General features: G+C 36.4%; 5 protein-coding genes and 2 long non-coding RNA genes across 10 annotated transcripts in view; 3 read left to right on the forward strand and 4 right to left on the reverse strand.

The window, feature by feature from the left end:
* Positions 1-12,411: 12,411 nt before the first annotated feature.
* LOC127791826 (histidine kinase 2) lies at positions 12,412-25,066 on the forward strand. Of its 4 annotated transcripts, none has more exons than XM_052321947.1 (15): positions 12,412-13,727; positions 15,472-15,717; positions 17,045-17,542; positions 17,721-17,996; positions 18,796-18,965; positions 19,076-19,288; positions 19,375-19,561; positions 19,819-19,870; positions 19,960-20,189; positions 20,322-20,420; positions 21,095-21,756; positions 22,072-22,204; positions 22,325-22,578; positions 23,038-23,455; positions 24,193-25,066. In XM_052321947.1, exons 1-14 carry the CDS (start codon positions 13,335-13,337, stop codon positions 23,285-23,287), a joined length of 3,663 nt encoding a protein of 1,220 aa, XP_052177907.1. In that variant the 5' UTR covers positions 12,412-13,334; the 3' UTR covers positions 23,288-23,455; positions 24,193-25,066. The 4 variants fall into 4 exon arrangements, with proteins under 4 accessions (XP_052177907.1, XP_052177906.1, XP_052177905.1 ...); XM_052321946.1 differs by having other exon boundaries at positions 12,414-12,897; positions 12,989-13,727; positions 22,072-22,578; XM_052321945.1 differs by having other exon boundaries at positions 12,414-13,727; positions 22,072-22,578.
* A 2,896-nt stretch (positions 25,067-27,962) lies between these two features.
* Positions 27,963-29,549, forward strand: LOC127792599 (F-box protein At3g07870). The gene has a single exon (XM_052323155.1). The coding sequence runs from the start codon at positions 28,045-28,047 to the stop codon at positions 29,272-29,274; it is 1,230 nt and encodes a 409-aa protein (XP_052179115.1). The 5' UTR covers positions 27,963-28,044; the 3' UTR covers positions 29,275-29,549.
* Positions 29,550-29,851: 302 nt separating this feature from the next.
* LOC127792600 (uncharacterized) lies at positions 29,852-34,068 on the reverse strand. Its single transcript, XM_052323156.1, has 5 exons — positions 33,867-34,068; positions 33,646-33,716; positions 33,435-33,515; positions 33,284-33,327; positions 29,852-30,209 (listed from the first exon to the last, which is right to left on the reverse strand). The coding sequence occupies exons 1-5, from the start codon at positions 33,904-33,906 to the stop codon at positions 30,110-30,112; spliced, it is 336 nt and encodes a 111-aa protein (XP_052179116.1). The 5' UTR covers positions 33,907-34,068; the 3' UTR covers positions 29,852-30,109.
* A 2,262-nt stretch (positions 34,069-36,330) lies between these two features.
* On the reverse strand, positions 36,331-39,744 carry LOC127792547 (uncharacterized). Its single transcript, XM_052323072.1, has 2 exons — positions 39,417-39,744; positions 36,331-38,792 (listed from the first exon to the last, which is right to left on the reverse strand). The coding sequence occupies exon 2, from the start codon at positions 38,676-38,678 to the stop codon at positions 36,621-36,623; it is 2,058 nt and encodes a 685-aa protein (XP_052179032.1). The 5' UTR covers positions 38,679-38,792; positions 39,417-39,744; the 3' UTR covers positions 36,331-36,620.
* Positions 39,745-41,900: 2,156 nt separating this feature from the next.
* Positions 41,901-43,052, reverse strand: LOC127792302 (F-box protein SNE). Its single transcript, XM_052322755.1, has one exon. The coding sequence runs from the start codon at positions 42,681-42,683 to the stop codon at positions 42,204-42,206; it is 480 nt and encodes a 159-aa protein (XP_052178715.1). The 5' UTR covers positions 42,684-43,052; the 3' UTR covers positions 41,901-42,203.
* A 2,958-nt stretch (positions 43,053-46,010) lies between these two features.
* Positions 46,011-60,125, forward strand: part of LOC127791969 (uncharacterized) — an 18,056-nt gene continuing 3,941 nt past the window's right edge. Inside the window, exon 1 of the long non-coding RNA XR_008021036.1 lies at positions 46,011-46,222. This is a non-coding gene — a long non-coding RNA (uncharacterized LOC127791969). The remainder of the gene's footprint in view (positions 46,223-60,125) is intronic.
* LOC127791971 (uncharacterized) lies at positions 46,876-54,710 on the reverse strand. The gene is made up of 3 exons (XR_008021038.1): positions 52,110-54,710; positions 51,740-51,799; positions 46,876-47,193 (listed from the first exon to the last, which is right to left on the reverse strand). It is a non-coding gene; the product is annotated as an uncharacterized LOC127791971 (long non-coding RNA).

The raw sequence follows: 60,125 nt of genomic DNA on the forward strand, positions 1-60,125 counted from the left end.
CAAACAGGACATCGAATCTTGTTCATAGTCCATACAGTTCATGATCTTATTCTTAATATTACCAATCATAGCATATATAATTCCTTAATCCAGACAAATTTGAAGTCCAAATATTCATTTTATAACTGATACTGATGAGCTACATGGAGACAACTGACCATGAAAAATGGCATTTTGCCCCCTCTATATAGTCTATATACCATGTCTTTTGAACAGCTCCTAGTCTCAATAATTATTTTTCATATTATTTGGGTGTATCTACAGATTTCTAAACACACTAGGGGTGACTATTAATACTTGCTAAAATATTAGTTTGGTTAATTTAGTTCAATTACAAAATCAGTTCACAAGGGACAGAAACAACCAAATTGACTTCATGTGCGGGGTCTTGTCAACACTAGGTGCCATAAGGTATTGGGAAAAAAAATCGTAAGGTTACATCTAATTGCCCTCAAAAGTCAGTACCCTGTCTCCCTCCCTCTCTCTCTCTCTCTGTTTGATAAGTTGCCAACTACTCCTACTTTCCAGTTGTTACAGATTATTACTTTTCTTTCCCTCATGCAATGGACCAACTAGTAGCTTTCTATCTTGTTCTTGATTTGTTTAATCATCCGTGTTTGGTTGTTGGGAAAGTTGTGTGAGAAAATATGGGTTCTCTAGCTGGCTTTAGCCCTTTTGTCATAGACCATCACTGGGAAGAAGAAGAGCAGGCAGCCATGGGCATGCAATATAGGCTAGCTGGATGAGCTCATAATGGGAAAGCAGAACTTAGCAACATGGAAAATAAATTTGGCATCTTATATGCTGTGGTTGAATTATTGTGACAGTCAAACTGCAGCTGCAAGTACACAGATATAGGGTCCAATATTGCCAACTTCAAAAGAACTATGGTGCTTTTCATTGAATTGTAACTGAAAACTCTGGAAGGGAAACTTGATGTTTCAGGCAAGTGCTAGCTTTAGTACCAGTGATAATTTAGCAATTACAATTAAATCAAATCACTCTGTTAGTCTCTGGTGGTGAAGAAGTCTTGGATTAGTTGGATGTATTATTTGATACAATGATCCAAAGAGTTACTTTTAGTTAGCACTAGAATTAGGGTTAAAAAAAGTGTCTGAGACTAATTTCATCGACGTAAGAAACACCATGAGTTATTATTTGAAAACGTTAAGATGTTTTAACAATTTTTTGACTTAATTGTCGATTTTGTGATAAAAAATAAGGTAGAATACATCAAACACCTTTGATATTTGATATAAATACAAGTGATACTTTAAATTTATATCAAATGATCCCTTAGTATTCAATTTATCTCAAATGTTTTGTATATTTAAGAGACATTTAACGTTCACTTAATTAGAGATAAGAGTAATTTCTAAGACGCGGATGATATACATTATAATTTGATGAAATCTTAAGAATAGTGAATATAATTTACTCTAAAAAATAATAGATACAGTTGACAGTTTATAATTTAGATAAATATTTTCTTTTTCTTTTTAAATTAATCCTACCCTTAATACTAATCCACGTGTCAAGATGCAAGAAGGAGTGATGAAATTCTACCATCTTCTTAAATATTAAATATTGTAGAATTGACTCTAAGAGAAGCTGGGGGTCACATGGCAATGATTCAACTAAATATGGAAATCCAGTCTGGTGGGTGTTCACATGCCATCAACAACAATAATATTTGTTTTTCTTTAATTTATTAAGCAATTAATTTAGAAAGGAACAAAAGCTAGAGCGTGTGATGGTTTCCCCAAAAGTTGAAGCCCACCTTACCCTTTGAGGCAAACTTGGAGTTGGTGAGGAGAAACCTCAATGCTTGCTTGTACCCAACTAATAAAACTCAACTTTAAAGTTCGACACTTTCCCAAGGGGATGGCTATCAATATCTCTTTGCTATTCTATTCATGAAAAAGTGGATGCTATGAGTAGTGCTTTATGGCAACTTTTGGATGTAAAAGTTGAAAAATAAAAATAAAAGATAAGTTATAATAAAAATTAGTTTAGTGTATTTATTAATTTTGTTAAATATGATCGTAGACCGAGATAATTGTCGATTCAAGAGAATTATCAGTATATATGTTCTTTAAATAAGATCATATTTTGTTAAATATGATGATAGATCGAGATAATTGTCGATTCAAGAGAATCTTTTGCGTATATATTTAAATGAAAGGCGCAAGAAATACTTTTTTCTTATTTTTAAATAAAATGAAACACAAAAAATGGGACAATTGAATTATAAAAGTATAGAAAAACTTGAGATGACACCTTATTAAGAGTATTCATTTTATGGTGACTCTTAACTTTTAATTAATTATAATCATCTTTAATGCTCTATTAACCATCATTGTCACATGAGAAAATTGAAGTAAGAAAATGATGAAAAAACTTCCTGGGCCTAAGTGCAAAATGGATCTAAATGCACTATTCGGGTCGCAGCCCATGCCAATATCCAACCCAAACTTTGCAATAGATGCAAGGGTACCCTTGTAATTTAACAATGGGTGTGATGTCAAATGCAAGGGCATTCTTGTAAACTAAGGGCCTCAAGAGTCATAGATGCCAATAGCGAAACCTTTTCTTGTGTGTAATATAGTATTTGTTATGCGTGTGTTTTTTGTCTCTAGTTAACGTTATACTTGTTTATTTATAGTCTTAACTTGTCAATATGTCGTTCTTTGATTTTTTGATTTTTATTTTATAAATATAATTGCAATAACATATGGGTGAGCCATGTCATGGTTGATCATTTGAATTTGGTTTTTGATTTACTAAATTTGCATATATTTAAACCAAAAATAATGGTGATACAAGAAATTATAGGCTAATTATCCAATCAAGGGTTCGGTAAATGACATTAGCATGCAATTTAGAGTGCTATAAGATCACATAAACATAAAAGAAAAATGGGCAAGTACACTTACCTCCCCTAAGATAAAGCCGAATTTAAAGGGTCACTACCGATTTTGAAAAATTATATAAATCTTCATTTGGGTTTAAAAGTTATATATGTTAGTACCCTTATTATTAAATTATAACAATGAAAATTTTAAAATATAAAAAATGTCGTATTTGACTTTCCCTTCTTCTCTTCTTTGACAATGGTTGGCAACTATGTGCCCTCCTCTCCCTCATTCCTCTTATGTTATCAATCTAACGTTTTTGAATTAAACTCAAACTTAACTATCGTTATATTTTTTGTTAATTTAGAGATAGTTGGACCACCATCCCTCTTTCCTTTCCTTACTTTGCTTGTGGTATCTAACGATCTCTCTCTAGCCCTTTCTTCCTACTTTATCTAGATCAAATTCTAAATATCATTGATATTTATTTGTAAAATTTTAACAAATGCTTGAACTTTGTTAATATATATATATATATATTTATGAAATGGTATAGAAAGGAGAGAGATAGAGAAGATTTAATTGGGAGAGAAATTTTTAAAATAAATAAATAAATATTTTATTTAAATTTAAAAAAAATAAAAAAATCTTATAATTTCTTAAAATAGCAAGAAAATTCCCATAATTTAACCCAGCCTCATGAGGTCAGTATAATTTATTTATTTTAAAAAAGAAAGAGAAGCGTACCATATGACCTAGCTGGCATTAAACGTCAACATTTCCAATGTGAACTGAACTGACCTGACCTGAACTGAACTGAACTGCAGCTGCTCGCGCAAAGGACCGAGCATAGAGGAACATTTCTCTTCCTTGTCTGCTGATTATTAATAAATAAATGTAGAAAAATAAACAAAAAATAAGAGAGAGAGAGAGTGTGAGAACGTGATTCGTCAGATCTAGCTGTAATGGGGCCCACAGCGATGTTTGGACGCGAGTCGCCAACAGCGAAGAGTCGGGAGCGGCTGCGATTTTCTGGAGTTTTGGCGGCGAGTAGTGGCGAGAGTGGCACGCGGGGGTGAATAAAGCACTTGTGCGAGGACATTTTGGTCTTCTCAGCGCCTACCATTTATTTTATTTTTAGAAATGGCTGTTTATTTGGAATCTGTTAGTTGAATTGAATCTGTCCCAATCTTAGGCGTTCTTTACTTTTGCTGTAACAATATATATATTTATTTATATAGAAATATTAATACATACATATTATATTAATCTCATTATTTTTTATTAAACGACTTTATGGTTTAAATTTTAGATAAATAACCAATTGTTAAGCCAATGCGAACGGATTACATGTGCAATGTGATGATATTCTTGTTCTTGGGACTGATTTAATAACCTATTTTTGGTATAGTCGATGCCTTGACAATGACTTAAGGCTATTGTATGTATGATATAAATATCCAAAATTGAAGGCTCGAATTCTTATTTGGGGCCTAACTTCTGTTAGGGTTAGCCCATCCTATGGGCTAGTAGACTGTTTGTTGAACGCGTTCGAAAATTTGAAATATCATAAAATTTTGAGTTTAATTCTATCTTCATGCAAGATTATGCAACCTCGTGGGTTTATCTTAAGGACCAAACTTTGAGATTTGGCTCGCAGTTGTTGTTTCTTAATTATAATAATTAAATTTATTTATTTTAAGAAATAATTTGGCAGAGTCCAAACAAGAGATCAAGATCCATGGCATCGTAGGAAAGTCAATGGGTGCCGGGCTTGATTCGTTATCCGGGAAAGCTAGAAAGAAACAGGGAGTCTTTGGATGGCTCTTGAGAGTTTTCGGGAGCCTTGCTCCTTGAAAAGTTTTTAGTAGGCTAGTTTTTCGTTGGGTTTAAAGGGTCTTCGGATGGGTGGCACCAAATGACTCTACAACAAATGAATAGTTAGAAAGCACGTAGGGAGTTTCTCCACATAGGCCTTTCGATGTCTAAGTCAAATAAAAATGTCATTAAGTAAAAATATGAATGTATGTATGCATGCAGTATGTTCCCATTTTCCAATGGGTAGTCTCCCAATAGGTTTAGAGTGAATTGGGGTAAAAGTCTTCAGGTCCTGAGTTTGTGTGTGTGTGTGTGAGAGAGAGAAAGATCCCTTTGTCGTGTAGTAGACGAGTATTTATAGACATTGGTCGTGGAGTCCACATTACACATGGTATGCTGATGTGTGTTTTGATTATTTGGGAGAAAAATACATCAGATGAGGCCAGAGGTCCTAGAGATATTTTCGAAGACAGAGTGCCCCGATAAGTATCCCTTGGATGGGTTTGAAGACTCCTTAGAGTCATCAGATGGCTTGAGCCAAAAAGACTCTTTGGTAAGTCTTGGGCTTCAGAGATGCTATGGATTAGGTTGCTCTAGAGACTTTGGTTCATAAGACTCTTCAAGGTCATTCGAGTCTTCGACTTTCTATGAGTATTTTAAAGATTTTTGAATTTAATTTTCCTAGACATCAACAGCAGCGAACTTGTTCGTATACCTAGGGTCATGGTTAAGGCGGACCATGAGTTTTAAAATAGATGAAACGGTTTAGGTCAAAGATTGTCTATGATCAACGACCTCTCTAGTTTTCATGTTAAAAAAAAAACTCTTGTTATATGTGATTGTCATCTCGAGAATAATAATTTTATCATTTAAGAAATTTGTAATAGAAGCTGGTGGAGAAATTGAAGAAAACCTAGGTATTTGTTTGGATATAAAATATATATATATATATATATTTGGTGTTTGATTAACAAAAAGATAGAGAAATATTTTTATAATGAAAATAAAATAACTTATCTATTTAAAATCCATAAATCATTTTTCTATTTATACCAAAAGTAATAAATTATTTTTTATTTCATCAAAATATTTTTACATATATGTATATCTATAAATAAATACATATATACACTATATATACATATATACATACATGTACATATATATACATAAATATATACATATGCACATGCACATACATATACATTCATGATTCATATATACATATATATGTTTATATATGACCAAATTTATATTTTTTCCCTTAAATTTTATCCAAAAAATTTGTCACTCTCCTTAATTTTAAATTTAATCTATTAAATACTTAATCTTCATAATGCATGACTTATACGCTAGCTGAGTTAGACAGAATAAAATATAAAAAAAAAAAAAAATCAACCGAACTGATCCTTTCAACAAACTTGACTAAACCAACCAAACCAATAAGCTTTTTATGTAAAGTTAATGGAAGAAAATATGGGTTTGACCATTTATAACTATTTTTTAAAAAAATATTTTACAATACAAACACTAAATAATAATTTTTTGGCAATGTAAAATGTTTTGCACAAAAAAAAAAAACCGAGTTTTTGTGAAAAAAAAAAACTTTAGACAAGCCATAAAATATACTAGAATAAAATTAAATAGGATTGTTAACAAAACTAATTAGGAATTTAAAATTAATGTAGCCGAAAATACTTAGTTTTAAATGTATTATTTATTAGATGTAAAAATAATTATAATGAATTTTGCATATATGTTAATGTCTTATAATTGTCTAATTTATTTAATTATAATGAAATGATAATATTTTCATTAAAAAATAAATAAAATAATTACACTTAGATAGATTATTAGTAAGAGCAAAGCATCTTTCCCATATTAGATTTTAATATGGGAAAGATGTTTAGTCTTGAGAGTCACCTATTAAGTTAGTTTATCCAACCCAAATTTATAAAACTCCAAATTTAATAAGTGTTTATGATTGAATTATTTTCAATAATGAACTTACCCTCTACACTGTATGATTATTGACCCCCATGTAATTATAAAACCTATTGATGTTGTTGGGAAGGGCTGAGTGCTATCATTCCAAACTTATGAAAAGTCAAGGTTTTTGTCTTTTGGGAGTAAATTTTGATGATTAAGTTAGTATATGAAATTGAGAGAACAAATAAGATAAAGATAAATAGGGTAACAAGAAGGATAGGTGTAATTGCTTACTTTCTTTTGAAGAATTTAAGGTTTACACAACATGATTAGAGATGTCATAAGTGCAATTTTTACTACAACTTTACCTAAAACATGACTTTAGGTATAATTTGGACATGGTGCTAGACCTATGTTACTAAATCATTTCGAGGCCTTGGTAGTTAGAATGAAATGTACTGTCACGTGAAGAATTTAGATACTCTTAACATTTTTCATCTCGATTTCTTGATACTAATCCATGTGTCATTTCAAAATAGATTCATGTGCTCTCTTAAATTGGTTAACGTATCACTTTGGTATGTAACACAATAATATATATTTACTAATAATTAAAAAAATTAAGAAAATGATTGAAATATGACTCACAAAATGATGAAGTTGTTACTTGAGCTTCACATTATACAAAACTAGATTACCCTAAAATGTAGGTTACATTATTAGAAGTGAAAATCTTGCTGGTCACTTCATCTATGATTACAAAGCTACAGATTTTAGGCCAATCCATAATGCTCCATCAATGGCTGTTTATTTATTGGATTAACTATATGTGCATGCACAGTGTGTGCTATTGTATAAGAACTTTGGTAATTGCAATATGAGTCAAAGCCCTAATCATTTAAGAGGTTGTAAGAAATTCATAAATGCAATTAAAAAATAGTTACTTATGCATATCTAATAGGGTAACACTAATTATTGTCCTTGATAAGTAATGTATATTATTTTTTAATAATATGTATTTATTAACATTTTATTTTTAATGTTTAAATAATTTTATTAGTTAGTTGTAAATATATCTGCATTTTGAACCATTTAATTAATTAATAAAATTGTTTAAATATTGAAAACAAGATACAATAAATACATATTTTTTAAAAATTAAGGTGCATTTATTATTATTTAATCATTGTTGTTAAAGTATGTCTTAATTTTTATATTTGAGTTCATTATTAGAATTTAACTTAATTCGAATAATTTGAGAGTTTTTTGGAAACCAATGACAAGCTTTGTGCTAAGGTGATTGTCCCTCACAATATGGAGAAATCGTAAATGACTCTATATAATGTTTCTATTAGATAATTTTATTCAAAATAGAGAGAGGGTGATTGAGTGTGTTGGGATTTTTAAAATTATGATATCTGACCGATTGTACTATTTCGATTTTCTTCATAGTGAAATTATTTATCTCTTCGTGTTGACATAGATCACACACTATGATTGAACCACGTAAAACTTGTGCTCATTAATTACTTTCTTACTTTGTTTTGCATTGTTAATTTTCATGACAATTGCACTAAAAACAATTATTAGCATTGACCATCTAATAAAAGTCTTGTTTGACATTATTATATGTGTTATAAAAATAATATTAATAAAAATGGTATTTAGTAATTTTTTTATCTTGGGAAACTTGAGGAGTCCTTGCAATACAGTCAACATTTGACGCAACATATCCCACCCTACTCTAAAACCCATGGTCTACCTCACTTCAGCTTAAGATGTACAGATAAATGAGTCATGGGTTGAAAGTCAAAGGTCTAATCCCCTTGAAATAGATGCATATAATCATAATTTGTACTAAGATAAATTCAAATATATGATTTTATGATAATTTAAACTTTTAAATGCGTATAGTGCATCATCTAAGTATAATCCAAAGTGCATTGTAACATGAACTTTGCTAATTACAATTGAGTCAAAACTATAATCATTTAAGAGGTTGTAAGAAATCCATAAATGCGAATAACAAACAGTCATTGATGCATCCAAATGCCTATCCAAACTTTAACCTCAAGTAAGAGAGGCTTCTTATCACAAAAGTGAAACATGGCAAGTGGAGATTCATAATTAAAATACACTAACAAAGGGACACCAATTGATTATATGTTATGCCCACCTTAATGATGTCCTAACCTCACTGTCATTGCGTGCCCTGACCTTTAGCATTTTCCTTTTAGCATTTCTTCTCTGTCAAGAAGAGCATAATTTTATTCTTGTGAACACATTTTCACAACTTAAAAAAGTCTTCTTATATTGAATATAATGTTGCTTAAAAAACACAAGATTAAGCAAGAGTCAAGAAAGATTAAGCCAATTCATTTGAGATCGTGCAGATTTACTATTTCTATTAAAAGACTTAACATTTTATGTTTGTTTTCACGTCGAGAGGTTGTTAATCCCCTTTTAAAGGAAGCCCTTTTTAAAATACAACTACATGGCCAAACTTGTGTGCACCTCTAACTTTGTATAAGATGAGCCAAACTTAGATTGCTTTGCACTCATCTCTAATATTCCTGTACACATAGTTCACCTTGGTTCTTAACAAAAAAATGGTTTTCCAAAAATTAAAAGAAAACCAATAAGAGAACCACCTCTCTCTTGGAAAAAAAAAAAATCATCAAACTACAGTTAAAATGTTGACTACATCACTTAACCTACTGTGCTGCCATTAAATATAGGGTTAGAGTAGGTGAGTTGGGTTTTTCCCTTTAATTTTGGAAGAGAGTTAAAAGCCAAAGTGTGGGGTAGAAAGGGATAAGTTGGATAATCATAACTTTAGATTATTCCTGAGAATAAAGTGGAAAATGCATGGCTGTTAAGTAATCTGTGTCTGTGTGTGTGATTCCACCACATATATATATATAGATACATATTATATATATATTTTTTATATATATATATAACAAAACAAACAATCATTCAAGGCCCCCCCCCCCCCCCCCCCCCCCAAAAAAAAAAAAAAAAGAGGAAAAAAAAATCTTCCTTGGGAGGAGAAGAATGGGATTGGGAGGCACATGAAGTGGTGGTGGTGGGTCTATCAGCCCGGCCAGCCAGCCAGCCAGCAAGCCTCCACATCTTGTAATAATTGGCTATTGAGCCTAAACGTACACACACACATAACCCATACGTACAATTAGCTACCATTTGTCAACTTAATGTACTTTGGCTCCTAGGGAGAGAGGGGGCTGCCCGTGTGGGGCCCCCGTGATTTTTGTACAATTTCCGCATGTAATCTAAGTGACAAAATAAAAATGAAAATGCTATTTGAACCATTAATTTTGATATTTTATATTAATGTTTTGTATACTTATATTGATATTGATATTGATATATGACATATAATACAAGACATATTAATATAAAGTGTTGTAATAAATGTCAAAATTTTAGGTATCCAAATGGCATTTTTGAAACAAAAATTATGTACAATTTGTGTAGTGGCAGTAAAAAGGTTTGAAAATATCATCTTAGGAGTGAATATTGCTGAGTTAAAAACAAATTTTGAAACCCAATGAATTGTCAATTAATTCAGTTTGATCTCTTTTTTACTAAATTGGGTCAAGGTCCAAGTCTTGGATAATCTCAATACATTTTATATACTAAATTAGTGTTTATTAATCAAGAAATAGAGCGAAAAAAGTGAGATATGAAAAATATTTTAGATAAAAGTATTTTTCATTATATTTGTTAAATTTATTTGCCAATCTTTAAAAAAAAAGTCACGCGACTTTTTATTTGAATTTTTTTAAATAAATTATCTCTCTCTTAGATAAATTTATCTTGATCTTTACAGATAAGAAAAAAAATGACGCATATGTTCTCTAGTACATTTCAAAAAATTTAACAAACAATTTGATAAAAATTTTAAAATATTTCCCATCTTTATCTTGATCATTTCATATATTGATTTAAAAAGCATTTCAATTTTATCTTATCTTATTTTAATAAACGCTATTTAAATTGTCGTGACATATAATAACATTTTCATAATTATGAGCAAAAATTTTTTTGTACAAATTATTTTGTTCCCAACTGTGTGCAATATTGTTGCCATTAGTTGGACTATATATGCACTATGACAGATCCAACTTCATTGTCAATTAGTGGAAACCAAACCCTAGGGTGGGCATACACCACCAACCACATTGCTAATGAGGAATAATTAGTAAATTAATAATTAATAGATGATGTAAATAGGGCATAAATGATGTAGCCAACTTTTTTATGGCATATCCAAAATGGGCCTTTTTTTTTGTTCATTCTCTCATGCTTTAGTTTTTTTATTTTGCTTAAATTAAAATCCTCTCCATATATTATATATATGACCCACCCATTCATGACAAGGGCTTCATGAATCATCAGATTAGCTAAAGTGATCTTCTGAAATAATAATTAATTGGATTAGTTGTCTCACATTCTCAGTTCTAATTTGTGGACAAATTATCATTTAATCAATACCGATGTATTAAAATTAAAGATAACTTCGTATCGTAAGATTTATGTTATGCAAGGTATTTTGACATTTTATAAAAAAATATAGATTACTCGGTACCCATTTAACATGTGAGAAGTCGGTTGTAATTAATTTTTTTAAAACGAAAGATGTATTTGTAATTTAGTAAAATTTTGGGGTGTTTGGTTTCATTTTCTCTAAGATCAAGTTATGATTAATTGTATTAAGTGGACAAATATCAATAGTTAACATCAATTTGACACTAGGAGAGATGAGAGAAAGTGATGTGATGTCGGATGAGTTTTGCAGTTGGAATCTTGCTTCAAAGCAATTTTCTCTTGATGCATTAATAATGCAGGTTGAATCATATGTTTCAACAAGCACAACCATTTAAAATGAAAGGCTTCTGGTGGATTTCTAATTCTATACTATTTTGATTTTACGCCTCGATAAAAAAATATTATATTAAATAAAAATAAAATTTATGAAAGAGCTAAAAAGATGAACGAGTTTTTATGTATCTTTATCTTTATTTTATAAAGAGATTATTGTCATATTATATCGTTATAAAATTTATCTAATGTGGAGTTATGAGTTATCATTTGTTGAGAAATTATTTCACAACAAGTCACGTATTTTTTGAAACACATCAACGTAAAATTATTCTTTATTCATTAATTTATTTAGTTATTTTTATGAAGTATAAACCTTAAACTAAAGTATGGAGTAGTTTAACTAATGAAAAATTTTAAATTGGAAAACAAAGTTAAAGGTTGAGTTTTGGTGCATTTACAAGGCGTTAATGACTAAAATATGGGAAATAATAATGGTCAAACTAATCATAGCTAGGATGTGGGCGATTAGGCCATGGACCCTTTTGTTTAATCCTATTGGTTGGGCGTCTAATTTTAAAATTATTGTTTGAGGCTTGGTGGTTAAGGTATATAGCCGACCAAGGTGGCCATAGTTGGCCACATCATCAATATTTCCAAGAATAAAGTGTACATTAAGCATAACAACGCACCAGGTGCACGTTAGCATGAACTCTTATGCCGATCAAATCGCCGAGTAATTGAATACTCTCTCTCTCTCTCTCCCTCTCTCGTCCACTGATCTGAGAACTGAGCAAGCTGACTACCAATGGCTACTTTTTTTTTAACATCACGCTCTCTCTCTTATATGTACTCTCCCACCCCCCCCCCCCGCCCCCCTCTCATTATATATATATATAGGGAAACATGTGTCCTTGTATCTGCAAAATGGCAGAAACCAAATACCCCATAGCCTATCTTTAAACACTGTATGGTGCAGTCTCTTTCAGGGCTTAGAAAAAGCAAAAGAAGTGAAGAGGAGAAAGAAGAGAAAAAGTTAATAGATATAAAGGATTTTATTTTATTTTATTTTTTATATGGGCGATTCTTTTTTTTTTTAATGGGTGATTCTTGATCTTTGTTTTGTTTGCTTTTTCTTAACCTTCCCTACTAGATGATGAGATAATGATGTACCCAACTTCAACAACATATATGCTTAGCACCAAGCTGGAGAGAGAGAGAGGCTCCTCTTTTTATCCCACATTCTGATCATTGATTCCAGTTGGGTTGCAGTGTAACCAACTGGTTTCATCCAATTTCTTTTCATGATGAGCTTTCTTTCAAGAAAGTCTTGATCTCGGTTCAACTTTCGGCCCTTCAGAGCTTTGTGAGCTTGATAGAGGAAAAGAGGACCTTCTTTTTCCTCTGTCCTGCTAATGATTCCATCACAGATTGCCGGAATAGCAACTGGGTATGAGCTACTTTGCTTCTTGGAGTGATTTCCTTTCATTTGTGCCTTCCAAAACAGGAGGGTTTTGATGGGTTTCTTCCGTGCTTGCCAGACTGAGGAAAAAGGTACATGGCAATGAATCAGTATGAGGACAAAGAAATTGAAGAGAAGAGGGCTCTCTGTGTGTATCACTTGATGATTAGTTGAAGCTTATTTTGGTGAGGAGTCAATTGGGTTTCTTTCAACTTCTCATCTTACTTGGTTCAATCTTTGGTTGGTCTTCTGACCTGGGTTCTTGAGATACCAACTGGCCTTGCAAACTATTTGACCATCTCGTTCAATCTAGGTTTGATTTTTCAGAATCTTGAAAGCCAGACTTGCTGAGACAACAGCTAGATTTATGCAGTTCTAGATTATGATTGAATCTCTATAGTGGGTCTTTCTCTTGTCCCCATTTAATGACCTTTTCTGCTCTCTCTGGGGTTTTTCTCAACCTTTCTAGGCCATTCTTGAGGATTTATAGGTGGCTTCTAGGTAAGATGTCTTTGAATTCGAAGCTTTCTGTCTGCAATGGGAAGTTATCTACCAATTCCAAGCTCAAGAAGGGAAAGGATCCCTTACATGGATCTAGTTGTATCTGGAGGTGGAGGCGGCAGCTTCTGTTTCTGAGCTTTCTGGGCTTTGTCATTGGGTTGGTTTTTTACTTTTCTGGTTTGGCCGATGGGGCGTCAAGGACTAAGGAGCAGACTCTAGCCAAGTGCGAAGACAAAGCTAGGATTTTGCAAGAACAGTTCAATGTCAGCAACGATCAACTTCATGTTTTGGCTTCTTTATTTTCTGAATCAGATCAGGTGCTGTTTTGTATCTCTTATACTTTGTGTCTTTAATGTCTTAATTTTGCATCTCAAATAGCCCTTGCCCTTTCGGTTTCTTATTTTAGTTGGTGGATTTATAACCTCAATTAGCTCCTCAAGAACTGTTTTTGAAACTCGAGCGACCGAGAAAATAGTACAGAACAGATCAGGAGTGAGGTGCTCCTCGCCACATCTTTAAGTAAACAACGGTCTTTGGACTTGTACTGATTTGAATTTGAGTGACTAAAATGCAAAATGAATTTTAAAGAGGGATACTGCAAATAGGTATACAATAAAGTATAAATTGATGCGCGTCTCTTGTTCTGAATTTGTATAATTCAGGGTATAAACTTTCCCAAGGAAATGAGTCTTTTCCTTTGTGGCAGACTACAAATAAGAATAGGACAAAAAGATAAAGGTGCTAACGCAGCAAAATGTCAAGTGAATTTGATCATGGTTTATTGTTTTTGTTTTATTTATCCTTCATTTGGCCATGTTAAATACGTGAATGAAACATAGGTGAAATTTGAAAATTCCCCCACCTAGATATAAAATGACGTTGTGTCCTTTATGGCATTCAATTTTTTTATTTTTTTATTTTTTTGGTTGGTTGAACTTTACATGACTATCCCTCATCACATATCCAAATACACTCTCTTTTTGGGAAAATAAGGGAAGGGATTTGTCATTACTTGGTAACTTGATCAACATATTTAGATAGATGGTGTGAAAAGTTTTAAGCGAGGACAGGTAGATGTGCCAACGTTCTAGCAGGACCGAAAAACTGGAAATGGTGGTCTAGAGCTCATAATTTTTCATCCAGCTTCCAGGCATATGCTACTTCCAAATAGCTCAATCCTGCTATGAAATTCCAAATGATATCTGTTTAACAGGTCAATAACATATTCATCCCTTATTTGTTATAATCAACAGGGAGTTGCATTTTGATGAAAGATATGAGTATTGAAGTGAAAATGGCATAAGTTATTAACATTGATTTCAATTTGTTACGTACCTAGCCCAAAAAAAAAAAAAGAGAGAGAGAGAGATATCAGTTGTTATTTTTTTCCTTTTCATCTTTTGAGAATTTGGCCACTGGATATCCCTGAATTCTTACTGTAAGGTGGATTGTTATGGCAATTGGGTTGGGAGGACACATGCCTGAGACCATGGTGAAACAGTCCGCAGCCCTTCATCTCATGCACTTAAAAAAAGACATTTCTCCTTGTCATGCCTGTGGTACTGCACTATTCTAAGGGCCTGTTGTGAAACAGAATCTCTCTTACCCGGACTTTGAAATGAAGGTGATCCTCTGATCAATCATTTCAGCACACTATTTTTCAATGCTTTCAGACTTGGGTTGAATCCCCTCGTTCCCATCTCTGCTAATGCAATACTTTTTGAGAAAAGAGTGTAATGGTGTCAATATCATTTGTCACCACCTGCCAGCTTGAAACAAGCATAGGAAATGAAGGGGCTATGTCTTACCACATTCAGTGTGTGTCGTATTCTGAGGGAAGGAACTCTAAATTTCCATGTGAAACAGATTATATCCTTTTGGATTGCCCTCTGTATTGAAGACAGGGCTTGTGGAATTAGTGAAAGAGAATCAATTTCCAGACACTGTAATATAAAGCATAAAAATTTGCAATTATTAGAAAATTAAAGATGACACACCAGAACTTCTTGCATCTTTTTTTTTTTTTTTTTAAATACTTAATTTTTAGTTTGTGACTTGCAGATAACATCTCATAGATGTACCAAAATTTTAGGGCATGAAATGTTGCCAAGTAATGTAGCCTGTGCTCTGAAGGTGCTGTGTACAGAGAAGCAGGGGCCTGGAAACCAGTATGGCATGGTTGCAGAAAATGTAGAACTTCAGGACCAATGCCCTGTGCCAGATGGGAATATACCCAACAAATTTGCTCTGTCATGTTCTTATTCTTTGTCTTCATCAGTTTCATCCATTGGTCAGAACTGTAAAGAGGTAGTAGAGCTGTGTCTTGCTAAAACTACAATATGTTTGTCTTTTTCTTCTGTTTGATGTCTGGGTTTTATTTTGGTTTTGTTTTGCTTTTTCCCTTCAAACTTTAATGTTCCAAATACATTGTTATGCTGCTTCTTTCCTCTTTCCTTGGCTTTTCATGCCGAGCTCTTCAATCTCACCTTATACCTCTCTTGACTTTGCTACCGCTATTGATTGATATATAGATCTCTCCATGTGTTGATTGGCCTCTAGAAGCTTTGCATAAGCTTTCTAATTGCCTTTTTTTACTTTAGAATGATCTATTCTTTCCAATGCCTTCATCCTTGTTGGCAATGCACACTACTAGGTGAATAAGCAACAACCTTGCTCCATTATATTCTATAAATGGAATAATTTGTTAAATCTACAAAGCTTCATAGGGGCATCCTCCTCCCCCTTTTGCCAATGCCACTAATTCCACAAGGAGCAGCAAGTCAAACATGTATAAATGTAGCCATGCAAGGCACATTTTTTCATAAATTTTCTCAGGAGTTCTTTTGAATGAAATACATAGGTTGCTAAAGTGTAGGTTAAGGCTATGGAGTTCCTATAGATTGTTTATTCTTAGGCACTTTGTGGAGTTCTATCAGTTCAGTTGGGACTGCTAAAAATTTTCTGATACAAGCATTGAGTTTTAAAACCTGAGATCAGATATTCTTATAGAATTGGAAGCACGTTAGCTGAAGGTGGGGTGGGCCTTGGCGCAATGGTAAGGTTGCTTCATTGTGACTTGGAGGTCACAGGTTCAATTCCGGAAATTTGCCAAGCAAGGGTAAGGCTGTGCACAATTAACCTTCCCCAGGGCCCACTTTTCAGGAGCCTTGTGCACTGGGTTCACCTTTGTTGGAAGCACGTCAATTTTTTGATACTTCAAATGATATATCTTGATGTGTGGCAGATGACATAAAGGTGGAAAGTCAGAATTAAGCATGAGGGAAGAATTCTCATCTGAATATAATTTATTGGCTTTAATTACAAAGTTGCATACTACTTGAGTTCCAAATATGCATCTCTCAACTGAAACAAAACAATATCGCTTGTTCTGTTGATTCATGAGCTTTGTAGTAAGCAATTAGAATTTCTTGATACCCAAAATAATCCCTGGTGGGTTTATCTTGAGAGTGGCTATACCATGCTGACTTTGTCTATCACGTATTCTTCCACCACTTGTGCCAACACATTTTGCTTGTTGACTCTTCAGTAGAAAGTGGGAGAATTGTAAAAAGGCAAAATTGCATCTATAAATTGCTAATTTATCTCTTGAATGTCTGGGTTTGACTTTGATCAGGATGTACCGAAGACAAGAGTTCATGGGGATAGAGCAAGGGAGCCATGTGAAAGTTTTTATTTGAGTGTGGTGAAGGCATGTTGGTGGGCCTTTGTTGGAGTGGTGCTTAGCTGCTTGCTGCATTGTTTAAATGGAAAATTGCATGGAAACCGAAAAGAGAAATTGAAGGGGCATCAGCCCCTCACTCAGCAACAGCAACTGCAGGAGCAGAAGCAGCAACAGCAACAGCAAAACCAGAGTTCTTCAAGAGGTGCTGGGAAGTGGAGGAAGAAACTCCTTTTTATATTCGTCTTCACTGGGGTGACTGGGTCCATTTGGCTATTTTGGCACTTAAATAATGATATTGTTTTCCGAAGGAAAGAAACACTTGCTAATATGTGTGATGAGAGAGCACGTATGCTGCAGGATCAGTTTAATGTGAGCATGAATCATGTTCATGCCTTAGCTATCCTTGTCTCCACATTTCACCATGGGAAACAACCTTCTGCTATTGATCAGGTAATATTCTCTTCACTGCCTATCTCCTTTTCACTTGCACACAAGAGTTTGTAAACATAAAACAATTTTTTATTTAAGTAATGATATATCTTGGGGAATATTATATGCTGGACCAGATTTTTTTGTTTTTCTCTTTTGACGTTGGTTTTATCCTGATAAGTCCTCTTTCAATCTGAAGAAAACATTTGAAGAATACACTGAGAGAACAGCATTTGAGAGGCCACTTACCAGTGGAGTTGCCTATGCCTTGAGAGTTCTACACTCAGAAAGGGAACTATTTGAGAAACAGCAAGGCTGGACCATAAAGAAAATGGAAACTGAGGATCAAACTCTAGTCCAGGACTGTATCCCTGAAAATTTGGATCCTTCACCCTATCAAGATGAATATGCCCCGGTTATTTTTTCTCAGAAAACTGTCTCCCATATTGTGTCTATTGATATGATGTCTGGAAAGGTAAGCTTTCATAATCATTTCTATTCTATTCGAGATAAGTATAATCTTGTTAGCCTATTAATTCTGTCATCAAATTTCATTCTGATTGGACAATGAAATTTATTGTACCTCTGGCAAATCTGTCCATAAACTGGTGTTACAGTCTTTAATTTTGTTAATGCCAGTCCTACATGGCTCTAAGCTGGGTGAAAGGAGCGGGGCAGGGCATTGAGGGTGTGAGATTCATATGCCGGTGAAGCCCATCATGTTGTGTACTTAACGAGGCATAAAACTGCAATGAACTGAATTGGCCTAAGACAATTTGTGAACCAAATACCGAACATGGTTCCTGATTACAACCAGATAATCTTTAATCTCTCTTTTTTTTTTTGTGTTGGGAGAAGAATATATTTATAGATTTATAGCTGCCAAGAAGCACAAGCCAGAAAAGACAATATGTGCCCCGACCACACCTTTGTAACTCCAAATACCAGGATTTGTTACAGTCCCTCTGGTGACACTCCAACTGCCCCATGAATTGCTTGAAGATTTGTCCTAGAAATAAGCGGAATCTTTGTCTGTTTGACCACTTTGGATTGTAGTTCGACCTCCAGATGCCTCTGCTACAGCTTTAAATATAACTTTGCTCATCTCATGTACCAATAATCATTTGGGGTAAACCTTTGTCATTGTGGCCTCTGCAAATCTATACCCTCCAAAAAACACACATGTCTGCAAATTTATATTGAGAATTATTTGCTTTTCATGAGGCTGGGACTCTATTATGAAAAACATCTCAATCTGTTCTCAATGTATACAGGAAGATCGTGAGAACATCTTGCGAGCAAGGGCGTCTGGAAAGGGAGTTCTAACTTCTCCTTTTAAATTACTGAAATCTAATCACCTTGGTGTTGTACTAACTTTTGCTGTATACAACACTGACCTTCCTCGGGATGCTAAACCAGAGCAACGCATTAATGCTACTGTGGGGTAAAGAATCTCCACTAAGTATTCTGATTTCTGGTGTACTAATCAATTCAATACTCCATAGTTTTGGATTGGTTGATTTATTGCCTAATTTATGTCTTGTGTCTGATAAGGTATCTAGGTGCATCATATGATGTCCCATCACTGGTAGAGAAGCTCCTGCAGCAGCTTGCTAGTAAACAGACCATTGTTGTGAATGTTTATGACACAACAAATAAAACTGCACCCATCAATATGTATGGAACTGATATTATTGATACGGGTCTGCTGCATGTTAGTGGCCTTGATTTTGGCGATCCAACTCGGAAACATGAGATGCATTGCAGGTCAGCCACCACTTATGATTAATTGTATATATTACTAAGAATTTGGTTTACAGATGTTCAGAATTCAATTTGTATTTTGACTTCAGATTCAAGCACAAGCCACCTCCCCCTTGGACTGCAATAACAGCATCAGTTGGGGTACTTGTTATCACTTTGCTTCTGGGTCATATCTTTCATGCAGCCATAAACCAAATTGCAAAAGTGGAGCGTGATTTTTGGAAAGTGATGGAGCTTAAACACCGTGCTGAAGCTGCAGATATTGCAAAATCTCAGGTATACAGCCACCTTCCCGCCAAGGGAAAAAGAAAGATAATCTCAGGTTCATTTATTTATTGTAGGAAAAGGTTAGACAGTTCACAGTTCAGACTGCCATCTTAAATATCTAAAAGTTATGCTTTGAGTGCTCATTTTTCTTAGTTCTTTAAATTTGCAGTCTGCCTCATTTCCTTCTCACCTTTCATCATCAATGGTTCACCAAACATGCGATATTCTTTCAATATCCTAACCATGGTTCTATTTGCCTCTTGTAGTTTCTTGCAACAGTTTCCCATGAAATCAGGACTCCAATGAATGGCGTTTTAGGTGATTAAAATGTCTTTGGGATATGCAGCTTTATTTTTATGTATCAGGACGAACCATTTTACTGAATGCTGGCTCAAATTTGAATACAGGAATGCTGCAAATGCTAATGGACACGGATCTTGATGCAAACCAAATGGACTATGCCCAGACTGCTCATGCTAGTGGGAAAGATCTAATATCATTGATTAATGAGCTTCTTGATCAAGCTAAAATAGAATCGGGCAGGCTTGAGCTGGAGGCTGTATTTTTTGATCTGCGTGCTGTTCTTGATAATGTATTGTCACTTTTCTCAGGCAAATCTCGTGAAAAAGGGATTGAGGTAAAAACTATGATTTCCTTCTTCACTTGATGGATGCATATATTTTGCAGGCTAGTTGACATTAGTATTACTGGAACTTGATATCATTGTCTGTATTAACTTTGTTGTTTGTGTTCTTCCTTGTGAGAGCAGCTGGCTGTTTACGTATCTGATCAGGTTCCTGAATCTGTTGTTGGAGATCCTGGAAGATTCCGGCAGATAATTACTAATCTAGTGGGCAATTCAGTTAAGGTTGGTGGTGTTCCAATATTTGTAAACTCATCTCTTTTAGGGAATGTGATTGCATGAAAAATCCTCTTCTCTCCATTGCTAAGTTGATTAATTTCATCACACACTAGAAAGGCATAAGTAGTACTCCACTTAGTTCATCTGTCATTAGTAAGATTGATCTGAGGTACTGAGATTGATACTTCCTGGTGTTCAATATGAACTCTCTTTATTCCTATTTGGTTTTACTGAATTTACATTACATTTCACTTCTAGTGCCACTTATCTTTAAAATCTATTGCTTGTAAAGCTCCTTCCAAAAGTTCTAATTTAGCACTCATGCCTTTATCTTTTTCATCCAACAAAATAATATTGGCAGAAGTAATATCATCAACAATATGGCTTGAGAATGGGTTGAAGTTGTACCCTTGACATGTTGATGCCATATGTAGATGGTAATTTCCTAATGATAATGGATGATCATATGTATATGGTCTAACTACCGAGTCGATAAAACATAGGAATAATCGACTGGACACATACATTGGCCATTTGGAACTGCACATGTAGGGTTTTGGACAGCGTGGCTACACCAGAGACCACCTTGACCAGGCTAATGCATGTTTATATTGTTAGAAAAATTTGTTTGTTGGTGGCATATTTTTGTTTTCACTAATTTATTACTTTGTTTTTTGCAGTTCACTCAGGATAAAGGGCATATATTTGTCTCAGTACATCTGGCAGATGAAGTAAGATTCCCACTTGATGTTAGGGATGAAGTGCTGAAACAGAGCTTAACCCTTGTCCAAGACTGGTCAAAGAACTCTTATAACACATTGAGTGGCTTTCCTGTGGTTGATAGATGGAAGAGTTGGGAGAACTTTAAAGAATTCAGTGGCAAGGATTTGTTGGGGGAAAGTGGAAAGATCAAATTATTAGTAACAGTTGAAGATACTGGTGTTGGAATTCCACTGGAAGCACAAGACCGTATTTTCACGCCTTTTATGCAGGCTGATAGTTCCACTTCCCGGAATTATGGTGGGACAGGAATAGGGTTGAGCATTAGTAAGCCTTTGGTGGACCTTATGGGTGGAGAGATTGGATTTGTGAGTGAACCTGGTATGGGCAGTACTTTTTCATTTACAGCAGCTTTCTCCAAGGCAGAAATGAGTTATTTGGACGTGAAGTGGCCTCATTGTGATCCTGCCGTTTCAGAATTACAGGGACTGATGGCCTTGGTGGTTGATGATAAAAGCATTCGAGCTGAGGTCACCAGGTATCATCTTCAGAGATTGGGAATATCTACAGATATAGCACTCAGTCTGGATTCTGCATGCGCTTACCTGTCTAGTAGTTCAAGGTATAGTCCCTTTTTCTTTTTAGTGTCCGCTCATAAATACCAATTACGTAACCTAATCTTCACTTAACAAAGGCACTGTAATCTCAAGTTTTCTGACTGAAGAAGGGAGCTTATATGCTCCTAGATAAGCCCCTTTTTTGCTTAAGTTGATTTAGGTACTGGCTTGTCATTGAAATTTTAGTGACGTTTCCATGTTATTTATGATAAAATTGATGACTTAAGGAAGATAATCAGTTGAATGCATTTTATTTTTGAAATATGAATTTGTGAATAGTTTGATCTTTGATGATTTTTATTTTTGGTTATAATGTCCAGTGTATCATCACATTTTGCCATGGTGGTTGTTGACAAAGATGTTTGGGAGATGGATACCACTCTTCAATTTCATCATCTGCTGAAAGAGCTCAGGCCGAATGACAGAACAAAGATACCATATAGCTCACCTAAGGTATTTCTATTGGCGACTACCAAAAGCCATATGGAGAGTAGTGAACCAAAATCAGATGATTTAGTGGATAGGGTACTAATGAAGCCTCTTAGATTAAGTGGGCTGATTTCCTGTTTCCAGCAAGTGCTTGGAGTTGATAGGAAGAGGCAACCAAATAGAAGAAAACCATCAACAATTGGAAATTTCCTTAAAAACAAGCGAATATTGGTGGTGGATGACAACATTGTTAACAGAAGAGTGGCAGAGGGTGCTTTAAGGAAGTATGGAGCTATTGTTACTTGTGTAGATAGTGGAAAGGCTGCTTTAGGAATGCTTAAACCACCGCACAACTTTGATGCTTGCTTCATGGATCTCCAAATGCCGGAAATGGATGGGTAATTACTTGTCTTGCTATACATTTTAGGATTCTCTTTGGTTTTTGGTGCAGACAATGCCACTGTTCTCGAGCACACTTGCAGACTTGAGGGAGGTTTGACAAGTTCAAACTTCTTGCACGTCTGTGGAAATTTTCATTTGGCCTAATTGGGATTTCCAATGAAAATTTTGGTCTCTTCCAATAATATCAGGCTATGATTTCAGACCAGAATCAGATTGTTATTTTGGTTGCCACGCATAATGCTTTTACTAGAATATTTTTTTCTCAATGTTATAACTGAAATGGTTATCCATACCCGTGATTGACTAACTATCCTGCTTGGCAACCGAAGAACTAATAGAACTTCTTTGCAGTATATTTAAATCCACACCATCTCCTAGGACTGAATTCCTGTTTGATTCTGGCTTTATAAGGATTGGGCTTGAAACTTGAGCTTTGTTTGCATTTACTAATGCAGGTTTCAAGCTACAAAGCAAATTCGCTGTCTTGAGTCCCTATTTAATGAAAGAATTGAATCTGGTGAAGCATCAACTGAGATGTTTGCAGATGTCACCCATTGGCACACGCCAATATTAGCAATGACAGCTGACGTTATTCGAGCTAGTAATGAGGAGTGTCTGAAGTGTGGTATGGATGATTACGTGTCTAAACCATTTGAAGAAGAGCAGCTATATGAAGCAGTGGCCAAATTCTTCGAGTCCGGTTGATTGAATGGGAAGGTTACTAATATGGTAATAGCTGCTGACGATCCAGCAATCTCTTGTCAGCTGCTTTTGGATTGAAAGCCAAAAGCAACTCGGGCTCCACCACTGACATCATCGCTATGAGACGTCATGACAGCCCCTTCCCGTCCACAATTTTTTCCTCCTTATATGGTGAGTTCTTAACATTATACCCATAGATTCCCGTCTGCAAATTCTATGAATTTAATGAGTGAATGATATCATTTGAAGTTGCACTGGAAGCTTTGAAACCCCACCCCCCTGCGCAAGAAAAAAAGAAAAGAAAAGAAAAAAAGAAGCCACACAAATGCACATGTATACATAATTACACATACTTAGAACACAAAAACGAGGAAGAAATTGATGTACGCTACATAGAGAAATCCAGTTAGCACATTCTTTCTAAACTTAGTTTCTGATGTTTCCTTGCTATCCTACAATGCTCCCACTTCTAGAACTGGGTATGATTATTGCACGTAACCCTGAAATGTTATCCACTTCAAACCTATATAACCTGGAATGCAGATTGTTTCAGTATGCAGAACAGGAACAATAATGGAAATGTAGCAAGTCTCATGTTATTTTCCTTCTAACAATCAAACATGCAATGAAAGTATACTAGTTCATGTTTCTTGAATTTAATTGTTATAGAAATAGTTTCATTAGAACACAAAAAAGGGGCATCCCATTGCACGGGGCTTCTCCCTTCATCAAATATTAACAATTTCATTACTTGTTAATTATGGAAAACTTTTTCCTTCTACATTTAGTTGTGTATGTCAGTGATTATTATCAGGCCTTTATCCTACCATTTGGGGTCGGCTATGCTAGTTCTAGCTCATCAACCATTTTTGTATATATGATTTGGTTTATGTTTTGTGGATGGGCAGGGCGAGGAATTAACAAGTTCTACTCAGTTTGTCAACTATTCTATATCACACCACCATTTGCTGAGGATGCAGGGAGAGGAACTAACGTATTTTACCCAGTTTGTCGACCATTCTGTATCATGAGACCATTTACTGAGGAAACAATAAGAGGGACCAGAGAAGTTCTGTACATAACCCCTTCGTTCGGTCAAGTTCTCTATGTGCGTTTCATTTTGCCACAATTCTGTATTCTTCCTCCAAGCAGGGCTATGCACAAGGCAGTGCAATGCATAAAATACCCATATAGTGAATCCTAGTGAAATGAAAGCCCCATCTTCCATCTTCTTGAGATTCAAGTGTGAGAACTGCACAAAAGATGTCACAAGGTCCCGTGAGGCTGGTCGATGAACTATTTGTTTCACACGATTCAGGTACTGTTATTCTGACATTTTACTGCCTCAAGTCTGTATGGACTTGCTTTTAGGGTGGCTGAAGTCAAATAAGATACCTAGAATGGGGTGGCATTCGCAGAAGGAGAAGAAGATTGCCTGTACAGAAGAGGTTTCATAACTTGTTAGTGTCAACACGATGAGAGTGATATATGTGTTGTATTGGAAAGTTTTGTTCTTGTTTTTCAGATCAGTGTTGGCTGTTGAGCTAGTTGCAAGTGAAAGCAAGTTGCCTGTTTGAATTGCTTTATTCATTGTCTCTTGTAATTCTTCATGTATGTTTGGCCATAGCCCTTGTATGTGTATCTATGGCTTCACTATAAACAGCACTCCTAACATTGCTTTTTTCTAGGGCACTCTGAACTGGCTCTTACAGCCATGGTTGAGGTTTGTAAAAATGTCCTCTTTAGCGAATATATATATATATAGATGCATCATTGAACTTAGGGGTGTTTATGAGTTGGGTTATGATGTAATGTAAGCTGATCACGATCAAGTTTGAAATCTTTGATTCATCATAAGACCAAACCTAATTAATTCGAATTTAGTTGAGTTATTATTGTGATTTAAAATTTGAAACATATCAAAATATCATGAAAAATAGGTTTGACCAAAAAGAAAGGCAATTTTAAGAAAAATAATTTCATGGTAGTTTGAAAAAGAAAAAGAAGAAGCTTATCAAAATGACCTAGAATCTTTTTTTTTTTTTCAGTAAGAATGGTTTGTTTATTTTTATATATGTTTGTAACTATGGACAGTAGCTATAAGACAGAACTATAAAATCAAGAAATTATTTTTGTATTTTAATTGGCATAAAAACAAATCAAAACTTCGGAAAATGATTGATGAATGAAACAGTTTTGCTGTTATTACAGCCTCTGTTAGAAGTCAGAGTCAGAAATATTTTTATATCCAAACACCATTAGTTGTTAAAGTAATTCTATAAATGTCCTTTTTGGTAATTTTAGAAATCTCACCACAATACTAAACAGAGTCTTAGGTTGCGTTCTCTTTGCTATTTTCAAGTCATTTTTAGTTTTCAGTTTTCTAAAATAATAAAAACGCATTCTTTTACTATTTTTAAAAATGTATTTTTAAAAATAAAAAAAAAATTATAAAGAAAACTCAAAGCAACAAAAAATTGTTTTGAGTATTTTCATCCAAAATAAACTCTAAACTCAAAATACATCTATTTATTTATTTATTCATATTTTATTATTGTAATGGAAAAAAATATTACAAAATTCATTAACTTTAAAATGTATATATATATTTTTAATAATATATTAACATTAAATATTTATAATTTACTTAATAATCAAATTTATTGAATAAAATATCATTAAAAAAATATTTTCAAATTTTCAAAAAGAACGCGTTTTCTAATTTTCTGTTTTGAAAAATAGTTTTTCAAAATGACAAAGAGAACGCGTTTTCAATTTTCTAAAAACAGATTATCAAAACAGAAAACTGAAAATGAATTCAAAACTCAAAACTGAAAATTGAAAAGTAAAGAGAACGCAGCCTTACTCGTTGGGTCATGTTCAACAAAACTAATTTCATACAAAATATCTCTATATATCTAAATGTCATTTACAAGACCATAATATCTTTATTAAGTTTCAATAATAGCTTACCCTTTTACCTTTAAACTCTAATTTAAGTATGATAAGAGATCAACTAAGCCCTAAAGATAGAGAAAAATTATCCCTGAGAGCACTAAGTATAACATCTCGTACCAAGTAAATTATAACTTTAAAATTATATTTAAATAAAATTATTTAATTTTATTTGTCATCGACATAATATCTTACTTTTTTATAACACTCCAACCATATCTCTCATGTGATAAGTTGCATAACATAGAATCCTTATGATACAGGTCAAGTAGTTAAATAATGATAAATTAGTATTATCGGTCATGAATTCGACTTCTTGCACGCAATGAGACAAAATCTCCATCTGTAATTTATCTCTTTTATTAAAATTGAAAACACAAGCGATTGAGAATCGCACAAGAACAGTAATCTCAAATTCCATAATATGAAAATAGATATCTCGATAACAGCACCTACAACAATTTATATTAATCCATTAACAAGATATTACAGATCGTCCTTCATGTAAGGCTACATCTTGCACTGTCATTTAAATTTTGAAATTAAAATAAAGCTTGAATTTTAACTAAAATTAAATTTTAATAGGATAACTAATTTGTAAGGAAAGGGAAAGTTTAAAAATTAAGGTATAAGGGCGTGTTTGATAGCCTAAATTTTATAAGAGAAAGATAATTTTTCCATTAATTTTTCAATTTTTACTTTGTTTGATAGTATTTTTTTTCAAGGAACTCATTTTCTAACTTTTGCTCACATAATGTTATTTTTTTTCAAATCAAGGAAATCAAATTTTTTGGGAGATAAAATTTTTCAGGCAAATGAAAAATGGAGTTGGGCGGCCGCCGGCAGGCTGGGGGGGGGGGGGGGGGGGGGGGGGGGGGGGGGGGATGGAATTTTCCAAGCAATTGGAAAATGGAGTTGGGCGGCCGCCGGCAGGCTGAGGGGTTGTTTTTGGGGGTGGGGTTGGTTATATATATATAAAATAAATATAAATATATATATAAAAAGTAGATAAGTTAAATTTAGAATGATTATTTAATAAATAAATATATGTATAAAAAGTGAATATGTTAAATTTAGGATGGTTATTTAATAAATATAAATATATATATATATAAATGATTATGTCAAAAATTATATATAAATTATTTTTAAAAAAAATAAAAAAATTAATTTTGTAGTTTTATTTTTTGAGAAAATAATTTAATTAATTTAAAATATATTATTATTTTAATTTTTCTGTATAAAATTTAATATTTTTTAATACATTTTCACCATTGAATTTTATGAAAAATATGTCATTTTTCATGAAAAATAATGCCTATCAAACACGAAATGTCAAAAAAATTATCTAATTTTATGAAAAATATTACCAATTAAACACCAAAAAATAAAAAATAACATCATTTTCTAAGTAAAAAATTATACCAATCAAACAGTTTAAATTTCTAATTTTCAGGAATTCATTCTCTCTAGAATTCAATTCCTTGGAATTCATTTTCTTTCCACTCAAATTCCACCCTTGCAATCAAAGGCACCCTAAGTTATCTTGAGCAACCGAAAATGATCATATGGACGGTCCAGATTCATCGTGTTCCTCACGCTCTTCCCGCAGACCAAACAGGAACACTCGCACGTAACTTTCCAGGAAAATTTACTCTTTTATCAGTGGATCCCACTACTACCCAGTAATCTTTTCCGGGTAGCATTGTTCCTCACGGCACATTAATTAATCAATCCGTTCTTATCAAACTTGTCCGTGTTTTTCTTCTCCCCAATCCTCCATTCCTTTCCATGCCGCCTCAGCCATGGATTTGGCCGCCGAGAAACCCACCAAGAAAAGAAAATCCGATCCAGAGCCAACGGCAATGGAGATCCTGCCCCAAGAAATCGCCATGGACATTCTTTCGAGGCTCCCCATAACCTCGCTTCTGCAATTCAGGTTCGTGAACAGAGGATGGAACAGATTATCGCGCGACCCGGATCTCGTCGAGTTGCAATTTTCCCAGACGGCCCGGGAAAACCCGTTTCTGATTTTCCATTGCGACAATCCCCTCAGGAACCAGCTCTATTTTCTGGCGCTTTCTGGCGGGCAGGAAAGTGCGATTGCCAAGAAAATTCAGACCCCTTTCTGGGAAGCCATGCCGGAGTTCGATGTAATAGCTTCCTGTAATGGCCTGCTCTGTTTATCCGATTCCTTGTACGGCGATCCGTTGTTCGTGTACAATCCTTTCACTAGGCAGCACAGAGAGCTCCCAAAATCCAGGCAATTTGATGATCAAGAAGTTGTTTTTGGATTTGGGTTTCATCCAGTGAGTAACGAATACAAGGTGGTGAAGATAATCCATTACTGGAATCAGTACGATGCATTTCCCCGGCGCCGGAGATTCAGAATCCCCGGCCTGAGAAGATCTGAGGTTCAGGTTTTCAGCCTCAACGGGAGCAGAAACTGGAAATCCCTAGGGAAAGTGCCATACCCACTAGAGCGGAGGTCATCCGAGGCTCTGGTGAATGGGAGGCTGCACTGGCTGACTCAGCCGCTCCGACGGCCGGGGCTTCGCCGGAGCTGCGGGATAGTGTCTTTTGACATAGCGGATGAGCAGTTCAGGGAGGTAGCAAGGCCGGATTGTGGTGGCCTGAACAGAACAAACTATCATCTGGTAGTGTTGGGAGGGTGTCTTGCCGCAGTGGTTTGTTTCCACCATTACAGGTTTGAGATTTGGGTTATGAAAGAGTACGATGTGAAGGAGAGCTGGGTGAAGGAATTCAACATCAAAGATGGCTCCCCACGGTTCATGAAGTCACAGACAAGGCATCCGTATGGGATCTGGAAGCATGCTTCCGGGCAGCGAATCGCCCGGGTTGTGTGCATGCTGGAGAATGGCAATATCTTGATAGAGTATAGGGGCGGGGTTCTGGTTTCCCATGATCCAATCAGTGGAACATCAGAGAAGCTAGCGGTTCAGGGGCTACCTGATTTCTTCAGATCAGTTGTTCATGTTGGCTGCCTCAAATGGATAGATTCGCCCCTCCCGTAGACAGTTTTGCCCTTCATTGAAGCCGGCATGATCCCAATCCAATCACTGGCTGGAGCTCTGACATGGGCGATCCCCAGAAGCTCAGCGTTGGCAGGAACTGGATTGCAGCTTTTCAGTTCATCAGAAGATGATACTGGGAGCCTAATTGTGTTCTATCTGCCAAAGTAGCATGATAAGGTTTAGACCACACTAAGCGGTTCAATCTGTGATTTCCTTTCCCTTTTGATAACTATTGGATCTTTTGGTGCTAAATTCAATGGCCATATTGGGTGAAAGCAGAGTTAGCATCGTCCAAGCTAGTGAGCAGATAATTCACGGATGTACAAGTGATATTGACGAAATACCAAGTCGGTGCAGAACATTTTTTTTTTTGCCAAGAAGTGCAGAACATTTGCTCAAGCAATGATTTAACACGGTAAAACTTAATCGTAAATACTAGCAAATAATCAAAATACCCAAAAATGTTGAAGTTCAAAAATGGTAAACCATTTGATAGGATGAAAGAAAACAATGCGAGTTTACAAAAAATTACCCTCATTCCATTCAATCCATGATCATAGAGACAGAAACCAGAATAGATTAAGTATTTTATTTTTATTGTTAATTCTATATCATTTAACCCATACCTTCACCTTACTGTGTTACTGGACAGAAATCAAACAGATCACCGGCATCTGTTTGATGGGGTATGGAACTTGAAGAACTGTTCGTTGACATTTACATCAAAAACCAAGGAACAACATATTGCAACATATCCAAACAAAAAATCCATTGGCAATTCAAGAGAAGAGTTACATCTTGTGTTTGATTGTCCAGAATCTCAATGATTCTTATCTTAGAAAAGCAGGCTTGCCCAAGCAGCCATAAATGCAAAGCCACCAAAGGGAGCTAAGGTAGAGTACGTTCTGTCTTCAAGATATGCCACAGCGTAACACCTGAAAAAGATCGTGATTGCTTTCAACGTCCGTATCTATCACATAAGTACAATCTTAACATCTTGGCGAAACTTTCGTTACTAGAAAGCTAAGAAATGATTTCATGCAGTTCAATAGTCACTTAGATTATACTTGCAAGAAAAGCAGTTGAAGCTATCAGAAAATTCTCTCTGTGTTGCACTGGAAACTAAAGATATAAAACGATCACAAAAATATGGGACTTGGAAAGGAGATGAAAGTGCCTACCACATTCAAAACAACTAAAGATATTTCTAGAATGCTAGGCACTGGGATGATAAGGATTACCTAACTAGGACACACAGGTACAAACACATGTTCTCTAAAGTGCTTCTGATTCCTTTAAGCCACTGTTCTTTGCTTGGAAGAACGTATAATTTAGCAAGCCTAATATTACTCTAAAAGTGAAATTCATCGGAGGGTAAGAATCCAGTTTGTTTGCACGGAAGTGAACACAACACATAGCTTGCATACAACATATGGATTGTAGAATACCATGCAAGAAAAGTTACAAATTTGCATAAGAAATGTCTTCCAAATTAAGAGAAATAAATTTTCATTTGAAATGGTCTAAAACAATATTCAACTTGCCCCCAGGGGGAAAAGTTTTGATGTCAGTTAAATTGATTGCCTAGACCGGCTGCTTTGCTATGTAAGGCACCCAATTAATTATGTTCCAAACAAACGTAGTCACAGGATGGTTTTTCTGTTAGCTCGACTCTTTTGTACCCACAGCATCTAGGATGCCATAATGCACCCAGTATGTCTGTTAGACACGGACTTTAGTTTATGAACTTACCAAAAGCCAAATTGTAGGTCTGGTTAACAAGGTTGGTCCATAGACAATCTAGTTTTATAACGTGTCTGCATTAAAATATAGGAAGGAAACAATTCTATTTCTATGTGTCCATTACAGTTAGCCAAAACAACAATAATCACAAGCCTAAATCCCAGTAATTACAGTCAGCTACATGAACTCCATCCCCTCATTTGTTTAGAATTCATGATATTTGATCTGACAACTTTTATGCTAACTGTCAACTACCTAATGCTACCCTACTCCTTTATTCAAGTATGGAACCGACTGTAAATCAGAGAAATCCTTCAACACTAGACGTGTTGGGAATTACTCAATTCAAGGCAAAAAAGGTGTCCACAGTGCACAAGGCTTGTTGAATAGAAAACAGAAAGAAGTAAAAAAGAAAAGAAACTTGTCATTTTCCTAGGTTTACCTAGGGTTTAGAATGGAATTTAGGAAAGAACTGAGGGAAAATTAGACAGAATGGAGGGAGCATCGGACAGAACAGAGGGAGATATTCAGCAGAATTAAGGGAGAATGCAGACAGAACGGAGAAAGAGAGAGTGAACAAAGGGAACCGAGAGAGATCAGAACAATTGAGAAGGAAATCAGAATTCAATTATCATTCATCTATATGCATTCTCTAACTAATCTAGCCTATTTATAGGCTTTACAACTGAAGGTACTAACGGTTACAGCGGAAGAGTACAACCAAAAGAATTACATATAATACATAATGACTACTTTATCCTTGGGGATCCTTGGGATTGTGACAAAAATCACAAAAAAAAAGGCAAAGAAAAAAAAAGGGAAAGCAAAACTGGCTTATATACATGATGCAAAGACAGAATTTTGCCTGCTACAACCCATAAACTCCTCAAGTTGATGATTGCTTTAGAGGATGACAATTATTTTCAGAAAATTTGGATAATTAATGATGCGGTCACCAATCAAGAGCCGGCCCAAGGCCGACCCGACCACGCCGGAACAATAGTGCCAGAACAATATTTTAATACTTCATATGTTTTAGGATTCTACTTGATTTAGAATTCTACTTCATGTTTCTACTTGATTTAGAATTCTATTTCTTGTTTGATTAGGGTTTTATTTTTTATTAGGATTCTAGTTGAATTTTACTTAGGATTTATTTCTATTAGGATTCTAGTTGGGTTTTGTTTATAAATATTAGATGGATTTGCATTAGCCAAATACTATAAATATGCCTAGAATCTAGAGTTTGTAATCAAGTTTTCTGAATACAAATTTAAGCAACCTATTTGGGTTTTCTTAGCAAAACAGTCTTGTTTTTGCGTCTTCTTGAAAGCCAAGCTTTGGCCATTGAAGTTTGTTATTTCAAGAGTTTATTACACACTACACGCTGCGTCAATTAAAGAGAAAATGTAGTCTCATTGGTCTTCTTTTCCTTGAGTTATAAAGTTGTTAGCAGAAGGAAAGTGAATTAAATCTGGGAATGGTTATTGCATGGGAAAAACTAAAGCAAAGTGATAGTGGCCACTAGATTTTTAATATCTAAATTGTTCACATAATATCTGCTTAGAAATCAATTTAATTAATGAATGGTTTCTAAAATAATTGATAATACTATGGTACCCTCCAACAGATTTTGAGATTCAATAATGCTTGAAGTTTAGGTACATGGAAGAAAACCATAAATTGACATAAAGGGACGTTAAACTTTGAATGTTGGAGGTCCTAATTAATTGTTTTGACCCTGCAGAAGTTTAGAAGAGTTCATCATGATCCCCAACCCTAAATCTCATTCCCATAAGCCCCAGAAAGAAGTATTGTTCTAGTCCACAGTTAAGCGATTAAAAAATTCTGGTTACTGATGTGAACCATCAGGACCCTATTGCTTTTAAGCATTAAAAAGACAATGCTGTTATTCTGGTATCACAACCCAAAGACATCTAAAGGTCTTCATGTAGGCCTTACATATCTGCTAAGAAAATTCCTTGTTATTAATTTTTTGTTAACAGACCATATCTTTTGAACTAATTATGGCATAACAAAGCAATCGCTTGTCTGGGAAGCAAGATTCAAAAAAATCTCATTTTTACTTCCTTTTTTATCATTCTTTTGGTTAAGTTTCTCACCATAGGAAAATTTTATTTAGAAGCAACATGGGAATTCATACTCTGGACAAGCTAAACAAGAACTATAGTACCAGACAAACAAGCTTTAGAACAAAATCTATTATAAAATCATCAACAACAATGAAAAGAAGGCTGGCACTTACGTTCCGGAAAATGCCAGAATTCCCGTGGTCAAAAGCCCTCCAAACTGCAGTCGAATACAAAAAGAGAACACGGTTATTGGATATCGGTTATCAACCCAACATAGATGCATCCAACCAAATTCTGGAGATGAAATAAAGCAGGGGAACTCACAACATTAGGGCGCTTGGTAACAGGAGCTGCCACCAGGGCAGCTGTGTGAACCAAATGGTAGAGAGAAGCTGTGTGCCAAATCTTCCATTCATTTACAACAACAAGTTGGCATAACACAAGATCAACATAGGGTTTTCCTTGAGACAGAAAGCGCACAAAAAGCTAGGGTTTATGATTGAATTACAGAAGACAAGAGAGAGCAAATGCTTACATCTTTGTAAGCAGGGTTTTGGGGTTTGAAGACATGGGCGCCATAAGTCCCCAATCCAATTGCTGCTACTCCTGTTACCAATTTCCCATAAACGGATTTTTCTGAGCTTAGATCAACACGAACCTCAAAAAGAAGACACAAATGCATATACGTGATGAACATGAAAGCATCAATGATGTGATTATAAACAAAGATTGAAGAGAAAAAAAGGTTTAATTTACCAGAGAAAGCTGCGATTCTGTGCCACATACGAGGATCCATTCTTCTTCTTCTTCCCTGTCTGAATATGGAACCCGAATGAAGTTTCACAAGTTTTGACTGGAATTCGTTCACTGTTCACCTTTCACCGAGCCAAACGGGAAGACCGGGGACACGGCACCCAAAACGACGACGTATTCCGGTTCACTGTTCATAAAGCCAAAAACCGATTGACGGGTGCATTTCTCCCTGCCTCTGCAATATTCTGTTTGATTTGATTCTATGAAGATTTTGATATCCAAAACGAAATGCAACAAAGGGTTACTCATTTATATTCCTAATTCAGAGGTTACGGGTTTAAGGTTTAGAATTTAAATTATTACGAAATTATTGGGTACAAATATAATATTTTCTTAATTTTGCCAAGAACAAAGAATACCCATTATCCTGTGTAAATAGAGTAAGTCATTTTATTTGAATTGATTACCATTATCCATAGCCAATAATAGACTGCCCCCCCCCCCCCCCCCCCCCCTTCAATATGTCACTTTTAAGAACCCATTTGCATTGTGTGGTTCTCCGACCCATCTCCAACACTACACCTAATTGGATTGAAAGTATTGTATATTCAAATAAATGAAAGCCTTTAAATGGGTTGGTAGTCAATAATATATAATCCTCATCTATTATAAAATATTCTTTATACATAAATTTATGCAAACACATGTTTCGTTGAATGAATTGTGGGTCGTGACACTCTTCGTCAACACATACTCAATAATTTAATTACATTCTCTATCAAATTAATAAAGTATAACGGTTCAAAATGTTTACTAAAAAATATGAGCAAGTTTTCTTTTTTCAAATTTAGTTTTTTAGTGTTAGACTAAAACTTAATGCCTGAAATCTCAATCAAACAAACAAAACCCAGTAGAGAGAAATCAAAATCAAAGGAACAGAGAGGATTTTCATATTCATATTGTGAGCCACCTGTGCTTGGCCATTCATGGTGGTACAATTGCAAAATTTGATTGGGCAACTCCTGAGACTGATTCCCACTTTGAGAGAGAAAAGTGTCAAATTCTTGGAACAGGGTTTGTGTGGTGTGTACAACTACGGCTTCCAACAGACTATTTTGTGTGGCCCAGATACCATGTTAATAATATTTTAAATCAATCATATATTTGTCATGTATTTGTGGTAAAAATAAATTTGTAAATAATAATACAAATTCTTGTTAAATATATTTATAAATTATCTTCATCACAAATATGCCTTAACATATAATTCATATGTTAATTAATTTGAGACACAATGACACAGTGCTTCATAAAGGCAAAATACTTTTTCGCGGCAGAGGGGGAGTTTAGGCCATGGGTTGGGTCCAAGTGCACATCATGTTAAGTTGACGTCTTCCAACATCAAGCCACTGCTACTGCTACTGCTGCGACTATTTCAATGGAGTGAGAGAGATTGCTAACTTTACATCTTGTCAGCAGACAACTCCCCCCTTTCATGCTGGCGTGGTTTGCAACCTCTGCATTGGATGGTGACTCTGACTCCCAATTTTAAAAGGATACACTGAACTGCCCACCAATGGCTCCTCTCTTCCTTTAGGGTCCCTCTAATAGATCTGTGTCCGGCACCAGGGTGGGAGAAGGGGGGCTTGGGCTTCCCAAAGTTGTGAAGAAGTTGAGCAATGCCTCTAATGTGAAAATCAAGTTCTTGAGTTAAGAGTACTGTAGTTTGTGAGATATTAGGGTGGCCTAATAAAAGCGTCGGTGATATTATTGCTAAAAGAACTAGTCGAGAGTTATTTACAGTGATTTGAATGACCCTTTCATACTTAAGTAAGATTAGGGTGGTCACCCTTTTCATATTTAAGATTTGAGATTATAAATCTCAAGGTCAAGTATTGTGTTCTGCATAAAATTAAGGTGGACATCTGTCATAGTCAAGAATGAATGAGCAACAGTGTTAAACTGACCTTAAAAAGCTTAACCCTTGCATGTAGTACAAATAGATGAGCGTCAAACTAACCTCACAAAGCCTAATTTCGTGGACGGGACAAGAATTAAGAGAGGTTTGTTCTCCACATAAGGATCTCCCAACATTGATTTAACTAAAATGAACTATAGGCATCCATTTCATGCAGTTGCAGATATTGTCAAATGAGCTTCAGTCTTTGTTGGGCATTGAAACTTCAACCTTAATGCATTGGGTCCCCCGACCCAAAACCTGTTGTTTTGACTAAATCTGCCATGCTTTTCTATCACTGAACTAGGAGATATTCCTTGCTTCTCAGAGATGCCATCCCTTTCTTTGACAATGGTGCAACTGGGCAGCCATTTCTGTGGCCGCTTTTGCGGTTTACTGTCTTCTTTCTTCTAATACATGCTCAATGCATGTAAGATTCACAGTTGGAACAATTAAGAAGCAAGTAGAAAAGGGAGAAGACAACGCCAAGTTCACAAAGTAGATGATGCATTATAAAAGAAGCTAATATATTAGTTTCAATAAACAAGCAGTCAATAGTTCTGGGATTTCCAGGCTCAATCAAGTGGATAAATAAAAGTGGAAACCTCTAAAACAATCCAGGGCCTATGCCGTGGATCAGCTTGTGATCCTTCAATCTATCTAATTCTATGAGAATTGACCCTTCACTATGTGTTTAAATCTGTACATTCTTCATCTCATCACTGTCAGAATAACTCTCCAAATAAACTTACCAAACCGCTTCAGTTTTCTGCCGGGCATGGCCTGCTTCCAGTCTTCGCTTAGCTTGCATTCAGAAGAAGCTCATCTGGAATCGCAGCTGGGTCCAGATCCCAGCACCCGTCTGGCATGTTAAGGCCTTCTCCTTTAAGCGGCAGAGATGGCACCTGATGCGAAAACCGCAGCATCTCCCTCCTGGGAATCCACCGGATCGCATCCTTGTTCTTGTTGCTCTGATAAACCGTCTTGAATCCATCTAACTTAACCAGGGGATTGACAAAGACCCCGACCTCTTCAGAGTAATCCCCAAGTACTTCGACCATCTCATACTGGTGCCTCACCTCGTCGGGGGTTGTTCTGTTCCAATGCGGGGACCAATTTCGATAGACAGCCCAAACGTCCCCACTTCTAGGGTAGATTCTAACACAACCGCCACGGCCAGTCTTCTCTTTGCTTAGAAGATGAGAGAAGATATTGACTTGCTCAACAATTTCAGAGTTCCATGCCCTAAAACTTCCACACGATTTGGTAAATCCACAATCCACCCAGTTTACAGACCCGAATTCGCTGTTAGTTTTTGAATTCAAGTAACTGATGTGAATTTTAAATGGGTTGACCGAAAGGACTTCTCGGATCAGACAGTACAATCGAGGCATCCCATCTTCTTCATCATATATAGCCCATATTTGCTTTGGCTTGAAACATTCCTCTGACCTATCCTTATCAAAATCATGGAAATCCGAGTCGGGGACTGTTATTGGCAAGGATGTAGTTTTCTTCAGCTCTGGTCGACGAACAGGAATTGGCAAATCAGCTCTATTAGATTTCTCTCCAGATTTACCAATTTCATCATTTGCCTTTTCTTTCTTATTGCCGTCTGCTGCCTCTGAAGTTGCCTTCAGTTCTTCTAGTTTTTTACGGATTTCTGTTCTTGCTTTGTCCATCAACAACTTTCTCAAATCAAATGTAGGGGCAGCTGAGCAACGTTTAATTGGCACCTCATTTGGACTGGGAAGTCTAGAACTACCACTCTTGGTATGTCCGTTTTCATCAATCATTTTAAATTCTGAAGAAGCTTTTGAAGCCAATTCTTCATCACAATTTCTAGATGCATTTACCATCTCAACCTTCCTTTTCTTGTAGGTTCTGCCAGGCTTTGAGACTGAAGGATCACCATGGCTAGTATTTTCTATATGATGTTTCCCACTGAATTTTGCTCCATTACTGTTTGCATCAGCCTGATGAATGATATTGGCAGATTTAGGATTCAATCTACTAGGATCCTCAAGTCCAGCAGAAGCTCCGGGATATGAGCTCCACTGAAATGACACGTTGGAAACATACTCGGACCCATGCCCAGAATGATGTCCTGAGGCCCCATTTCCTGTGAAATATACAGCAGTTGTTGGGAGATATGACACCCCGTTGTATCCATGACTTCCATACCCATTATCAATCACGTATGACCAAGGACAATAAGGGAATGAACCATTTATGGGGGCTTTTCCCGTTTCAACGGCGATGAAAACACCACGGCAGTTCTTACAGGACAGTCTCTTATTCAAATACTTCCGCAGATACTCATACTGAACTTGACAGGATGTGCACACAGTCCAGAAAGTGTCAAGTCCGTGAGAGACTGAAGATTTGGAACAATTGTCGAAACCTGCAACTCCACCAGTGTGAACTGAAGCTGGATTTGTCTGGACAATCCCAGAAGGTATTTGCCTGTTTCTCCTGAGATCGTAGGATGTTCGTTTATGACAGTCAGACAACAGAGACCATGCTTCAGAAACAAGCCTGAATGCTCCATCAGCTCCGACAGTTTTGTTCTTATCAGGGTGGAGCAACACAGCCATCCTCCTATACTGTTTCTTCAATTTTGCCTTGCCCACTGAAGGCTCAAGTCCAAGGATTGAATACAAATCAGTTTCCCCATTAACCTTAACCTCAGAAGCAATATACACTTGAAATGTAGCTACCATTTGGGAAATACCCTCTAGTTCTGGGCATAGCGTTTGAGCCTTTAAAGCATAGTCCTTTGCCCCAATGAAGTCTTTCTGAGCAAAACGCTTCTCAGCATTCTCTTTAGCTCTAAGAGCTTCTTTGTTTGTTTCCATGAAGAAATCTGAACTCCAAAAGATTCACAGTTGAACTCTCAAATGGAAAGCCGTAACAAGCTCAAAGTTCTTATTCATCAAAATCAAACCGCATTACACAACCATGCCCCATTTCTGCAGCAAATATCAGTTTAAAGTAAATTTAAGTTGGTCTGAGTTACAACTTTAAGATGATAATAAATCAATATCAATTTTGAATCAACTGTTTCTCAACAATATCAGACCAACTATAGAATAGTAAATGCAGAAACAATTTTAAGTGAACTTATTCCTAACCGTACAAATCCAATATCAATTTTGAATACTTTGAATATAAGAGATGTATATGTACACACACACATATCACTCTGCAGAAAAAGAAACCCATCAATACTTGAACTTTAGAAAAAAATATCCAAGATCTCGGCTTTGATAATTCACTTCAGAAACATAAAGATTTTTCAGAAGAATGCTACTAAAATTCATAAAAGAAGAAACAAGTGATACTTCATGGTTCGTCAATTCAGATCAGAATTTGAGACCCAAATCCAAATCCGAAGCTAAAATCAACAACCCAGTTCACTGAATTACCCAAACCCACCAAAATTTCAACTAAAAAACCGGTAATCAGTAAGATCTCAGCTAACTGAAACCAAAAAAGCCCTAACCCAGCACTCCAAAACCTAAAAACTGAAAAATCGAACTTCATTTCTTCATCATCTTGAGCACTATCAGAGACAGAAAATAACTGAAACTTACTGAGATTTGAACAAGACCGAGGATATAACACGACTCGGATCGCCAAAAACCTCGCCGATCGTTAAGCTCGCTCCAGATCTCAAGAAAATCAACCCGACAAATTCTTCCGAAGTTGAGGTACACGAAAACAGAGAGACAAACGCCAAAAATTATGTATAAAGAGAACCAGGAAAGCGCAGATTTGGGTTGGAATAGAGAGCCAGTGAATTGGGGTGTGGAGGGGTGGCCCGTGGGGCAGTTTCCGGCGGATGGCGGCGGCGGAAAGCGGAGGAATCCGTCCAACGCCGACCAGAGAAAGTGTGTTAAAATAGAATATATGATGATAATGTAATGATATAAACCCAGTGAAAGTTAGCGCAGTTAATAGGATTTAATACGGAAGAAAACTACGGTGCGCTACTATGCGCATTACGCACTGCCTTTCTTTCTTTTTCCAATTTTTTATTTTTTATTTTTTATTTTTGTCATTTTTCTTTTGGGTTGGATATGTTTCTAAATTCACGCCACCATAATAGAATAATGTTTTGCGTAACAAAATGGCCCATTTTCTGATTGGTCCCATTAAACCAATTTTTAATCAATTTTTTTTTACTTTGTTTAATTATAAATTAAGTGGTTATAAAGTCTCCTAATACTTATCCTAATTCCTCCATTTGAATTGTCTTTAAGTGGACGAAATTCAAATTCCTTGTTAATTATATTTTGAGTTTATGTTACTCAAAATATAAAATAAATATTTATATAAGAAATAAATATGTATATACCACCTAATGAGACTTAATCTCATTACATGACATTGCTTATACGAATATATATTATTTATTTATATATATATATAGGGTGAATATTAGGTAGGCGGCCTTGTATTTTATATATTATCATAAAATATAGATAGTGAAAGCTTTATATTATTATATCATGATATATTTAAACATTTAAATACCATTCTGATGCTTAAGTTATCAAAAATATTAACCACTATCGTCCAAATTATGTTTTCTTTTTTATTTTATTATTTTTGTATGAAAAACTTGATATATAACTATTTATTCGATACTAATATCATCCCGCATTAAATACAAATTCAATATATTATTTTGATAGAGTTTAAATACATGATTTGTGAGTTATTGTTAAATTCTATTAAACTTATTATGTTAAAAAAAAATGGGTTCATGTTCAAAAATAAGCCTAATTCTAAAGAAAAAGATCCAAAAGCCAATTAAAAGAAAAAATCTACAGAGATAAGTCACTAGTGGAGGAAGTCATTAGATAATGGAGGAAGTCATCTAACGCTAATCCAAATGATCGAGAGATTTAACTGAAAGACCCATAAGAGACTTGTGAGAGACTCATGATAAATCTGCAAGAGATCCACGAGAGACTCGTAAAGACTTGATTGAGGGATTGGTGTATTCGAGAGGCTAATAAGGTCATTTGAGAACTAATATAACTGAGAGACTAAGAAAATAGAGCTAAACTTACCTCTAATCTTAATAAAGATACTCTTATGCACAAATAAATTTACTATAGCCAATGAAGTGTGCGTAACATGGGGTTTTGGACTTCTTGTATTTTGTGAATTATGTGCTTTTTTTTTTTATAAGTATAATGCATATTTTATTTAAAATATAATAAATTGAAACATTAAAATATAACTCATAAAAAATAATATTTCCAAGACAAAGATATATAATAACATATTAAAAAATCTACACACACACACACATATATATATATATATATATATATAACATAACGTCAAACATGAGGTTTTAAGGTTTTTTCAATGTCATTAAACCAAAGTTTTATTGACAAGTCCAGGTGGTTGATAATTAGGATAAGATTAGGAACGACTTGAATGTGGAGATTACATTCTTCTTATCCTCAGAGAGAGAGACAGTTGAACTGTTGAAGTACTGTAATCTAAGATATGTTTGAAGTGTAATCAGGAAGATAAATATAAGTGTGTAGTAGTAGTAGTAGTAATAGTAGTATGGTGGCTGCCTGCCTGCCTGCCTCTCTCTAGTCATTAGCACAATTATTCCAGGGTCCAGGCAGCAGCAGAATTCAACCTTTCTGAATTAACAAACACTAGGGAAGGGAAGGGAAGGATAGGATAGGATGGAACGTTATTTGTTATATTTCTCAAGGATGAGACAAACACAAGGCCAGTTTCTTTCACTGTCACCGCCAGCTATAAACCTCCTTCCAATTTTCCATTAATGTCTTCCCCCCCCCCCCCCCCCCCCCCCCCCCCCTCTCCACTCTCACTACTCACTTCAATTGTCTTTTTCATTTTATTTCCCACCAATCAAATTATCTTTTTTCTTTTTAATTACCCTTTTTACTTTAGAACTTTGTTATGTTAATAAAAGACTCAAACGATAAACTCTAAATTTATTGTCAATTTCATTTACGATCGTGTGTTACTAACACTCTCTTTTCATTGAAAGGTATAGTGTTAAACAAAGTGTGTAGATGTATACAACTCTTGCATTAATGTAGCATTATCATTTGAAATTGAACACATTAGAGAAATAATAGAGAGAAATGTACCCACAAAATGGAAATAAGAGAGAGCAATGCCACTGAAAAAAATAACAATAGTAATAATAGGAAATAGGAAAAACAAAAAGAATATTTCTGCTACATTTGGCTACAGATACATACATATATATATATATAGCCTAGAATCTAGACTCTAGTTATTCAGTACACCACCGAAAGCGGCCGTTCACTGCCTTATCACTTATCAGTTTCCGTTATCACATCATCGCCGATAAATCAGACGTTCACGGGCTTGCACAGGAACATCAGAGACGATGCGGACGCGTCGCCGAGCCGGCCCCCGCCGCCGCCGAGCCGCTCGTAATAATCGATACAAAACAGCGACAGCGAAAGCTCAACCTCGTGCCGGCTCCACGCCCGCCTCGGCGCCACCTCCCCGCCGGCGCCGGGGCCCAACCTGAGCCTCTTCACGCCGGAGAGCCGGCTGAGGACGGGGCGGACGCAGACCATGTAGAGCCGGCGGTACCCTCCGAGAGCGGCCACCACCGGCCGCACCCCCGCCGCTGGAGGCGGCGACACGTGGCGGAAGCAGAGGTGCTCCCAGAGCCAGTCGTTCCGGGCGATGGAGCGCCAGAGCCGGCACACGCACGCCGCCGCGCCGAGCGACCGGCCGTCGAGGCGCTGCAGAATCTCAATCAGAATGTCCATATGGTCGTTGATGCAGAACCTGGGCCTCTTCTCTACACCATCCGCCATTTTCACGAGCTTCACACACACAGAGAGAGAGAGAGAGAGAGAGAGAGAGAGATGGTGGGTTTGTGGGTATTTGAAGGGAGAGAAAAAGAAGGGTTTTGACTTGTAGATATAGAGATAGAGAGAAAGAGAAATGGAGGTGGGTATCGAGGAGGAGAAGGGAAGAAGCCAAGGGAAAGGAGCCAAGGCGGAGAACTGGAACCAAGAGAGAGCTATATATGCATTATATAATTATTTGTTTATTTGGCTCTTCGGGTTGAGCAAAATAGTTTGTTTCTTGTCTTTGTTGTTGTTTGCACTCTTCACTTCACCCGTTGGTGAATTCATGAACGTTGGAGCTACCCTACTGCTTCACACACACACACACATCCTCTCCCTCTCTTGCATGGCTCTTCCCGTGAAAATGATATACATTTATATATCTATATATGAATTTGTTGAAAAGCAAAAGTCACCCTGCGGAGTGACTGGGTTGCCCCAAACAGTGAGTCCTTGCCCTTAAATTTAAAACCTAAAACCCAGCCCGTACAGTATATGATTAGTGTGGTTACCCAAAGACCAATACAGAATAAATTTAAATTTAAGATTTCTAATTCTCTTTCAAGCCTGATTAAATTACTGAACATTATAATAGTGATATTGTTATTTGCAGAATATTATGGTATATTATGTATATATGGAAGCTTATAGGCAGCCAGGCTAGAGGGCTTGAAAGAAGGAAAACCCAGCCGTAGGGGCATGGTGTGACTGCCACAAAAAATGATTCTCATTCTCAGACCCTTTAGTTGTTACAACAGGGGAAGGTATGACTTTTAGGCTTTATTATCCCACCAAATTCACTGTTTTCTTCTGTTCTGGGTCTTCTTCGAGAGATTATATATCCGAGAAAATGGGTAAGAAAGTGAGAGAAAGAAAAGGAAAATGTCGGACGAAAGGACTCCTGTGGGTGTAAGCATGAAATTAAGGGGCCTGGAAGAAGGGAAAGGGGGCATGGAAAGGACTCTGTGCTTGGGTTTGGGCTTTGGCTAATTGGCTGTCTCGTGGTCATGGTATTGGGTTTTGGCCTATCAAAGGGGGAGAAAACCCCCACAGGTCCTATGAGACAGAAAGTATATATTATATATATTGAGAGTTTAGAGAGTTGAGAAAAGGAGGTATTGAATTGACATTTGATCTTTTGGGAGGCCCCTCCACACACACACATTATATATATGTATATATCTATAGAGAGAGAAAGAGAGAGAGAGAGATTGTCAATGGATGGTTGTTTTGTATTGGGTTGGATTTGTTTCTTGGACACATCAGAGAAAGCACAGTACCCGATTCCTGCTGCATGGAATTTGATGATTGCAAGCTTACAAAGAGAAGTCCTAAAGGGCATTTAAAACTTTGGAGAAAGAGAAGTACAATCCAATTCACAGGGAAATTGTCAACAATACCATCGAGCTAAGTAGCTTAGTGCTCTATTGAGAACGTTTGTGAATTCAAGACTTCAAAAGTTTATTTTAGACATTTTTTTAAGTTTTATATAATCTCTTGTTATTAATTATTCAAATTTAAAAGATGAATGAACTTATAAAATTATCACATAAAGATTAATGGTATTATTCAAATGTTTGAATAATATTTTAAATGTGATTAATTTTGTAAATTTTAAATAAGATTGTCAATTATATCATACATAATCTTACGACAAGACTTTAAATTTGATAAGTTTAATTCGATCTAAATATTATTTCAAATCCGATGTTACTCTTTTTTTAAAAGAATGTCAAAAATAAAAGAAAAGAAAAATTATTACTTTCTGAACCTATCCTCTATCCCTACCTATCCTCTATCCCTTAATGGGATAGAAGATACTGTGGAGTTGGTAGGTTTCAACATATGAAGTAACTAAAATACTGTGGAGTTACCTTGGCATTGCTTCATGGGATACAAATGAGAACAAATTAAACAAACAAGGAATAAGAGGGTAAACAGAAGAGGGCTTGGAAATAAAATCAGGAGTCATAAGAGCTAGCCATCGAGAGTATGATATTGCCAGGGAGGGAGGACAACCAAACCCAACTGCTCCTCTTAGCTCCAAGCCAGGGACTGGAATTTGCAGATCTTCTCACTGCATTCATTGAAGATCTGATAGCTAGCCTGAATTGTTTGTATGTTTTTATCTCCTCGTGTTCTTCCTCACTCAAGAGAGAGAAGGGTGATGTACTATAAAAATGATGCTTCATACGGTGACAAAGAGTGTACTATATAATAGGAAATGTGATATATAATATACAATAACATTTGGCAGCTAGCGATAGGAAGTCTACGCAAATTTTTCAGGGGTCACTAATCCTTGAACTTCCTCAGCTCAAGCATGCTTAACTCGGAAGTTCTTTGCCTACATTGAACTCAAAAGGTATCCAGTTAGTATTGTTTTTTTTTTTTTACTTATCTTCGATATATACTACAATTCTCTGGGTTCTTGGGGTATTACATTCCTCCCTTGAACACATAACGTCATGGTGATACAATTTTACAACCGGTCCTAGATCTCCACCCTTTGCATGACTAATGTAGGATTCGCCTAAGGTGTTTACAATATAACATACATCTTTTATATTATGCAAAACACAATTCTGTTATATAGAGTCTCGATTAAGAACGATAATAATTAGTTACTTATTTAGTAAATGTTCAAAATATGTTTTACCTTCAATTATTCACGAATTTTATTGAGACTCATTTATTGATTTATAGTCATCCATAATCTTAATACCCATTTTATAATGACTTATTTTAGTAAATTCTAAACCTTAAATCTATTTAAATGTTCGTGTTTGATTAGTTAAACTTCATATTTAACATTTGACTTTTAATACCTAACAAATCAATTAAAATTTAACACTGTCGTGTGAGTTTGAAAAACCACTTATTTAGCGATCGCTATCCATAAAATTTTCCAACAAACTTCTAATCAGAGGTGGAAAGTGTGATTGAAATTTCGTGTTCCATGCATGACTCTTATCATCAGACTGGCATTTTCAGTTTATGTGTTTCCCCATTTTGTGTTTGTATTGTATTGGCCAGTCAGCTTCTGAGCAATGGCACAGAAGCGCAGACCTTGTTTCTAACCAAACAGAGCCTTTGGTTTTAACTAAAAAGAATAATAATAACGTAAATGTTTAAGACACCAAAATTTGTTACCCATAAACCATTTTCGGTAAACAAAAAATATTTTAATGCTAATTAAAAATACAAAATAATAATAATAATTTAAAAAATCACTATGTTATCTGTTCTTTCCTTTTATTTGTCTTTTGGTGTATTTGTTTCCTACGAATTCAAACGGACCGCCAAACAGGGCCTAAGAATGGACTTCGGAGCAACCCTTCGAGACCCCATCTCCCAGTCCTATTGATTTACCCGTCCTCCTCCCGCTGCCTTTCCAGCGACGGCGCCTGACCGGAACAATCGATCCGTCGGAGCTCTTACTTATCGAATCGCCATTGACGCTTCTAGCTTCCTCGGCCGTCGTCATCTGCAACCTCTTCCAGGTCCCATTCCCCCCACCGTCTCTCTCTCTCTCTGCTGATTTTTCTACTTGTTTATTCGCATTGGTAATTTTGCTATTGGATAGTCTGTTGTGCTATGAAGACTGACGAAATCTTTGAGGAAATCAATCCAATTCACCAATTTAGTACTCGTGACGTGGTCAATTACATATATAGATGGCACCATGAGTTCGAGCTTTGCCTAGAATGAAGCATTTTGAGTATCCGATCAACAACCGGCTCGGAAAAAGGAGCTTCATTTAATCTGTGGAGTCTTTTTTTTTTTTTTTCCATTAACCAAAATTCTTAGTTAACGTTTGTTAAAATGAGCAAGATAAATGGAGTATTAAGATAAACTCGGAATGATTTTCGGACTAAGATATGGAATTGTCAAGATAAAATTAGGAAGCATTTCAAGATTTTTATCAAACTGTTTGTTAAATTCTTTGGAATGCATTAGAGGACATAGAAGTCATTATTTTCTTATATGTAGAGACTAAGATATGCTATCTTGAGGGGATAAGATATATGCATATCTTGAAAAATCAAGATAAGAGATCATTAATAATTTCTTCAAAAATGATTAGATAAACTTAACAACATGTTGGAAAAGATAGAAGTCCGAGATACATCCCATATCTTAACTTTTTCACTTTATATATTGATTAATAAACGTCCCTTAAACAACAAAAATAAATAAACAATAAACATAAAGAGTTTATACTATCCAAGTCTTTGTACATAGATGAGGTGTTTGTATTTATTCCGCAATCAATGGGGATAAAATGATTCTCAAAGCTCTTCTTCTCTCTGCAGTGGTATTTATTTTCAACGTATAATGATATTTTTATTTGTAAACATTATGCTTCATGGACCACGCATGGGCTTAGCCTAGGCTGAGCCAGGCTAGAGGAATGGTGTGACTGCCACAAAAATTGATTCTCTAAGCTCTTCTTTTCTCTGCAATGAGGACACTGTTAAGGTCTAATCAGACCCTTTTCTTTCCCGCCCATTACCAACAATTGCAACAGAGGAAGGTATTACTTATTAGAGTTTTTTTGCTAGGTATTTACTTTTAGGTTTTAAGCCACTAAACTTAACTATTTTCTGGGTCCTCAGAGATCAGCCGAGAGAAAATAGAGAGAGAAAGAAGGAAAGAAAAAAGGAAGTCACAGGAAAGCATGTTGTAGTGTAGGTACATTTGAACTAACCAAGGAAGGACCTCTCTGTTATTAGCATTTGGGCTTTGGCCTTCTCATGGTTTTGGGAATTTGGCCAATCAAAGAAGGGAAGCCCCCCGAGTCCATTGAGACAGAAAGCATATATACTATATTGAAAATTTTGAGTTAAGGGGCTATTGGAATTCACGTTTGATCTTTTGTGAAGTCCCTCCACACACACACACACACACACACACACACACACACACAGAGGCTGTCAATGGATGGTTGTTTGGTATCGGGTTGAACTTGTTTCTGGAACATTAGAGAAAGCGCAGCACCCGATTCCTCTTTCATGGAATTTGATGATTGCAAACTTACAAAGAGAAATCCTAACTTATTAAAGAATAATCACTAAACTAAAAGAAAAAACCTGGAAAAAGTGAAGTGGAATTCACAAGAAAATTGTCAAAAATGAAAAAAAAGTTATTATTTTCAGAACCCGTCTTCTATCTATTAATTGGTTTGATAAGTCTTGAATTAGACTTTCAAAATCTAAATTAAATATTCTGAAGTTATCTTTGAATTGCTTCATAGAATAAAAATGAGAACAAAGCAAACAAACAAGGAGGAATAAGAGGGCAAACAGAAGTTGACTTGGAAATAAAATCACAGCCAGGGACCAGGGTCCAGGAGGGAGGACACGCTAAACCCAACTGTTCTAAACTCCAAGCCAGAGACTGTAATTTGCAAATTTTCTCACTGCTTCGGAGATCTTAGTCAGAATTGTTTGCATGCTTTCTAATGTTCTTATTCTTCCTTCATAGCAAGAAAGAGAGAATTAGGATTGATTTCCTTGGGCATTCCCTTATATATTTGATGGGGAACTTCTTGTAGAGATAGAAGGTGATTGAAATTTACTCTTGCTTGACCTTGATTATCCATCTCTAGCAGAGTCACCATTCACTCTTTTTCAATTTCTGTGCTTAATTTCAACCCCCCCTCCCCCCCGCTTTTTTTTGCATGTATTGTATAATGTATATTGGCACTTTTGAGCACTGTAATGTCTTGGTGTTGAACTTGAAAAAAACAGAACCTTGGATTAAGAGTTTTAATTCTATGTAATCATGTGATGTTAGTCTCCTAATCCTGTGAAGGAGAAACTTATCTGAACTGGATCAAATTTCATTGTATACAAGTAAGCTCATGAATGCAAACTAGCTATGATCTTACAAGATGAAACTGATATCTTCTACCTCAACTAAATAATCTTCAACACACAATATATACAAATTTACTCACACATCCCAATCCAACTAAGAGAGACAAAGCATCCAGAAAATATGGTTACATGATCCCTTAATTTGGGGATCCCATAAAGTAAGGATGCTTTGTCTCCATTTCCTACACTCCCCTTCAAGCTGGAGAATAGATGTCATTCATTCCCAGCTTGCAAATACAGATATTGAAACTTGATTTCTGAAGTATTTTGGTTAAAACATTAGCTTCTTGGGACTTGGTAGGAATGTAGAACAAGGCGATAGTCCCATTCTTAATCTCTGACTTGATGAAGTCTCTATCAATCCTCACATGTTTCATTCGATCATGTTGAATTGGGTTATGGATTACACTGATAGCTGATTTGCTATCACTAAATAACTTCATATGACCTATTACTGACATGTTTAAGTTTGTCATCAACCTCTGTATCCAAATGAGTTCACATATTCCTTGAGCTATGGCTCTATACTCTGCTTCTGCACTGCTTCGAGCAACTATGGATTGCTTTTTGTTTCTCCATGTTACTAGATTATCCCAAACTTTTGTGCAATACCTAGTTGTTGACTTGCTATCATTAACAACTCCTGCCCAATTTGCATCTGAAAACCAACGATATTCCTGACTCCAGTCTTTTTAAACAATAACCCTTTGCTAGGACTTCCCTTTAAATACCTTAGTATCTGGTTTGTTGCCTCCATATGCCTTTTGGTGGGAGCATGCATGAACTGGCTTACCACACTCACACTAAAGGCAATATCTGGTCTTGTGAGTGATAGGTAGATGAGTTTTCCTACCAAATGTTGATAACTCTTTTTATTCACTGGAGGATCATTATTTGATGCCTTGTACTTCCAGTTACTCTCTAGGGGCATACTAGAAGGTTTACACCCAAGTTTTCCTGTCTCTTTAAGTAAGTCAAGTGTGTACTTTCTTTGTGAAATGAAGATCCCTTTGTGACTTCTTGCAACCTCTATTCCAAGAAAGTATCTAAGTTTCCCAAGATCTTTTACCATGAATTCAGCTTGAAGTATCTTTTTTTAGATTTTCAATCTCCATTTCATCATCACCTGTGATTATCATATCATCTACATATACAATGAGTATTGCTTGTTGTCTTGACTTGTTCTTCTTTACAAACAGGGTGTGATCAGCTTGCCCTTGACTATATCCAAGGTTTCTCATAACAGTGTTGAACCGTGTAAACCAAGCCAGAGGTGATTGTTTCAAACCATAAAGGACTTTTTTTAGCTTACATACCATATCTGGATTTCCATTTGCTTCAAGTCTAAGAGGAACTCTCATATATACTTCCTCTTCTAATGTGCCATTGAGAAAAACATTCTTGATGTCAAGTTGGTGTAGTCTCCAATCTAAATTAGTAGCAATAGACAATAGAACTTTGATTGAGTTAAGTTTGGCAACTGGTGTAAAGGTTTCTTCATAATCAATTCCATAGGTTTGAGTAAAACCTTGTGCTACTAGTCTTGCCTTATATCGTTCTATAGTTTCATTTGGTTTGTACTTCACTGAGAAAATCCATTTACTGCCCGTTGTTTTCTTTCCTTTTGGTAGCTTCACCATTTCCCAAGTCTCATTATCATTTAATGCCTGAATCTCTTCTAGCACAACTTTCTTCCAATTTGAATCTTGAAGTGCCTCTTGAACATTTCTAGGAACGTGAATCTCATCAATCTTTACAACAAATGTTTTGAAATTTCCTGATAACTTGGTATATGCAACATAATCTGATATAGGATATTTAGAATTTCTTATACAAGACCTTACCCTCTTCCTTATGGCAATCGGAAGATCAATGTTATTGATAGGTTTTTCTTCTTCCTCACAACATGACTCATTTTTCTCTTTTTCTTGATTATCCATCGTATTGGGATCTGTTATCGGTTCATCCTCTTGAGTTTGCATTGGAGCTTGTGGTCTTCTAGAGTAAACTAGAATTGGTTTTGGGTCAATAGTATTAGATTCTCCCCTTTGACCTGCATCACCACTGTTTCTAGGTACAGAGTCGGATTGGGAAGGAAAGGATGAGGAGATCGAAGGAAAAAACTCAGGTTCAAAAACATTTGGTTCCCAATCTTTGTCTCCTTGAGAATGAATCTCCCCCTGGAGAGAAACATAGGGGTAAAAGGTTTGATTTTCGATAAAGGAAACATCACATGAGATCATGAATCGTTTTGTAGGAAGATGATAACACTTATAACCCTTTTGTGCGGTGGAATAACCAAGAAAGACACATTTGAGAGCTTTAGGATCAAACTTGCCCCGGTTGGGTTGAATATTATGGACAAATACCACACACCTAAACACTCGAGGCTCAAGAGAATTATGAACCCGAGACGAAGGAAAGACAGATAACAATGCATTGAGGGGTGTTCGGTATTGAAGGACTTTGGAGGGAACATGATTGATGAGAAATGCTGATGTAAGAATTGCTTCTCCCCAAAAAGAGTGTGAAACATTACTAGCAAACATGATGGATTGAGCAACTTCTAGTAAGTGACGATTTTTTCTCTCAGCAAGCCTATTTTGTTGAGGAGTATATGCTCATGAACTTTGATGAAGTATCCTATATTCTCGGAGATATTCATTCAGTTCATGGGAGAAATACTCTCTACCATTATCTGTTCGAAGAATATGGACAGAGGAAGATATCTGTGACAAATTTGTGGAATTGTTTAAAAATGGTAGTCACTTCAAATTTTTCTCTCATCAAGTAAACCCAACAGACCCGAGTATGGTCATCAATAAAGGTAACAAACCGTCGTTCCCCGATTAGATTTAACACTCGTGATGGTCTCCACACATCACTATGAACTAAATGGAATGGAGTAGAAGGTTTGTATGTGTGAGGTGCATAAAATGCACGTGTTTGTTTAGCAAGAGTACAATGATCACACCGGAATGATGAAGGATCTTTATTAACAAACAGATGAGAGTATAGATGCTTTAGATAGGAGAAACTGGGGTGACCTAATCTATGATGCCACAACAAAACATTGGAATTAGAAAAAAAGGAAAAAACAATAGGTAACTTTGGTTTTGAAGGAGAACCAACACCTACCAAGTAATAGAGGCCATTTCGCTCCTCAATATTCCCAATCGTCCTCTCTGATGGCAAATCCTGAAATTTACAACCAGAAGGAAAAAACGTTACTGAACAATTCAAATCCTTGGTCAATTTACTCACTGAAAATAGATTGCATTGCAAATTTGGAACATGGATAACTGAATTCAATTTTAATCCATTAAGTTCCATATCTTCTCTCCCTGTTGTTGTGCACATAGATCCATTTGCAACAGTAATACTAACATTTTTCTTACATGGTTGATAGTTACTGAATCCTGTCTTGGAGCTTGTCATATGGTCCGTAGCACCTGTGTCCACTATCCAAGTATCATGTGAGTCTTTATATGCCAATAAGGAAACATACCTTTATGTGATGTAAGTGTTGCAGGGCTAGTAGAAGTTGATGGGACAGACATGGAGGCATCTGTCATAGATGAAGAAGCCATCAATTTTTGAAGAATTTCCATTTGTTCTACTGTGAATGGTTGAGAGGCTGCACTAGTTCTACTCTCTACCACATAAATATTCTCTTTTTGTGGCTTCGTGACTTCCAATTTGGAGGTTTGCCATGAATATCACAACACATGTTTTTGGTATGATTGGACTTTTTACAATGCTCACACCACATCCGCTTGTCCTTCCCAAGAGTTCCTTTTTGATTATACCCTTCATTTTGTTTAGTTGCTAAGGCAGATCCTTAGACTGCTGTTTCGGTGGATGGACTTTGCATTGGAGAGGACATCACTTTTCTTCTTGTTTCTTCTCGTCGAACTTCAACAAACACCTCTTTCAGGTTGGGCAAAGGCTTCGTGCCAAGAATACAACCTCGAACGTTATCAAATTCTTGATTTAGCCCTTGCAAGAAATCAAACATTCGATCTTTTTCTATCATCTTATTATATAGGATTCCATCATCAATACAGTTCCATTCAATATTGTGAAATAGATCGATTTGTTGCCACAATTCTGAGAGCATATTAAAATACTCGATAACAGATAGCGTACCTTGTCGAGTGTTCCGAATCTTAGAGCGAACCTTGAAACTTTGTGATATATCCTCAAGGTCACAGTACATTTCTTATACTGCATCCCATACTTTTTTTGCTGTTTGGTAGAACAGATACATGCGTCCAATCTTTTGCTCCATCGAGTTTATCAACTATGCCATCACAAATGAGTTTTCTGCTTCTCATACACTATAGGTGACAGAATTTGATGGAGGTACTGCCATTGCTCTTGTCAAATAGCCTATTTTTCCTCTTCTCTTGATCACAAGCAATACTGACTGATATCACTCTCTAAAATTGCTCCCATTCAATTTATGAGATGTGATTTGTATTGCGGGATCTTCAGAATGACCGAGAACAAAGGATAATTTGGGGTGGATACAGTCGAGATACCGGTTGATTCTATTATAGATGTACTGGAGTTGGTCATTTTTTGATAATGGTGGTTGCCGGTATGAATTCAGAGGGACAATGCACGCTAGATTTGAGATTGTGAAAATCAGATCTGAGATCAATGTCTACCAGATCTGAGATTATGAAAATCAGATCTGATATCTATCACGAAGGGATGAAGAAGAGGACTTAGTTTGGAAGAGAGGAGAAGGGAGCAGTGGCAGAAGTGTGCTGGTGGACTCATTAACAGGACAGATGAACCAAAAAATGCTGTAAAACCATCAACGAAGAGAGAACAGCGCCAGCTGGTGGAACAGACAAAATTGGACAGCGACGAATGGTGCTTGGCGGCGGCGACCGGCGGTCGACGGTGGTCGAAACCACTGGGATCTGAATGGGCCGAGTTAGCCGAGTCCAACAGTGGTAACGGTGTTGCGATTGGGGCACCGAAGAGAGAGATCGGAGCAAAAAAACGATCTGTGCACAGAGTCAATGGGCGGAACGTGGCGGTGCGTGGAGGCTCACCGACGGCTGGGCTCCGGAGGTTTGGTCGATCTGATGCCGGCGACTGTGATGGTGGTGGTGGCGCGACTGGCAGATCAATGGTGGCTGTGGGTGGTGCTGCTGAAGGCGACACACTGTGGCGCGGCTGCTGCAGGCGGTGACGCTCGGTGGTGCTAATGCCGGTGGATGCGGGAGGCCGTTTTTCTTGCGGTGTTGGTGAAGACCCTTTCCCTACTCTGCTCCCGGCGTTTGAAGACAATGGCGGACTCTGCTAACTCCAGCGGCAGATCAGAGGCAACAGCTGCAACTCTCGTCTGGTATGGCTGGACGCACAGGTCTCGTGGATGGCTCTGATACCATATGATCTTACAAGATGAAAATGATATCTTCTACCTCAACTAAATAATCTTCAACACACAATATATACAAATTTACTCACATCCCAATCCAACTAAGAGAGAAAGCATCCAGAAAATATGGTTACATGATCCCCTAATTTGGGGATCCCATAAAGTAAGGATGCTTTGTCTCCATTTCCTACACTAGCAATATGCTTTCACCGGGTGATTGAAACATTGGCCATACAATCCCATGAAACTAGAAGAAATACACATAGCAAGAAGCATCAAATTGGTCTCATAAGCATTCTGTGATGAACTTCAGTTTCCTATTGCTCTCCTCTTTCTCTCCCTTCTCTGATTATTTTTTTTCTGTCCAAAGGTCTCCAAGAACCTTTCGTGATGCTTAGGAGTCAGCATTTGCCCCATGACAATCCCAACCACCGTCCCACTTCCAAATCCCATGTATATGACAATCCAGTCAGGTCCACTGGGAAATGTTGAATCTTTTCTTCCTTCGGAGTCTATAGGCGGTAGTGACAATGTTGGTGTGGGTGCATCCAAGTCTCCACACTTCCTTGATAGCGGATCCCCACAGAGGTCTGAATTCCTTTCATAGAAGTTTTTTTGAAATGTATAAAATTGCTTACCTTTTGGGACAAGTCCAGTTAGATTGTTATAGGAGACATTAAAGAATGCAAGAAAAGTAAGCTGTGATAGTTGTTGAGGGATCTTCCCAGAGAGCTTGATCAAAGCAAGGTCCAAGGCTTCAAGGCTGGATAGATTCCCCAAGGATGATGGGATTGCACCGGTTAGTTTGTTGTTGGATAGGTTGAACAATTGAAGTCCCATAAGATGACCCAAAGATTCTGGGATTCCCCCCTTCAAATTTGTTGCATACTTCATATCCTCACCTTTGTTTGTTATGTCCATGGTGTAGGCAATATCCTAGGTTCCTTCAGAGGTCCAACATTTGAAACGCTATGGCAGGGATTAATTTCTCCATCCTGTCTCTGTCGAGTTATTTCATTGCATTCCAATTATGAAAGTATTTACCTGGCAAATCCCCTGAAAACCCACTGTTGGAGAGGTTGATGATGTGTAAATTTGAGGACTCAAACTTGGTTTTGGGACTCCATATTGCACCATAGAATTTGTTGGAGTGCAAATTGAGACACTGCAGCTTTGTAAGAGCCCCCAACCAGAAAGGGAATGCATCTTCAATTAGATTATTGGGGATGTCAAGAATCTTAAGCATGGTAGAATTTGCCAATGATGTTGGTAGTTTGCCTGGTGGTCAATTTTGAGCAAAGCCAATTAACTCTAGTTTGTTTCCTTTGTTGTATACCTGGGACCATAGAAGTTGTTGCCTCCAAAGTTAATAATTGATGAAGAATCACTGAAGTTGTTCAAACATGAAGGAATTTATCCTGTTAAGTTGTTAGACAAATCAAGAATGTAAAGGAACTCAATGTACAGATCAATAGAGAAACTTTTCCGGTTAATTCATTGTTTGAGGTGATACACGAGGGTGGATGTTGGTGGAATTGGCAATCTTCCTTGTAACCTGTTGTGGCTAAGGTCTAAGCTGCCTAAATCAGCCCAGGGAAGAATTGTTGGATGCTACTCAAAGCCTGTGAGATAGTTGGCCCCGTGGAGATAATACTACAAGAGTTTCTTTACTTGGGTTTAACATCCATGCTGGAATTTAGCCATGAATTTTGTTATCTTCAAGCGAAAGCTCCTCAAGTTGATGTTGGAAGTGCAAACAAAAAATGGGAATTCCTTCAAGTTGCATGAATCCAACTTTAACATCTTAAAATTTAGAAGAGTGGTAGTTGCTGGAAAGGCTTATGGTAGCATGTTGGATTTTGTTTGGAGGACTAGAAAGGACAGAATCATGTAAATCAATTGCATTAACGCGCAATGCGATGAGGTTAGTTAGATTCCAAAGCCAACACAGGCTTCCTACATCAAATTCATTGTAAGAAAGGTCTAATTCATGGAGTTGTGATAGGTTTGCCAATGGAAGAAATTGGCTACTAAAATTATTAGATTCAAGACTCAAAAAAGTTAGTTGTGTCAGGTTACCTACTGAAGTTTGGAAGAGATCCTGAGAACTTACAATGTGTTAAACCCAACTTATGTAAGAAACTGAGATTTCTTATCGAGTTTGGTTGCGTAGTAGAGAAACTGGTGGAAGCAAGTATCAATTTCTGAAGTTGATTAGTATGTTCAAATTCCGGCAAATGGCAATTGAGGTGATCATTGTAACGGAAATTGACAAAATCGAAGCTTTGGTAGGTGGAATATGGATGCAGGGAATTTTCCATACAACTGACAATCTCTTCGGTGTAGAGTTGCCAAAGAAGAGATGGTGGCTTTTTTAATTTAGAAGATATGTTCACCTCATTGAGATTAATTTCTTTGAGGTTTGTTAAGTTTTGAAGCAAGGTTTTGAAACCAGGCTTCTCAAGTCTTAACAATCTTGAATTGTAAGACAGATCAAGTGAAATCAATCTGGGCAGTTTTGAGATCTCCAAAGGAATCTGGCCAGAAAAAACAGAAAGGAAAGGTTAAGAGTTTTTCAGTTCCAAGAGATGGCTAATAATTGAAGGGATTTGGGAGTAATTGAAGTGGTTATCAACAAGGTTGAGCCTCCTAAGATGCACTAAGCTGAAGAGGCTGCTATTTGAATTGATAGAGCCAAAGATGTAATTGCTACTGGGGTCAAGACTGATTGCATGACCCGTATATTTCTCACACTTGACACCATCCCATGAGCAACAATCTCTAGCTCTGCCTTGGAGCTTCCATGATTCTAACTTCCAATAAGCCAAGGTGTCAGAAGATGCAGATTTATTGAAAAAAAGGGCTTGCTTGAATTGCAGAAGAGCGTGGCTGTCTTCAGCATGGCAAAGTGGATGCAAGGAGGAGAAAGTATTAGGAGTTGCGGTAATGAGATGAAAGCAATAATAGAAGATCAAGTGCACGAACATAATCAAGCTATGTAAAGAGGAAGCCATTGTGCGTGGCCTAATTATCTGGCACTGTTGGATGAGCAAGAGAATGTTAATGGGGCAATTTATATAGATGAGATAATGAGGCATATTAATTGATTTTCATTTGACTCTTCAAATCCCATTTAAGTTTGGGAATGGAGACTATGATTGGTGATAAAAAAATTCAAGTGTGGGACAATGCTGCTAACGGAAGTAGAAGGGGATTTGGGGAAAAAAAATCTTTCTGTTGTATTAATGAGTTAATCATACATCGAGGAAACAGTGAGGTATTTATACATGTATATAATGACATCTGGACTAATGCTAAGTAAACCGACTTAACAGAAACAAAGCTATAAATAACTTATTTGTTAACAACTAACACCTTAGTTCTAACTAACAGCAGTAGCGTTACTATAACTAGTGGTTAATCCTGTTCCATGTGTACAAGGCAGCTTATTTCCTTGATACTCCCCCTCAAGAGGAGTATGAATATCTTGAATGCTCATCTTGCCTTTAAGAGAACTAAAGAAACCAGGTGCCTTTGTAAACAAATCAACCAATTGCAACTGTGCAGGCACATAAACAGGTTTAATCAGTCCTCCAACAACTTTATCCCTGATAAAATGGCAGTCAAGCTCTATGTGCTTGGTGCACTCATGAAAAATAGGGTTCTTGCTTAAATATATTGCAGACTGATTATCACAATATAAAATCACCGGATCATCATGTTGCACTCCAAGATCCCTGAGCAGAGATAAAAGCCGCATGATTTCACATGCTGCTGTGGCCATTGGCCTATATTCAGCTTCGGTAGAGTTTCTAGTACCATTGACTGTTTCTTTGACTTCCAACTAATCAAGGCATCACCCAACATAACACAGTAACATGTAACAGATCGTCTTGATTCTTGACAGCCTCCCCAATCACTGTCTTTGTAAGCTTTAATCTTCAAAGAAGAGGCTGCTGGAAATAAAATCCCTTGCCCTGGTGCCCCTTTGAGGTTTCTCATTCTATGAGCAGCCTGTAGATGTATGGCTGCATGTTTATCCATAAACTGGGATAAAACCTGCACAACATACATTATATCTGGTCCTGTAAAAGTCATATATAATAATTTCCCAACAAGCTGTCTATACACTGCCGGATCTGGCAATAAATATTCTTCTGTGTGAGATAACTTGTGGTTTGGATCCATTGGGGTAGAAATAGGTTTGGCACCTAGATAACCCATCTCTTCAAGTAAATCCAGCACATATTTACGTTGGCAGGGATAAATTCCTTAAGATGTGTAGTCGCTTTGATGTTGGTTTTTGTTTAATAAATTCTTACTTACAAAAAAAAAAATTCTTTAAGATGACCGTGCCACTTCTACACCCAAAAAGTATCTAAGTGTTCCCAAGTCTTTCAACTTGAACTGTGAACTAAGGTAACTCTTCAAATCATCAATTTTTTGTTGTGAAGTGCTGCCAATAACAATATCATCCACATATACTAGCAAAACAACAAAATAACCAGCAGAAGTTACCTTAGTGAATAGTGAATTGTCAGCTTTAGACCGTGAAAACCATATTACAGCGGGGAATAAGTGAATTTGCAATTCCACTGACGAGAAGCCTGCTTCCGGCCATATAGGGATTTTTTTAATTTACACACCAACTTTGAACTAGGTGGATACTGCCCCCTGCAACTGATATCCCATAGGAAGATCCATGTAAACTGTTTCTTCCAAGTCACCATTTATATCCAAGGTAAACAGTTCACAGTGGACTGTTTGGCAACTAGACTGAACGTCTCCTGGTAATCAAAACCAACAACTTGGCTAAAACCCCTTAGCCACCAACCAAGGTTTTCACTGCTCAACATAACCATCTGCAGTAAGTTTTAGTTTATACTTCTGGCCATTGTATATATTTTTTTCCTTTCTTTTTATTTTGGTTTCTTTTGGTTTGGTCTTGAGGGTGATTGCTGCTGTGTTCCCCCGGGTTTTTTTGTGGTCTAGGTTATTGCCTTGGCCTTGATTGTTGTCGCTTTGGCGTTATTTTTTGGTTTATAAAATTCTTATTTACAAAAAAAAAAAAAAAAGTTTTAGTTTATACACCCACTTACAACTGATTGTATGCTGACCAGGAGACAAAGGAACAACTGTCCATGTACAATTATCTTCTAAAGCCCTAAGTTCAGCATCCATTGCTTCCTTCCAATGAGGGTTTTTGACAGCTTGGTGATAAGTTTGTGGTTCAGTGAGGTGAGATAAGGAAGTGGTGAGGGCCTTATAGGATGGTGAGAGATTGTTGGTAGAAAGATAATTTTGTGTGGGATATGCAGTGCAAGAATGGGCTGAAGTAGATGGTTTCAATGAATGACGGTAAACTTCCAAGTATTTTGGTATTTTGTGTTCTCTAGTACTCTTTCGAGATGGTAAAATGGGATTGTTAATAGGGGCTGGAACCTGATCAGAACTAGCTGAGGAAACAGTATCGGGTATAGAAGAGGGAATAAGATCAGTAGAAACCTGAGGAAGAACAGAAGGAATGGGAGAATCTGACACAGGTGCAGAGACAGGAAAATATGGAGGAGATGATGGACAGACGAAACAAAAGACTGATAAGGAAAAAGATGTTCATGGAACACAACATCTCGAGAAACAAAGACAAAATGATCATTAGGATCATACAACTTGTAGCCCTTAATCCCAATAGGATAACCAATGAAAATACACTTAATGTGCTCGTATTTCAAATGTCTTCCTATGTTTGACTAAGAGTGGATGCAAACCACAAGGACCCAGAAACTCTAAAATGAGAATAAGAAGATGACTTCTGATACAACAACTCACATGGAGACAGTTTGTTAAGAATAGGAGAAGGTACCCTACTAATTATGTGAGGAGCTGTGAGGACTGCATCACCCCAGAACTTCAAAGCTAAAGAGGCTTGGAAAAGTAAAGACCGAGCTACAATCAATAAGGCTTGATGTTTTCTCTCCACAACCTATTCTGTTGTGGAGTTTCAACACAACTATGTTGATGAATAATCCCTTTGGAAGAATATAAATCTAAAAGATTAAACTCTGGCCCATTGTCTGACCGTAACTGTTTAATGGAATAGCCAAATTGATTTAGGACAAGATTATA

The sequence above is a fragment of the Diospyros lotus genome, chromosome 15 (genome assembly GCF_014633365.1).
Source record: "Diospyros lotus cultivar Yz01 chromosome 15, ASM1463336v1, whole genome shotgun sequence".
Lineage (NCBI taxonomy): Eukaryota > Viridiplantae > Streptophyta > Magnoliopsida > Ericales > Ebenaceae > Diospyros > Diospyros lotus.

Coding starts and splice junctions, on each gene's coding strand:
- LOC127792599 (XM_052323155.1), top strand. CDS start 28,045: ATGGATTTGGCCGCCGAGAAACCCACCAAGAAAAGAAAATCCGATCCA.
- LOC127791826 (XM_052321945.1), top strand. CDS start 13,335: ATGACCTTTTCTGCTCTCTCTGGGGTTTTTCTCAACCTTTCTAGGCCA. Junction 17,997..18,795: donor TTGATATGATGTCTGGAAAG/GTAAGCTTTCAT, acceptor CAATGTATACAG/GAAGATCGTGAGAACATCTT. Junction 19,289..19,374: donor AAACATGAGATGCATTGCAG/GTCAGCCACCAC, acceptor TTTTGACTTCAG/ATTCAAGCACAAGCCACCTC.
- LOC127792302 (XM_052322755.1), bottom strand. CDS start 42,683: ATGGCGGATGGTGTAGAGAAGAGGCCCAGGTTCTGCATCAACGACCAT.
- LOC127792600 (XM_052323156.1), bottom strand. CDS start 33,906: ATGGATCCTCGTATGTGGCACAGAATCGCAGCTTTCTCTG. Junction 33,717..33,866: donor CAGAATCGCAGCTTTCTCTG/GTAAATTAAACC, acceptor AATTGGTAACAG/GAGTAGCAGCAATTGGATTG. Junction 33,328..33,434: donor TTACCAAGCGCCCTAATGTT/GTGAGTTCCCCT, acceptor ATTCGACTGCAG/TTTGGAGGGCTTTTGACCAC.
- LOC127792547 (XM_052323072.1), bottom strand. CDS start 38,678: ATGGAAACAAACAAAGAAGCTCTTAGAGCTAAAGAGAATGCTGAGAAG.